Genomic DNA, 72,089 nt, shown 5'->3' on the forward strand with positions numbered 1-72,089 from the left:
TAAATCTAGGTACATGTCCTGGCCGAATACATATCAAACTGTGACTTGGGGTGGCAGCCTGTCTGGGGAGTAACTCTGTCCAGTATGAGCCCTTGTGGCTCTGTCGGCCGGCATAACATCCACGGCCTCTTCAGACGACTCATCAGGGGACTTGTGTGCGTCTGACAGCCCTTGTTCAGTGGGAGGACAGTAGGCTGGGTCTTCCATATCTGAGACATCAGAATCTGAGTCAATGACTGCGTGTGGCTCGTCATTCCATTCGTACTGGATCATTTGCAGGACATGGTCCACAGAGAATGGAGCTGGTTCTCTAAAATAAACACATTTAACCTGTAAAGTGATCACACTTCAGAATATATCACTAAAAATTAAGTTCATAGAGAAATGACTTACAAGTCATACGAACTGGCCGCCGATGTGGAGGATGTGGGCAGTGTAGTAGAGGTCGTTTGGCTTGCTGTCGGCCCCGGTTGTGTGTGTGGAGGCCTTGCTGGATGTTACGAACGCCTGTCGGGCTGCTGGGGGCTGGGAACGGGGGTGCGAATGCCCACCATCCTGCTGGAGGCTCGGGTTGTGTGGCTGAAGTCGGCTTCCAGGTGGAGAGCTTGCTGACTCTGGGTGTGTTGATTGGAAAGCTCCTGCAGAAGTGAAAAATTGACAACAGGTGTCTGAGTGAGACACTAAAAGTGGCTAAAAAGTAAAGGTTCATCCGAAAATCCATCAAACCTATTCGGGGTCATATGTAACCCCGCTTGTGGATGAGCCGGTTAGTGATACAAAAACTGTCATTTCTTGAAAATTATTCATTACGTTCTAAAAATGAAAACAGCCTCATGTCACAGACATATTTTATGAGGAACACCTGGAATATGACTATATTACAAGCTTTTATTTTGAACCACCTGAAGAACAACAACCGATGGGGTCATGCCTGACCCCACAAATGCATCTAAGAGTTAACGTTAGCTCCTTTCCCGATCTCACAATTATTTAGCTTTCTTTCTCCAGTTAGCCTGCTAACATTCATCTACAGCTTGGCAATGCCCACCTAGCACAATCCATGATTTGCCAACACAAAGTCGTTACGTCACCGCGTTTTGATTTTTTGACTACATTGGGTGTGCCTGGTTTACAATACTAATACATTTGTTTTCCAATGTTTGGTATGAAGTCTGATATTACTGTTTTATTGTGGAATTTCCACAGTTTCAAGCTAGCATCTTATATAATGTATCGAACAATTCAAGCTATTTCATTTCCAACATAGCAAATGTCCCAACATACTTAAAACAACCTCATTGCTTAGCCTCCCACTGGAGGAACCATTATTGTCCTGACCAACTAGACATGGAATATAACAACTCATGATGTTTTATTGAGCTTTGTAAAAAATTATCCATGGGTTTGTGCTATTTTGTTCTTATATTGTATTTTATAATAGCAACACATCTGGAAGAAGCTCAAAACACTCTATTGGGTCATTCAGCAGGTACAGAGGTTCAGTAACAGGTGAGGTGATCACAGCTGAGTATGTAAAGGAGGATCAATTACTACCAAAGATGGTTGACCACTTGTGAAAATTTGTGTGCGCTGTTTCTCAATATGCAGTTATTCAGAAATATTTTTTAAAAATTGTCAATCTCTGTGAACGATGGAAAGGACAGAAAAAGCCAGCAACCATGGATCCCCCAGACACAACTATGGTAAATTGAAACCAATGTGAGTCTATCAAGCATTTGTTCCCTGGAACGACCAGTCTGCAAACACAGTTCATCTCTGTCTCTACAAACGTCATTTAAGACTTTTCAAAGTGATCAAGGATGACTTCTCTGGAAACAGCATCATGAGATCGACTCCTGACTGCTACGACTTAAAAAAAACCAGCAGATGTGATGGTGTGGCTGACCTTTGGCAACTTTCACATCTGTGAAGGACTCAGTTAGCAATTTGTGGTCTATTATGAACCATCAAATACAATATCAGAGACCTCAGAGACAGTGATCCAGCATTTGAAGTTAGAATGAGTCAGAGCTTTACTTTAAACATTTCAACGATCAGTGTAAAAGATCATCTGCTTTACAGGTCTGCTGGAGTCAATCTGGGAAGTGGGGTACACACCCAATGAGACGCCAGCTCACCGCAGGGCTGCATGAGAGACAAACAACCACACACACTCACACCTATGGACTGTTTGGTGTGACTAGTTCACCTAAGCTGTATGTTTTTGAAAGTGGGAGGAAGCCACACAGACAACATACAACATACAAACTCCACAAAGAATGGAATCAAATCCAGAACCTTCTTCCTGTCCCACCATTTTTAGAAAATCATCACAAAACTATTGAACAATCTGTTTGAACTTTTAATATCATCTGTTTAGACTGCTTTATGTTCAATTCTACATCTGTTAAAAAAAAAGATTTTCAAGCATTTCCTTGTTATTGTTGATATTTTGCATAATGCTCCAACTTGTAGAAGTGCGTATCAGACGCACACATTGACATCAACACACACAAACACAGACACACAAGCTAGCAAGCAATCTGCGTACAGACATACTGTTTATAGTGGTTCAACATGTCACAGAGGACGTAGGTCCAATCCACAGACATCAAACTCCACAGACATCACACTCCACAGACATCACTCACTGTCTGTTACTCAATGCTATGAATGTCTGGTGCTGTTGGGTTGTACTTATTTCAGTGCACAATTCAAAGACCCTAAAGTGTTAGAACTACACAACCAGCACAGATATTCAGATGTTTCTTAATTCACTTTGGTCTGTTCCAGTCAATGTTTAATTTACACATTTATATTTAAATACAGGTTATTATATATATATATATATATATATGGATAGACTTTGTTACTTCGGTATAACTAATGTATTCGACATGATCTCTACCAAAATGATCCTTTTTTGCAAGTGAAAAGACAGTCTTGTCTGACTTTCTACTGAGGGAGGATAACGTAAAATATCGAATAACAGCTGGACGCTGGTGTTTCACTGATGGCAGAATTCTCAAAGATGAAGCTGCAAAATGTGATTTAGTTTTCCATCCATCGCAAATCCATTCATAAAGTAGTTTATGTTCAGGTGACAAGAACAACTAAGCTAAACATTGAAATGTTGGGGAAATATCATCTCCCCAGTAGAGGTAACTATTTCCTTCTATGGCAAATATTCCTCAATGTTTTCACTGAAAAAAAGCAACTTTGAAAACAAATAAAAAAATCTTCATTCATATTTCAACTTCAACTCAATAATGTTTGTTTTCATTGAATGAGGTTAGTTCTAAAATGAATTGACAGCAAATCCAGTGACAATTCTCACAATCGTTAGTATGTTCAAAACCAGGAGTTTTTGAAGTCTCAAGTTTTGAGATTGTTAGTGTACACAAACGTCACTGCGCTAGCTATAATATAGTTATACACAGCACTGGGCTTTTTTAAAAAACTTTTTTAAAATTAGATACATTACACAACACATTGTGTAAATCACTTTAGTTGAACACAGTAGGTTAAGCTATTAGTTTCTGCTAGCAGGACAACAGTGGACTGACGGGGTCTGCTTCAGGTCGAGCTTGTCGTATCTGACTCTAGTTAGATTTAGTGACTTTCTTCTTTCCCATTCGTCTTGTCCCGTTAGGGGGTCACCACAGCATGTCAGCCTATCCTCTGCATCCTCTTCTCCTACACCAACTGCCCTCATGTCTTCCTCACTACATCCATCCACCTACTCTTTGGTCTTCCTCTTGCTCTCTTTCCTGGTAGCTCTATCCTCAACAACCTTTTACCAAATATACTCACCTATGGACTATCCAAATCATTCAAGTCTGTTGTCTAAAAACTTGTCTCAAAAAACATCTCTCCTTGGCTGTTCCTCTGATGAACTAATTTCTGATCCTCTCTACTCCTAGAGAGAAGCTAAATTCCCTTTGACTTCCACTTCCTACCCAATCAGAAGACTGGACTGGTACAATACTCTATACCAGTGGTCCTCAACCCCTTGGCAGCAGGCCGGTACTAGTCAGTTGGTACCATGCTGTACAGAAAGAATACATAACATTATTCAATTTTATTATCTGATTCTGAACAATATTTTGTTTTGGAAAATAACCGCTAAACTGAACTTCCCAAGCTAGCAAAACAAATAAAAAACAAACTTTGGCATGAAGTTACAAGGATGCTGCTAATAAAGTTGCATAGATATTGGATTCATGTTTATAATTATATTTAGAATAAACAGTTTTCCTGCTAATTGTTTCATTTTATTTAGTTGTATTTATCTGCCACACCTTAAAGGCCGGTCTGTGAAAATGCTGTCCGACCCACTTGATCTCCATTTGCTCCTGTGAATAATTTAACTCTTGAATTCAGGAGTGGGCAGGAGATTCGTTGGAGATGGTCTCAATGTGCTCTTTGACAGGACAGGCAGTGTATAGCATACATGGTTTCGGGGGGCGGGGGGTTATGTATTATACCTCTGTTGTTCTACACCCTTGAGCCTCACCAGTCATCCAGCCTGCCAGCCAGTCCGGGGGGCCTGGGATGCATTAGAGGCCGGGGGAGAGGCCACCCTGAGTGGCCTTCATTAGCAGCAGTAACCCCCCAACCCTAACTCCCCTCCCACAAAGGAAAGACTGTACGTCTGCCTCAGGATAAAAGCCAGCCCAGGATCATAGATCAGACGTGGAGCGTCTGCTGAATCTGGTGCTTGACTGGTGAGATCGGCTCACCACACCTGAGGGTTTCAGCTAAACACACACACACACACACACACACACACACACACACACACACACACACACACACACACACACACACACACACACACACACACACACACACCCATGCATGCATTGCAGTGGATGACAAAGAGCAATGAGCTCTGATATTAAAGAGCAGAGGATGAACGGAATGGCAGAGAGAAGAACAACTTCAAAGTGTATGTATGTGTGTGTGTGTGTGTGTGTGTGTGTGTGTGTGTGTGTGTGTGTGTGTGTGTGTGTGTGTGTGTGTGTGTGTGTGTGTGTGTGTGTGTGTGTGTGTGTGTGTGTGTGTGTGTGTGTGTGTGTGTGTTAGTTTGGGGGGTTGAGGCAAAGTTAGGGCCGTCAAGAGCGCCCTGTGTCACCATCACCTCATAAAGCATCCTAATGGACGCTGCTCCTATTTGTCAGAGAGAGAGAGACAAATGAAAGAGAGGCGGTGTGAGAGAGGGGTGAAAAAGAAAGTGAGACTGACATTTTAGAGAAAAATGGAGTGCGCTATTATGTTCCTGGCTTTCAAAAGGCAATAGGAGCTTAGGCACATATGCCTAAATTTACAATTACACACACACATGCTGCGAACATAGCTGTGGATTTCTTAAGGACTGTCACACCCGTTCTAGGTCACCTAAAACCCAACAGGTATAGAAATATGGTGGCTGCAATTTGAAAGCAGGTCACCGCTGAAAACAAACAGACAGCAGTGGGAGGGATGGACAACAGGAGCTTCCCTTTAAACTCACAAGATGAACTGGTTTTACCTTCTTACAGATTGATGAAAAGGGAAGAAATGTCTTGTCCGCCATTCCACAGGATGACATCATCCAAAGGTTGTACCAGTCCATAAGGAGGATTATATAGTATAACAATGGAGTATAAAGTGGTATACTCCATTGTGTCGCCCAGAATTTAATTTTCATTGTTGTTTTTATTGAGTCTGTTTTTCTTCCTGAATAAACTACATGAAGTTGAATTTTATCTTCTCTTATCTTTTTAAGTTGTTTGAAGCTCTGAACACTGAATCCTATCATCACATTCATCATATTTACATATATGTACTGTATACTTAAAAACTAGCTAAAATAAAAAAGTATTTTTGATACATTGAATGAGTAATACAATAATATTTTTATCTGTATTAGTGTATAAATTAGTGTATAACATAAAATGGAGGACTGCAAATATTTTTAACTGTACTTTCAGTGTTGACATTGTTTCATTCATTTTAAATGTGGCAATTTTTACCACTACAAACATGTAATAAAAGGTGTAACTGGACAACTGAGCACTTAAATTGCAGCAGAGGTGAACCTCCATGTCACTTTTTCCTGTGTGGCTCCTGCATGCACACTGAACATTTAAGTGTTTCATGCAACAGTGAAGCCACACATGCTCACATGCTCATGGTGTCTGCTGTAGAGGAACATCCTGCCCTGCACAGAATAGCATGCCTACAAGCTCGTCTGTCACATCCAAACCATGCCTGAACCACAGGAAATACATACGCGGACACATATAGACACAAAAACCTGCACACACATACATAAATAAAACCCCGCAGAAAGCAAACCCCTCCGCTGCATGGATTATATGCATTTGTTTCTGCAGTGACTTTGAATGGCTGAAAAGAACCAAAGATGCTGCAAAGCTGCGACTTTCCACCTGTGTAAGCACTGAAGATCCTGGCGCTGTGCTGAGGTCCCTGGGATCACTTTGGTTTGTGGCAAGACCCTGGTCTAGTCTATTCTGGTCTGACTGGTGTGACGCTGTGTGTGTGTTGGGGCATTTGGGGTAACTGAGGTCTTGGGTTTATGGGTGCTTTTATGTGAGGCTTCAGCGCTTCACCCTTCAGCTGTGCTGCAGCAATGATGTGGTGCCTGTGTGTACCTCAAAGTTGAGTGTAAATTTACCACTCTGGTTGCCGCAGGTTGTTCAAAAAAAATGTGACAAACACTGTGATACAAAACATGATGAATTGAACAGCGTTCAGCGGAATGTTTGGTTTGTTCTATCACTCGTCTTCCTGATTAGATTTTCCAGTTGTGTCTGAACAGGAAGCACACTAAGCAGCTAGAGTATCACATATGTGTGTTACAGCTACAAAGCAGACAAAAGAAACAGGTGGATCCCAGAATATTACAAAAATAATCACTAGATTAAATTTGAAACAGTGGTCAGAAGACACATAAATAACAAGTTTGAGCTGTGTCATTTTAATAAATGCAAACACATTATCTATCAGAGTTACCTGGAATAAATGTAATATCTTAAAATGTACTGAATAGAATCATGCAGAATTGTATTGAGTGCGTATTCACACTCACACACATTTTATGTTTCATTTAACATTTTCTCTCAGTGAATCCTGTGTGAATATTTTAAGCAACAGCAATCAGATAAAATGAATGGAACTGAACAGTTCGATGAGTTCAAGGCTCATAGTCGTGACTCACTCAGAATCGGAGGGATCATGTCAATGCACAGATAAGAACCAGGTCCTCGTGTGAACCCTGAATCATTCATTCATTCATCTGCTTGAAGACAAGATGGTTGTAATCCTCTCATCTGCTGTTTATCCAAAATATGGGTCATGGGTTTTGTTGGAACCAGCTGGTCTATCACAGGATACTTGAATTAATACATATACGGTAATGACAAAGATTGACAACAAATTTGCTCCGTTAATATCTTGTACTGTGCTTCAGAAGCGCTAAATAGTGCAGACACTCAACCCCAGGTGCTGAGAGCATGTTGGCCCGACTTCCAGACTAACTGGACAAACTTTGGTAGAACGTGTGAGGATGAAGTGTACCACATGCAGCAGGTCACAGAGCAACAACACTGCATTGAAGGACTGAAGCTGTGTTCTCCAGCTGGCAGTCGTTACCATGCTGTGCAGCTAACAAAGAGCCTACGTCACACAGTTCCTCTCTGATCAATGCTGCTGACAACCTCAACCTCCTCCTCAAATACCCACCTTGCACCAACGACCCAATATTCCTGTTGTCCTGCTCCCGACCACAGGTGACTGTGCACATGTGTTGCTCCTGAGGAAGTGTGTGATAAGACCTACTCAGTGCATGACGACACGGCACACACTCCTTCTTGTGTTGTGGTTACCACAGACAAGCCTCCATGTCTGCTGGAGCCAATAAATAAATAATGGGCCCGGTGATCACTTCCAACTGTGATACTGCAGCTAAAACCACCAAATCTGGGAGTGCCTCACTTACAATGACAACAGAAGCACTCACACACACATGGTCCGAGACGTCGCCGTCACGAGCACAGGACGCACAGGGAACTGAACGACACGACAAAACTGATACATACAGCGCACGCGCACACACACACACACACGCACACACGCACGCACACACACACACACACACACACACACACACACACACACACACACACACACACACACACACACAGGTAGAGGCTGACATGGCGACAGAACTTTCCAAAAACCTGAAACTACTTTAGAATAACATTTCCAAGAGTTCCTTCATGTTGTGACAAGGTCAGAATTTATACAAGTTTTATAATTGTGTTTTTTCCGCAGTCTTGTAAAGACTTCCTCTTTGGGGTTTCTTCTGAAAATACTGGCAACTTGAAAACTTCCCGAAAAAATCTCTTTGGCATCTTGTATTAATATGAGTTTGATGGAAAACTATGCTCTGCGATAAATCATGAGAGGATTTATGGCATGCTATATCAAGCGTGGACAGGAGCATCCATCAGCCGAGTGAGCCGCGTAATATAATTTGAAGAGAATGGCCAGTATGAGGTGTGAGTGAGCGGCTGGGACACTGGACCCGTGCGGCCCAACATCAGGCTCCCATGGCCTGTCCTCCAGGCAAGCAGGATCATGGTGTTTGATGCAATGACGGCCACTTCATTATGAAAGCCTCCTCAAGTCCCACACTGCATTCCACGTTTATAGGGAACATATGGGGAAGCCTGCAATTTTTAGACCACAAAATAAGCCCCTTTGCAGCTGGACGCACAACCGCACTGGGTCCTTTTTGCCTCGTGAGCCACACCCAAGAGGCGTAGGACCACTGACAGTGATTAAACCACCACAGTTTTCTCAGCAAAACAGGAGTTATATTAAGCTTAAATACAGGGGCTTGATAAACAAGGCCTGGGCAGGGGAAAAAAGAATTGAGTGAAAAACGGCCACAATGATCTTCAGACTATTTTCCCCTCACGGTCATGGGCAGTGCAAAGCAATGAGATACATTTCAAAACATGAAGCAGATGTTTAGCTAGACAAAGAGAAAAAACACAGTGTGGACCGAGGACGGAGAAAAAGGCCTTGACTCCAGCACTTTCTTCAAATATCAAGTTTGGGCTGAACTACAATAGAGTCAATTCCTGTTCTTGCACAATGCCGTGGGATGGTATGATGTTTGTTTTGCTTTTCTCTATTCCTCATTGAAAATCCAGAGGCAACATCTCCAACCACAAATGGACAAAAGTTAGGAAACTGAAAATAGTCTGAGACAGTCTCCTTGTAAAAACAGCTGGCAGAAAAATATATTACACGGTGAAGCTAAATCTGAAAATAAAACTGTGAGAATTATTACAAGCATCATGTCGAACAAACAGACCAGTCAACACAGAGTGCACGAAAGACCACAACCCCTGCAGAGACCCTCTGTTCCAAATGAAGATTAAAATAAAGAAACTAAGTTGTACATTTCTTCTTATTTATCTTCAGCTGAAGGAACATAACTATAATTCAGCACCGCGGCTCGGCGGCATGTCCCGACAGCGGTTGGCCTCGCTGACACACACACACAGCGCTGCAGTATGTCCCTGGGCTGGCAGGCCGGGCCCCGGCCATGTTGGGAGGCAGCAGAGGTGTGAGAAGAGGAAGCCTCGCTGTGTGTGAGGTTAGGCCAGAGGCCTGTCGTGGCCGTGTGGACGGACTGATAAAAGCCCTGCTGCCGTGGATGTGGCCTCAGTGTTCGGCCACACTTGCCGACACGCTGTGTCATTTAACCCGCGCTGCCGCCTAACTCAACAGCAACTGCTCATTTACAGGGCAGTGCGGGCTACCAGGAAGAGCGGCTAAGTTCTCTCTCTCTCTCTCTCTCTCTCTGTCTCTCTCACACACACACACACACACACACACACACACACACACACTCACACACACACACACACACACACACACACACACACACACACACACACACTTAGAACATGGTACTGTATATACACATGCTGTGGTCCATGTGGCAGTTTGGTCCGGTAATTAGCCGAGGGCACCGTGGGCCGACATTCATACACAAAGCAGTGTGAAACAGACACACAGGAGAACACACAACTCACACAGGTCTGCAGGGAAAGCAGCAGCATCACATGAGTGACCAGACGGCGGTTTGGATCTGCTGTCCCATGGCCAGACATGGTCAGTGTGTCACCGAGACGCAGAAGAAAGTAGAGGAAGTGCAGATACCACAGGCTTGCAAATGCCAGTGATTTGTGCACTCACACAACCAGGCGGAAATAAACACGCACTCATGTAGCGCTGCAAAATCATCAGGTTAACAGCACCACAATAAACAGCCTCTGGACATTAAATTAATCCCTCTGCTCCTCGGTTCAGTTCTGTAGGAATCCAAATACATATGATTCATTTCCTGTTTTTTCTTAAAATGCCAGAAAGCTCAGATAAATATTATTGCAAGAAACAAAGTAACACCATTATCAATCACATGTCACACGGCTGTTTCACGTACGGAACCAACCCAGCAAAGACAAGAAACCCACATTCAGGTTAAATCTGTTTGCACTTTAAAAGGGTTGAACAGACACTTGGCCACAGATGCTCAAGTTTCTTTTTTCATTTGTACTACAAAGGCTCTGCTAAAACTGTTGCTTTTTTTTAAAAAAAGAAAAAGAAACAATAATCAAAGTTATCATAAAAGTGCTTTTTTTAAAAAAAACCCACTGCCAAGTGAAAATGTACTGAAATAAACATGAAGGAGGAAGGAGATGTTTACTTAAAGGTTGAGTTAAAATTTAATCTAAAAATGGCTGTAACCTGTAAATATGACCTGAAACAGGGGGAGAAGAGAGGAGGGGCCCCCGAGGCCGAGACAAGCAACTGGCATCGTTGTGATACTATCAAGTGGTAAGTGAGGGTGGAGGTTTTGCAGTCCCAAAAACCACTGGTTCTTACAAACACAGATGTGCTGTGAGTCAGACACACATGAAACTAGCACAGGACATGCGTGCACACAATCGAGAGCAGCACTCAGTGTTCAGCAGCAAGACTGACACTTTGCTGTCTCCTCTTCATCCCATTCGCTCTTGTCTTTTCTCTTTCTTGTGTTTGGCCTAATGTATTTTAATGCTTCCAGTGTGGTTTCATCGCTCTCTACGAAGCTCAACGAGCCGCAATTGCGCCGCGCCGCCACTTGGTCTAAACTCCAATGTTTCTAAATCTTTCACGATCGTTGAAAAGTGAGATTAAGGATGGCGAGTTCGCAACATAGAAGCATGGAAAAAAAACAACATGAGGCAAAGAAACCAGAAAAAATACAAAAAATGATAGCAGAAAAAGGGAGGGAGGGGAAGGAGGGCGATAGGGTGGGAGGGAGAGGCCCGCTGACCTCACGTGACATGTGACGTGGTCTCCACCACTCACAGAGAGGAGTGTGTGTGTCTCTCTGTGTGGAGGATGGCGAAGAGGATGCAGATACACTGTGGCTTTTAGCCTCTTTCTGACGCTGAAGCTCCAGTCAGGCCGCCACCATCGTGGGATACAAAGAGAAAGCAGACCACGCTATCCGGCTTGCTGGCTAACCTCAGACCCTCATCCCTGTGACAGAGGACCACAAACCCAACCCACCCCACCAACCCACTTCCAGCACCCGGGCTCCATTTCTTGGGCCCCTTCTCATCTCCAACCCTGGTGAGTTCACCTCCACACCTGGAAGGACAGATCCTTCTGCCACTGCTTATTCTACGTCTTTCTTGAGTGCCTTCTTTCTCTGTTTCTTCTTTCCTTTCTCGCTCCGACCCTCTCCTCGCTCGAACCTCTCCTGGTACTGTTGCAAACACATGCTGCCGCTCTCTCTGCAGGCTTGTGGCTTGGGATTCCTGTGGTAGTCACTAACCCAAGATTCTTGGTTGCAAACCGGCTCTGAGCTTCAGGAGTTTTATCTTCTTTGCTCTCCTTCATTCTCTCTATTCCTGCTTGCCTTTCATTGCTGGGATTCAGTCCTTGTTTTTCGCTCCCCAAGGTCAACGGAAAGCGACTGCAGCGAGGGCTTCCTCTCATTCTGGCTCCTCTGTCATGGCATCCAACAGCATCTTTGACTCCTTCTCCAACTACAGCAGCAATCTACTCAGAGGTGAGTGCTGATCCTCCCCTTTGTGCCCCCCCTCCACTCATCCTCTGTCCAACTGTTTTGAATGTGCAGCCTGGTCAACATGTTCATTTCGACAATAAAACACCAAAATGAGTGCATTTGGAGGTAAGAGCTGGCTGCTTCTTGTGGGGTTTGGACACGTTAATCTCTCTGAGACGCGTGCTGAGGGAGGGTCTGATCGACACAGTAGCCCTCATCTAGTTGACTGATATGGCCCTCAAATGCCTTTCCTCACCGCTCCTGTGTAGGCTTGATGGAATAGCTCCATAATGGGATTCTCACCACAGACATTCATTATCAAGTGAAACTCGGCGCTCCCACTGTGAGAATACGAGCTCAGAGGCTCCATGTGACTGGGCCCTTTACTGGAACATAGCAATACAATAAAAGAGCAAAGAGAAGAAAACATATTAGGCTCTCTTACTTTACTTCCAGGAGGTACTTTTGGTCTGTGTGGTGAGGTGAGTGCACTATACTTGGCAACACTAAACACTGGCCTCACAATGGAGGAGCCATTTGTTGCCATGGAAATTCCAATCAGGCAGCTTCTATTCACAAATAATGAGGCTGTCAATTGTGGAGTAGTTGATGAAACTTTTACCTGATTTTAACTGGAGGACTTGCTGAGTGCAAAACACAGTTTTGATATAGAGGCTGCCAGTAGGATGGTGGGACGGAGTTCTTCCCATTGTCTATCACATAAACACTGAGACCGGCACCAAAAGCAGCAGAAGAAAACAAAATCTCCCTCCCAATTAAGGCCTTGTTGCCGTGTTAATTCGAGACAGCCGCAGGAGAAGCACTACCAGCTCTTAATTGTTTGCAGAGTATATCTTAAAATCTCTGGAGCCTCACACATACTGTACACTCACACATAGTCAGACACAGGCCCAAACACAAACACTCAGTACATGTGTGTCTCACATTAGAATGATCCTCTGATATCTTCAGTGGAACCGCAGTGACAGATGATGATGTTCCAGTGTTCTCACAGTTTCTACAGACACCAAGGCATTTATAGTTTCCTCCTGACAAGGATCCGGCCTTTCTCGATTTAACTCCTCATAACCGCCAGCACTGGATCTGCATCCCTTTATCTCCTCACTGTTTACAATTCAGAGTGTCACTGGCTCCAGGCTTCCAGCATGCCATCCATAAGACTTTTAATGCCATTTAAAGTACTTTCGAGTGTGCTTTTTGTGTCTGATTTTGATTTTGAGTCCCACCACGGCAGCGAGACAGGATGTGAGACAGCAGGTCAACACTGAGAATAGAAACAAGTGTTTAAAGCTGTAATCATCCATTGGAAATCATTAGCGAATATGCAATATCCTTTTACAATTCTGTCTGTCAGGAGACTGAAACCAAACTGGGAGAGAACAAAGGAGAACAGTCATTAAATCCCCCAGTTCAATCTGAAAGCATTTCAAATCAGGACTACCTCATGTAAGCAAAATACCCTCGTGGTTAGTTTAACAACTCGCGTTACCCAGGCAAAGCAATTTGGCAAGTTCACTTTTTTAGACTCAAATCAAACTGAAATGAAGAGGATTGGTTTCAGAAAATCAAGGAGACTGTAAAACGCTACATTAATCTTGACAGAGAAGGGATATCATATTCACTGCTTTGACTTGGCATTCATTTATTTATCTTGAATCTCCTAAAAATTATTTATGAAGTCCCCAAAATAATATTTTACCATTTATTTCTCTTTTTGGAGGGGATGGTGCTAATCTATGGTAATCGTCTTTTATTGACAAAAATAAAAAGACACCGCCTTCATGACAATCATCATCACACAGTAACCTTTCTGCTGTATCGTTATTATACTGATATCACATTTTATCTCACAGTGCAGAGACACACACGTTAGCATGTGATGTGCTACATCAGATGCACATCGCGTGAGAAGCGAGAAGCCGCCTCACCTCAGAAACCTCAGGGCTGCGCCGGAGTTCAGGAGGCACACACACATACACACACATGAAGACATGTAAAACATGTGATATACCAAGTCACAAAGAGAACAGACAAAACACAGCAACATTCACTCTCACGTTGTCCAGTTCTTCATCAGTGATGACTGTCAGTCTGACTGTACGTTCTGGGGAAGGAGAGGTGCTAATCTGATGCAGACTCGCAGTTCACTGATAATAACCACAATGAGGCTACACCTGCTAACCCTCACAGCACTTTCACACTTTTTTTTTTTTGAGAAAAAGGAAAAAACAACGCTGGGCAGAATTGTATAATCTTTATTGAGTTTTCCGATCCTGACGTTTTGACTGTTTGCATCAGGTGGGGCACCTGGTTTATAGCAGCTGCCACTGTGCCTGTGTGGTGGCTTGTACCCTTGACTCAGTTTCTGTTACCACATTTCCCTCTGCTTGGAAAGGCTACCGAGTTCCCTGCAGGCTGTTTTATACAGGGGTGCACTTTTTAGAGTGTTACGCTCTTGGGAGCCAGCTCCCTTTGTGGCAGAGAAAAGGCCCCTAGTTTATTAGAGTGGGAATGGTTTTATATGTTTGGCTTATTGCATTGCATGAATGGAAGTGAGAGCTTGTGTGTGAGAAATGCGCCATGCCTCACCGCAGTTGTAGCAGGGTTATTTTGGAGGATTCTGGGAGGTGGTCTGGTTTGTTCTCCAAGTGTCGGGGAGGGAGAAGCCTGAGAGTCGCATATAACCATGTGAGAAAAAGACACTTAAAATGCATCAAAATTCTCATTCGCAGCAGATAAATCTCCACTGACAAATAAAATGGGTGATATACAGTAGCTACGGCTATAAATCTGACTGAACACATGGCTGACCTCAGCTGAGTTTATTAATAAAAATGTCAAAGGGTGAAGATTTTTTTCTCCTCTCTTAAATTAATATGCGTGATTGGAGCTGGTTCAAAGTCCTGCTGAATGAGGCCCCCGAGTGACGCCAAAACACAAAGACTGGGCTGAGCAAACTGAAATCTGTAACAAGATATTAAGAGTTCCAATATTCCGAAGTGAAAGCAAATAATCAAAAACTCATGACAGCCACAGAGTAGCAAAATCCTGTCTTCAATTTAACTGAATATAATATGTATTTATGAAACTCTGAAGGCATATTGCATAGAAAGAAGGCTCTGGACTTGATTAGGGCTGTGAATGTTTTTGGAGGTACTTATTTACTTTTTGGTCCGTCTCGCCATTTTCACCATCTGTCAACACGACTTTATGAGGAACACTTTCAGGGGAACCCAGCAAGATGGCTTCCAGGTAGAGTGTGCGGAGGAGTGCGCTGATTATGTGGTTGACTAATCCCAAACCTTCCTCCGCCTTTGTGCGCTTTTTGTCTCAAACCACTGCGCTCAGTGTAGCATGGGTCAAGGTTAAAGTCACGCTAAGTGTTGTAGTAAATACAATTTTCTGGTGGTCGGCAACCGACCACAGGAGCCAGATTCTTTTCAACCAATCTGATAATATGAATTTATTCTGTAAAGGTTTTTCTGATTGGGAGGGGTGTAATTGTATTGAAAAGTAAAAGTTGGAGCAGAGACCAGTGAGGAGCAAATAAGAGACCAGCAAGCAGGAAGAATCTTCGCCTTGGCTGATGGTAACTGGCCACTCCAGTGAAGGGATGCTAAACACATTCACTGAGGTCACCGTCAGATGGACCAAAAACGGAGCAATTACGTATTATAGTCTTACATGATAATTAAAGAGTGGTGGTTGAAAATAACGGCATGAAGGGCAAAAATGCCCTGATTTGATGAAAGTTACATGAAAGGAATTCGTAATGTCTCCACTGGTTTCTTTCAACAAGGAAGCAGAGGAACTAAAACTGGAACAAACGTCGTGTAGACGGGAAAATATGCAGACTTTGAAAATGTTTGTGTAAATGGGTAACGAGGTGGAAATGATCCCAAAGTCAAATTCTTTTGCTTAATTTTTAAAAAGTAATGCCCATTCCGGATGAGGCTCTCCCCCTGCTATGACTCATTTCTTTTATGGTTAATTTGCTTCACTTACGAGCTGATAATATTTCATATAAACCCTTAAGTTAAAATGATCACATCCACATCACTGTTATTATACTTTATATTATATACATGATCTCATTCGTCCTGCATGGTGGAAGTCTAAGTTAAGGAAAAGCCTCTCACTCAATTTTCTGTTTCTTAATTTTGTCCTAAACCTACGCCCCAAACCACAGGGCAGCCCACAGCTTATTACATGCTATGGTTGGTTCTGTAAAAAAAACACTAGTATTACTGTAAGCTAATTTATTCATTACTAACCTAAATTTGAGTTTATCTGAGATTTGCTTTCAATAAGATGAAAAATAGAAATAAAACCTGAGTAAACCACCAGATTTTGTTTGTTCCTGAGTTTTGGGCTCAGACTGAGATCCATGACCTGAGTTTGACTGAGATGAAGAGGACGTTGGGTTGAGACCCCTCCCTGTATCACTGAGCAGCAACAACATCCTCTCTGCTGCAGCACCAAAAGCAGAGCCTCCCTGTGACTAAGCACAACGTCCATTGCTGTGCACTTTTGTTTTTAACATTACAGTTGCATTCTAACCCACAAATTACTTTAATGGCCGGGCATGGGTCTGGTTGGCAGCACATAAAATGACTTGAACTTATGGAGATGCCACATGTTCCAAAACATATCAGCAGAAAGCAAGGATTTTTTCTCATGAGATGGAACACAGGAGGAGCAGAGAGCTTTATTTTATCATGTGTGAAAGTTTAGCAAAGATCTGAAGCCCAGAGAAACTCATTCTGTCACCATCAAAGGATCAAAAGGAATGTTTTTCACAGACAAAAAAATCATCTCAGACTGAATCTTCACATCATTATGTGCAACTTTAATCATGCTCAAAACATCCTTATAGCCTATCCCTCTTCCCATAAGCAATAAAGAAAAAACTTAATTACGGTGGAGGAAAAATGCAGATAATGATAGGATGTGAGATGCTGCAGGCTATGAAATGTTTTCAGATTCTCTATTTGCCTCTATTTTCCCAGATTTTTTCTTGACTTGTTTACATACAGTTAATTACCATTGCTACAATAAAACATGTTTTTAGGTTACTTCTTCCCTGCCCTAAAACATAATTTTAACCACAGGGAATTGATTTTTGTGAAATGGGATTGTAGTTTTCTTTCAGCTTAGTCTTTGGGGGGCACAAATAACGGACTATGCTCACTGGATCAGTAATGGGCCACCTAATTGTGTTTTTGGACAGGAGGAAGGGTGAAAATCTGAGCATTTAGTGTGACCATTTATTTCAAGTGAAATGAGGAAATCAGTTTTAAATGAGAGCATTAGAGGCATCATTTATTGTTTTTGTTTTTTTCAAATAATCACTGCAAAAAACGAAACGAAAGCAGATGACTGCTGCAATTTCTATTTTTGTCTTAAATTTAAATAACAGCTATAACAAATTAATTAACAATTATTTGTTTGCTGCTAGGCACTGTGGCGCAGTGGGTAGCGCTGTAGCAGCACAGCATTTCGGTTCCGGATTCGAGTCCCGCACTGTGGGGGACTCGAACCTGCGAATCTGCGTGGGTTCTCTCCGGGTTCTCCGACTCCCTCCCACATCCAAAAACATTCGCTTCAGATTAATTGGCCGGTCCCAAATTGACCATAGGACTGTGTCTGTGTCCACGGTGCACTGGCGTCGCTCCCGCTCTGAGAAATAGGCTCCAACTCCATGCGACCTGCGCAAGCGGTTGAAGCGGGTTGAGAAAATGAATGAATAAATGTTTGCTGCTATAATGCGATCACATTTCATTAACACTGAATTAATTTGTTGCTAATTTCATTAACAACAAATGTACCTCTTAGCAGCCTTTACACAGTACCAATTCCTCCAGCATCATTTTTGCCCTTAGTTAAACTTTAGTGAGCTGCACTTTCTCTGCAGCTGTTAACTTTTGTGTCGGCTCGATAGAAAATATCATGGCAGGGATTCCCCCCTCAAGCTGTGTAGCAGAAGTGGTCCCTCCACCTCTTCTCCATAGATCCGGTGCTGTGAAGTCAAGTCTGTTGGGCGGTCTGTCCTCATGGTCCGAGACGTCGCCGTCACGAGCACAGGACGCACAGGGAACTGAACGACGTGCACACGCCCACACACACACACACACACACACACACACACACACACACACACACACACACACACACACACACACACACACACACACACACACACACACACACACACACACACACGCAGACACACCACCTGAATGTTCACTCGTGCTGAGTCAGACACATGTCAACATGATGACGGTGAGTTTTTTCCCACTCTAAATGCTGTCTGACCTCACTGTAATAGCTGGTCATGACAAACACATGGTCTCCCACAGCCTGAGTCCAGCGCAGTAACCCAGACAATGATGACAACACAGCAGAGGACTTCACTAAAAAAATATCAGAGAACTCTTCTTGACTTTCATAACTCTGTCTCTTGTCTTAAAAATATGGAAGTGACTACTGAGTGCTGTAGCTGCTCTTGTTCAGACAGGGCCGAGTTTCTCCTCTTAGATATTCCCACACAGAAAATGTGGATCCGGTTTTCTCGTGTGAAAGAATATCACTTTGATGAAACGGTTTGATTTCTGTTATTATAAATGATCTCCTATAGAGTAATCTATCTTTTTGTAGCCGCAGTTTGAGGGTAACAATAGGTTAACAGCATACTGACATATTCTGCCATGTTACAATAGGAATAATAACATTGAGAGCCTCTTAGCGCTACAGGTTTTAGCATGACAGTTAGCTGTGCTAACACTGCCAACCTGGCAGGAAGGCCAGGCCGCTGTTAGAAGGGCCTGACTTTCCCCTTTAATCAGTGTGATGACATAAGAGGCAGACAGCAGGTCAGTCATTCAGGCGGTACTGAGTTTGATTAACCTAATCACCAGGCTGCCAGGAGCTCCAGGTCACTGATTGGCTTCACAAATGTTCCTTGTCATCGTTGTGTCATCAGCTCGTCATTAGCCATGGCCGCCTTGACGTGGAACAGCAATGTTCAGCACCTAAACACAGCAATCAGGGGATTAGTGTGCAGTTACAGCAAAGCCTCAGTGGATGGACGCCTGAGCTTCTGAGTCAAAGAGGGAAAGCCCTGCTGCTAAGCTAGCTCATTGGGGTCAGAGTACAAACTGTACAAGAGCATCGCCGGGGGAGATGAGAGGTAATTTTCAGTCTCTTTGGACAGACACGTTTCCCTGGTGGTTGGGTTCCCAGGCTCCAATTAAGCCAAGTCTTTGACTGAAGCAATATTTTAATGGAAGGACTCCATTTGGAAATAGTCTCCAATTAGGTTTGCTTAATCTAGTACTGGGAATCAAACCCACAGAAGAGTTGCATGCAGCACGTTGTGCTGTGCAGTTGCTGCACAAAGGCTCGGTGACATTTGGAGATTATTTATTTTCTTTTGACTTAATTTGAAATCAACTGGAATGATGGCAATCACTTACTGCGCAAAAGATTGGATTTATGAGGACTGACAATATTATGTGTCTAAGTGCTCTCATAAGATCCTTGGCTCCCAGGCTGGGAGTCGCCACACCCTTGTTTCCTCACAATGAAAAGCTCCAAGGGCCAGACGAGTACTTTCCAAGATCAGCCTCATGTCTGCACAGAAAAATGGCAGGGACAGTCCGGAAACCAGCACCGGTTTCTGCTCAAATCCGGTTGATTCAGTGGTGAGTCAAATGGTTCTTGAGAGGCTGAACTCTGTCAAAGAGGGAAATTAATGCAAATTCAATATTTGGTGGCTCTTTGAAGTCAATTTGCACTTGAATGTGTGTGACAGAACCTGGAATGACCTTTACCGAAAACGTCTCTGGGATGGAAGTAGCTGAAAAGGGCAGACGCTGAAGAATATGGTAGAAAAGCTAGAAGCATGTACATGGTGTGTATTTGTTCACACGAGGTGGTCCTTGAATGTGTGTGTGTCATACATGCACAGAAAGTGGGTACGACCGTGAACGCCCCAATCAGCTGAAGCACAGCAGCTTTGACTCAGTGTTTGGTTAGCAGACCGTCCGCTGACTCATGTTTTGCAGGTTAGCATTCAATCCATTTATATCATTCATTACATATCCCACTATGTTCCTTCATCACTTGAAGAAACAGCCATTCAGTCTAAAATAAAAAAAATAATACAAAAAACATGTGGCTTTTGTTGCAGAGAGGAATGAACAACAGCATTCCTGGTGCGCCCACATCAAAGTCCTCCCTGCTGTGGGGTTGCAGTTTGCCTGCTCACCCCCCACCCCCCAACACGACTGCCACTAATTAAGCAGAGATCTAAAACTGACACTTTATCTTCATCGCTTGTCTTCACTTCTTCACTCCAATCTTCACAGTGTCTTAAAGCGCATGGTTTTCCTTCTGAGACGGGACAGCCACACAACAAGCACAAAGAAGCATTGTTGGCTGGTGAAAATGTGGTTTACAGGCTCTGCTATAATGGCTTGGTGGTTGCTGGAAGCCACGCACACTTCCTAATATTCAACTCACATGCGATTTCATTTTAGGAAAAGACTAAGCTATTGGGTCTCTGCCTTTGTGTGTGTGTGTGTGTGGGGGGGGGGGGCTCACAACTTTTTTTTTCTGAACCAAGGGGCACAGAATCCCTTACCCTCCCCCTCTCTTGCGCTTTATTTGTGAGATCTCCAGCGATGGGAGAGCAGACACAGGCTGCGTTGCCAGTCATGTGTGCTGTTGCTGTCAGACTGAACGGCTTCCAGTGCTGTCTTCTCTCCTCGTCAGTAGGAGCTGTTTAATCTGACAGAGAGACTCCATTAGGGAGGCTCAGCTGCTGGGAGGTTGGAAGGCTTCAGCAGTCACAGAGGAGATGGTTTACACACACAGTCTGGTTACAATATTGGTTGTCTGTGCATCTATAAACGCCTCTCCGCTTTACTTTGTCCACATACTGTGTGTGTATTATTAGACTTTGGCCAGAGCAGGGCAAGAAAGGCTGACTGGGCTGACATATTTGTGCCCCCGTTGACCAAAGGGGTGATGGCATCACAAACATGAGAGACAAAAAGAGATCATTGACCTCATTAACCTGCACCACAATCTAAAGCAGCAGACAGCAGTGTTGGTGGTGAACTGGTAATAATGGTTTGATAAGTATGCATTGATGGTTCAGCCACTGTTGCCACACTCACTGCATTTAATGTGGCCATAACTTCCACTAATCAGAAGGAACTCTGACGGATGAGTCAATTCTCCACGATACCCTTCCTAGCCAAAGTGAAAACTCGCCAAGTACAAATATTTATTTAGTTAAACAGAGTTTTCAGGTATCTGAGCATTTCTTTTATTGGTGAATTTCTTTTACTTCCTGTACTATAAGATAAAAACATCTGTGCTCTCTGCTCCTTACATCTTCAAAACAGTCTTGTTACTTTATAGATTAATCCTACTTTGCATCATCGAGTGCTTTCCCACATCGAGGCTGATTTCAACTGAAACAGATGAAACAGTAACATGTGAAAAAAGATGATCCCTTGGTGCATATCACACATGACAGATGAAACGAGACTGCAGACATAAAACACGTAAGAAGACGAAACAGACAAGAAACATATGCAAGAAAGTCGACCCCAAGGAAAAGGCGTGATGTCAGTGTTTTTCCCTCTGCTTTGTTTTTCTCTTTTTCTACATGGTGGTCATTCATGCTGAAAATGCTCTCTGCCTGTGAGCCTGAATGGGAGTTGGAATAAATTTCCTAATCCCTTAAATCAATATTATGTTAATATGACATGAGGTTTGGTTTGATGGTAGAACTCTCCTTCAAACTTTGAGAACATGTCAGAGTCTGTACTTTATCACGTCTGCTCCAGAAAGAAAGTCAAATCAATGTGTCTACCTTTACTGGACTCTTTTTTTTTCTCGACACAAGTGAGAGAAAAAAAAGATGCACAGTTGTTTGTGTGTGTTTATGTGTGCTTTTTCCTGTTCCAAAGTTATATTAAGGTATTAGGATTTAAATTTCATCACTGGTTTTCAGTGTTGGCTGTTAAATAGGAGAAGTGAGAGTGAAGTGATTCAGCTCCTGTGTGAGAGTTGTCTCCTGATCTGTGTGTGGCAGCTGAGCTTTGGCAGGACTCTGGCAGCGAAGCTACGTGCAGTTAAACTGTCAATGGCAGGAACTGTAAATCTCCTGCAGAAGGTGAATGCAGCATGACAGAACTGCCAGTGTGTGTGTGTGTGTGTGTGTGTGTGTGTGTGTGTGTGTGTGTGTGTGTGGTGTGTGTGTGTGTGTGTGTGTGTGTGTGTGTAAAGCACTAACAGTGGTTGCCTGCACAGTTTTTTTCTTTTTTCTTTTACCTATCCCGAAAAGCCATCTCCAAACTTTTATTCTTCTTAAATTAGAGTGAGTCAGGATACTTTATAGTGTGTGTCTGTGTGTATGTGTGTGTGTGTGTGTGTGTGTGTGTGTGTGTGTGTGTGTGTGTGTGTGTGTGTGTGTGTGTGTGAGAGAGAGAGAGAGAGAGAGAGAGAGAGAGAGAGAGAGAGGGAGAGAGAGAGTAGTGTAGATATGTGTGTCTGTAGGAGGTGGGGGTGCTGTCACTTTGGTAACACAACTGCACATATTGCAGTGATTACCACAGCGGAAAAATGTTTTTCTGCAACATGCAATTACTACAGATTACAGATTGCCGTCCTTGCATCAGAAGCTCTCGCTAGAAAAGGAGAAACACAGTGCGTTTGTGTCCACATGTGTGCGTGCACACAAATTGACAGACACAGAGACAAAGAAAGATGAGAAATGATTATAGCTCACACTAAAAAACCACAACTGAAAAAAAATGAGAGAGTTGAAGTATTTATGGGACTCATTTAGATTTAAAAGTTACGCTGACTTCCAGGGGTAAATAAAGATCCTGGAACAGAATCTGTCCTTTGGTAAAATGACGAAAAGTAGAGCAGGGTACATTTGATGGCTTTGTCCATCATCGTCAACATTATGAAAAGCACACACTGATATCCTCAAGAAGTATGTAACCCCAAACTGTGTGAGTCACATTAACTTAACATTTCATTTTGCTCAGGGTTACAAATCACCATGAATATCAAAAAGCTTCCTTCAGGTCGCACTAAACAATATGGCCCAAAAGTGGTGGCCCGCAGCAAGGCAGGGCCCTATTTACAATCCCACCAGATCAAAACTCAACCCAAAGTGCTCCTATAATAGCACTGGGCCTTTTGGTGAGCCTACCATCCAATGCTACTTTTAGTGGGTTTCCAAAGAATAAACAGGCCCGGGAACCACATCACAGGCTGCTGACTGTCATCATTGGGTGAGTGTACACGACGGATGATGTGAGGGCGGAGCGACCGTGACACTGGGGTTTATGGCGAATCCCCCAACCCCCACCCCCCTCGGGTGTGGTGTGTGCCATTGAACTGCCACTGAAAGGACAGGGAGGGGGCCTGACCACATTCGACCCCTGATCATGGCAAACCCATCGCAGCATCTCCCAGTGCCTTTACAGAGTTCTTCTTCATCGTGAAGAAGAACACAGCGCATCTGGTTTGTTAGGTATTACAAAAAGAGGATGTGCAATCAGATATGCACACACTTAAACTCCCTCTAGAGCAAAGGTAAAACAAATACTTTCCTTAATAGAATGTTGATAGACGGGTCCTACAGGAGATCTCACTGATTAGAGGATAATATGGTAAAACATGTCCTGTGTTCTCTGTAAGACAAAGATTTTTCATTTCCTTCACAAACCTTATGGAGTCACTTAAAATATCAAGTTAAGTATCATAAATACTCATTCTGTCGAAAAATAGGCCTGAGTAGAAAACTTGAAGTAAAAATGTTAGCTTTTTTTAAACATACTGTATATTAGATCATTTGACCTCCTTGACCATCAAATAGAATGAAACCATGTGAACAAAGCACATTAAACATCTTCGGTGGAACAATGGCTTGCTCCTTAGATTTGGACACCACCACCTTTAATTCTGTCAATTTTATGTACCTTTGGATATGTACATACGTTTAATCACAGGCATTTTTGCAGGTTTTGTCTGTTCCCTCCTGTTTATCTGTGGATTTGATTGTCAGTGGGATTACCCAAGACCCGGTGGAAGGATGGGACATGATCCAGGAAACAAACCATTCAATTTTGGTGCCGATCTGAATAAAATGGCAGACGAAGGAAATTTTTTTAGTTTCCTTCCAAAGCATTACTAAATGGGACATTTTTCAACATTTTTCCCAAGTAGGCACAAATTACCGAATTGATTTCCACAATTCTATGTGGAGGGGTGGTGCCTGAGCCAGGAGAGCTAAATGATGCGCTTTTGTCGTGAGCTGAGGTGTCCTTCAGCGCTATCCTAGTTTCTAATGCAGACGCCCAGCCTGAAAAGTGACACAAACGATCAAAAACATGCAACTGAGTATAGTGCTGCCAATAATATTTACCTCTGTCTCACTGTGCAAAAAACAGCAGACCAATATGTCTTCTCTTTGACTACAAGTGTTCTGGTAATATTTGAATTTTGACTTCTTCTTCTTTTCCTTTCGGCTTTTCCCTTCAGGGGTCGCCACAGCGAATCAATTTCCTCCATCTAGCCCTGTCCTTTGAATCCTCTTCTCTCACACCAACTACCTTCATGTCTTCCCTCATTACATCCATAAACCTCCTCTTTGGTCTTCCTCTAGGCCTCCTGCCTGTTAGTTCAAAACTCAGCATCCTTCTACCAAAATATTCACTATCTCTCCTCTGGACATGTCCAAACCATCTCAGTCTGGCCTCATTTGAATTTTGACTTCCAAATCAATTTTAATGGTTCAAAGTAGATGTGTGTTTGTCCTTCTAATCAGAAATGTGGCTGCTTCCTTTTCCATGACAGACAAGATCTCCAGCAGAGACGGTCTTTGTATCGATCACAGTTAACAGGGACTGTGTGCTGAAGCCTGCAGTGAAAACCCAAGCACTCCTAAACCTGCTGTAAACCTGTCCAAATACAAAGCCTCAATAATATTAACTCATCTCACATTTTCAGTAGAAATCGCTGCATTATGAAAAAAATAAATGTTCAGAAAAAATATGCTGATGATACTTGTCACATCCAGAGTACAATCTTGTCATATTTAAATAATATGGAAACATAAGTGTACATCTAAAATTTTGAGGGTAAGAAAATTCACGCAACTTACTCAGTGAACAAAATGGAAAGATAGCACTTATTTAGTGGGAGCCGTCCCCAAGCAGCCATTATGCAGCTCAATTCATTCGCAGGCCTTTTATAAGCCCTTGGCTCCACTCTGAATCTTTATAAAATGCAAGAATATTAAAGATGCATGAGATGAATGTGTTCACCTTCTGTCAACTGTCACATCTCAACTCATTATGTTTGCACAATAATTAGCTGCTGGCCTTGGAAGTGTCCCTGACCGTACTCTCCATCGTATTGATGATAATATAAACGCCTCCACAGAGTCAGAGCTGGCAACCCTGTGTGTCACTGGATGTATAAAGCTCTACAAGGGGAAAATTATGAAGAAAAACTATAGAAATTAAGGAAAAAATACAGTTTTTAAAGGTTACGAGGAGTTTGAATACACAAGCACATTCCATGATCCTGAAAACTAACACAGACAACCCTGGCAAGGAAAAAATAATATACAAATTTATATGATCAAAATTGTCCAATGTGTTTCTGATTTTCTTGTCTGAACATCAAAATGGACAAAAATGACCGCCATTTGTGATGTGCTGACATATTATGTAATCAAAATTTGAGAAAGAATCAGCCATCAGAGCAGTGAGAGCTCAAACCCAAACAGTCTGTACCCACTCACTGTTGTTTAAAAGTTTCTCCGTATACTTGTGTATATAAACACTCCAACGCTAGAATATGATTTGGCTTTGAGGGGACTGGCACAAATGGCTTTGGTGACTTACATCACTTTTGGAAGTCCAATCACAGACACTCTTGTCATATCAAGCAGAAAAAGTCCATTTCATAGCTAGCTATGTCTCCAAAAAAAATTTATAAAAAGGAGGGAAGGGTAAACAAGCCCTGCGTTCCACAGTAACCGCAGAATTCATCATTCATACAAAAAAACACTCTGAGTCCCAAAGTAGAGCTAATTTAATCCAAGAGGAATAAAACTCCATTTCATAGAAGTCGTCCATTCAGAACACTCATATTTCCACTCAGCAGAAACCCCCGGCTGAAATTTGAGCAGACACTTTTCGGAAGGAATGCATTCGGTGGGTTGAGGGCCAAAGCTTGCCCTGTAATTTGTGAATGTACAGAAATGTGTGACCACCACAGCTCCTCTAAAGATAGAAATCTTTGTCTTATGTCATCGCTGAACCTCAAACTATTTCTAATTGCCCCCATAGCCCCCTTTACCAAATGAATAGCTACCCATCCAAAGGCTTATGTGTGCATGTCTGAAAATAGCATGAGAGTTTATACTGGCTGATAGATTATATTCAGGGAAAAAAGAAAAAAAAATCTCTGAAGGGATCTCTACATATCTGAATGTCTCCATCTTCAAAGTGACTTTCAAGCTGCGTGGGTGGCATTTAGATTCAGGTATATGCTTACAGGCCCCAAAGGCTCCCACTGGTTTCTCTGCTAATGGGGGGATCATACTCATATTAATCTTTACAATCTGACTCATTACATATTAAACCTTCCGTGAGTTCCTTTGGGTTCATACTCGCAGGAGAAAGAGTTGCTTTATAGGGACCGAGAGGAACTTTAGCATCAGTTGAACTTTAGCTTCAGGTCCCATTTACAACTGCTTGACTGTGGTGCCGTTTAATGGTGTCTTTCTACCCAACAAATAATTTTCTGAAACCACAGAAAACCCCTTTCTGTGATGAGATTTCCTTTTGATTCAGATCATAAACAGATGAAGGTGAGATCTCACTCACAGAGTGAATGTTGCAAAACAATGACGTAATTTTTTGATTGGTGTCTGAAGGATTAATTCTCCTTTTATCCTTCAATGGTAAGACTCAGATACACCAAGGCGTATTTGAGGTATAGGCCAGGGTTTCACATATCCTCTGTGAGCCCTGTCTTGATTTCAGGCACGGCCCACCTGGATCATTAAAAATCATTCAGGGCCTCGACTCACTCTGTCCTCGATGGTGGTGCGGCTGAAACTATAGAAACTGCACGGTGAAATGTAGAGATCTAAATGTGACTGGCGCCCGGAGCACACATTAGGACTGCACAGGGTATAGCTGGGGTGTGTGGTCATATATTAATAATGAACAGAGGCCAGGGGGATGACCAAAATATCACCAGCATTGTCACCGTCCCATGAAAGCATTCTGAAAATAGAGGCCGCTTTATAGGTGATTTGTTCAAAGGTGATATGTGAAGAGAGGATTGAGGGGATTGAGCTGCTGCTGCACAGAATGAGTTGAGTTTAGCTGTGGAATGAGCTTCTGTAATTCCTGTTGATCTATGTCTTCAATTAAAAACAAGGAAGAATATTAAAAACAAGGAAGAATATTGTGTGAATTGAAGTAGATTTATGATGATTCAGATATTATTCTCTCAGTGATTCGTATGCTTTTGTAAGGTAAAGGCAGTATCACTTAAATGTGTTTGTGGTGCCCTCGACCCACCACACCACTGAACCACTGTAGTTCATGAGCAGCACGAAAAGGGAAATATCAGATTAGTCGGTTGATAAATGTGTCACCCAAATAAAGCTGTTACAAAACATTTATATTTAAGAACCTTGAGAGATTTTTAATAGATTTATTTTGAATTGCAACACTTTTTTTCAGGAAATCAGATTACCGGTATGTTATATTTAATTTTTGTAAACTGTAAAGATGTGTTTCTAATATTAATGTCTGAAGACGCCAATGATGTTGTGATGTGTTGCCAGGTTATCAGATTTAAAATGAACATTTTAAATTTATTAAAACAACTGATCAATTTTAAATCCAATGTGATGATCAGAATTAAGGGAAAACGACTTTCATGGAGTCCTCGTGTCAGATCAATGTATTTGATTTGTTCGCTCGAATTTTAAAAAAGAGAGAAGCCCAGACAGACGAACAGACAGGAAAATGATTTATCAAAGTGAAACATCGATTGAATGCATGTTAAAAATGCGCTCGGAAGAAAATCCAGCTCTCCTTTTCAATACTCCTCTTTCTGTCACTTTCTTTTTTTCAGAAATAATTTTAAAATATCATTCATGTCGTAATTTTTTGTTCAATTTAAAATATTTTAATCAAAGCTGACAGGTTATTAATCTCGTTTATTGAGGACGTCGTTAATTCGCAAAACTGATAAAATTATATTTACACCACATAAATAATAACTGTCCGTCCTCATGAGACCCAAGAAGGTCAAGTTATTTACAGTATTTTAATTTATTTGAGAATTACTTATTGATTTAGAACAAAATGCAACAAAAGACTCGTTTATTTCTCTAAATATAATATTTAGAGGCGTACGTGTTATCTCCATCCCGGTGAATGACTTCATTAAGAGTTTCTCAAACGAAAGAACGTTCGCATTTCTAGAGTAGAAGTTTTAGTCTTTAACAGAGCGACAATAAATAAATAAAACACAAAAACACACACTGAAGTGGGGAAACAGTCACCGGCCTTCCTTACAGACAGAATCATCTCACTGAAGGAGTTGTTGAGTTTATCGGTGAATCAGATTTCCGTCTATCTCTGAGCACAGATAAAAACGTCATTTTCTGTGCAGATGTGAAACGTCGGCGCCAGACTATTTGCGCTGACAGCGATTGAAAAGGCAAATGCGCCAACTAGTGTCAGAAAGCAGCATGGCGGAGGGTGTGTAGGGTGTGTAACCCTCAATATTTCAGGTTTCTGATGAATTCCACCCCAGGCGAACAGACCGATACTATCGTGTTGTTTGATGTGGGGAAAAAAACTCAGGAGTCTATTTGCTTTAATTATCTCGTTAATTCTGAGAAGTCAATTAAAATGATAGTGATCTGTCTGTTCCCTTAATTTCGCTTTATGAAAAAGTCATTTACCTGGAGAGGGGTGAAGCCCGCAGACAAGATTTCATCACAAATGAGCGGTAGTAAAACCACCTGGCCTGTGCAGTCTGAAGCCTCCTTTAGATAAATTAAGAACAAACGTAAGAGAGATGAAAGTGCAATGTTTTCAATTTATTTATTTAATCAGATGAACCATCTGTCTAATAATTTTGAACAATCTTATTCATTTTAATAAGTTAATGTCCAGGTTTTTATTTTCCATTCAAACCTGTACTATCTGTCCTTTCTTTTAAAAAAAAATGTTTTCAAATTTTCTCTCTTCTATTCTATTAACGTGTGTCTGTATTCTGAGTAGAAACACAAAGCGAGAGAAGCGCTCAGATATGTATCAATACTCGAGCGAGTGTGGAGCAGCAGTCCACGTCTGGAGAAGGAGCGGCAGAGAGTTTGATTGGTCCGATGAAAGCCCAACCCAGCCGATTCATTGGTCGAGATCATCTCCATAGTCCCAACCACTAAACACTAAAATGACTCGTGTTAAATAATATCGCGGCACTCTGCAGTCCGTTCAGCTTCACGGCTCCCTCCTGCGCCCTGACGCTGCGCTAAAGGATAACTTAAACTCCTGAACGGGAGCATCGAGACAGCTCATCCCACTCAAGAATATCGTTGTTGTTCCAACGCGGATAAAGTTGGAAGAACTTTTACTCGCGTGAAGGACAGCGATTTACTCCGACTTCAGTGTGACTGAAGAGTTCGGGTTTGAGACCTTTAGTTTGAGGGTTCTGTTGAAATCTGACGACGTGTTTGATCGATTTTTAAAAAAAAATAAAACAAAACAGCGTAGAGAAAGACAGCGTGGATTGTCTAACTTTTTTGCACTACAACTGGATTACCTGCCCAGAGCGATCGCAAGACGCTACTGAGGGAAGACTGATTTCAGAGTTGTTTTGAATGTGTTCATCAGATGCACGTCAGATAAAACGTCGAGCACTTTGATGGAGGCTTGATCTGCTTTAGCTGAAGTTTGTGAAACACAAAGAAGCGCGGATGCCCCTCGGGTTGTCTCGTCCTGCGTTCACACGTTCATCACAGTTTACTGCTCCTGCCGAGATCAGTCAGACTTTGCGCTCTCTCGCCTCCATCCTCTGCGCTCTCAAACACTCCTGAGACCATCCGCGTCTGGAGGAACAGAGACTAAAAGAACTCACTTCATCCCAAAGTTTCCTGTTCCACGAAACCCAGTCAGGTGGCACTGACCCAAGCTGTTGTGATGCATATTCCCGTAGAGCCGCCCACCACCAGACGGTTCACGCCGCCCTCCACGTCCTTCCCCTGCAGTAAGATTGGAGACGGCAGCGGGTCCATGGCCACCCCGGGGCCTCTCAGGTCAAGACCGGACACCAGGAACGTGGTAGATGTCCTTGCAGACCACGCCGGCGAGCTGGTCCGTACCGACAGCCCCAACTTCCTCTGCTCCGTCCTCCCGTCTCACTGGAGGTGCAACAAGACGCTTCCAGTGGCTTTCAAGGCAAGACATATGGCTTCTAATTATTATTTATTATATTTTCATTTTGTTGACGCACACTGGGGTTTTCTAACTTTTAGGAATGCACCGCGAAATATTTTTAAAGTGGTTTAATATAATTAGCTTTATTTATTGTAGAAACTTAGTTACATTTATTCGGATGGGAGAGTGAGCTCGAGAAATTGTGTTGCTTTTTGCTTCAGCATTAGTGTTTTTGTAGAATATTTCATATGTAAATATATTTTAAAATTCACTCATTTTTATAGGCTTTAATCAGTGCATCTATAAAATTACACATAAATCAAAACATATAAGTACATTTAAAATAAGATGTATCAGCTGAACTTGAAGTGTGTCATTCATTTTTCTATATTTTAAATTCTTTAAGTAGTTTTGCAAGATTTGTAACTCGTCTTATTATTAAGGTTTATCCATACGAAGAAAATATAAGAGTAAAAAGTAAAACGTTCAAATATAATTGATTTTATAATGTTGCACAGTTCCAAAGTAGAGGGTTTGTGCTACTAGTAATACACAGCGACACGGTGTTCTGTTGACACGCTGAGACTGGGGACATATTCCTTCCAAATATTAGGGGCCACTTTACGCGCGTTCTGTTTTCATAATTCCTTGAGCCAGAGTGACCCATTGCTTTCTCCTGAGCAGGTCGTGGCTCTCGGTGACGTCCCCGACGGAACTCTGGTCACGGTGATGGCCGGGAATGACGAGAACTACTCAGCCGAGCTGAGGAACGCCTCCGCCGTGATGAAGAACCAGGTGGCCCGGTTCAACGACCTGCGCTTCGTGGGCAGGAGCGGACGGGGTAAATGAGACTCTCTCTCCTGTCTGTCTTTCTGTCTATCTTTTTGACACACACACACACACACACACACACACACACACACACACACACACACACACACACACACACACACACACACACACACACACACACACACACACACACACACACACACAGAGCAACAATAATATAGTATAATATTATAATGGATCGTGTTTCTTCGTCAAAGCGCAGCAACGACTTACAGCAGCATGTTTTTATGTTTTTATATAAATAATATTGGAGGTCATCTTATATTTTTAGTGAAACATACATATGCAGGAAAAACAGATCAATTGAAATTTAGATATTTTTTAAATTAAAAATAGACCACTTTAGGTCTTATATCTTTGTAAAGGGAAAAAAACTATACATTTGGAAACACTGGGTAAAGATCGGGCCCGTATTTTTCCGTCTGACGGCCACGGGTGACACCCAAACATCTGGCCTGTGTCACCGTGAGCAGTTGGGATGTGACTGCAATTTTCTAAATTCAAGGGCATACAGTGAAAATCACGCAATCCACGTCGCAACAGTGACAACCACTAAAAAAGCGTGCAACCTGATGTATGTTCTTGTCGTGGTTGTTCTATTGTGTTGAACTGATGTGACTAAAAAAAAATCACTCAGACAGAATATTCACATGGGATGTGGGAATTGATATGAAACGTTAGGTCTTTGGAAAAATATTATTTATAGAATAAATTAAAAGATCTTAATTTGGGGGCATAAACAAAACAAATTATATTTGTCAGTAAATTTGCATCATTTTTTTCCAGCAGCTTTCAGAACCTTTTCGGACCTTTTGTGGTCTTTTATATTTCCAGTCGGTGTTAAATAATTAGCATTTGATAGTCTTAAAAGGCCTCGTGTCCAAATGAACATGTAGTCAAATACCTTTCATTTCTGTGGTCAATTACCTCACCCGATGATGATTTTTCGCGTTTCTTCCCACGCCGTCTCTTTTTAACAAGAGATGCCTTTCTCAGAAGACGAGCACCGGACCCGCTGCACAATGCAGCCTCCCTCCCTGCTTGTGAACGGGCTTAGTTGCAGATGGGAGCAAGATCCCGCCTTGTTGAACAATAAACTATCGCTGTAAGCCTTTTCGGACAATCTGGAACGCATTCTCTCAATAATCAAAATCATCCCCGCAGTCAGGCCATCAAAAGAGGTGGTCTCTGCCTCTTTAACTCAAAAGCTGAGACGGAACAAAAGCCTGCGTTAATTCCAAATTGAACAAGCGATGTATTGTTGCAAACAAAAGAGTTTATTGTGTGCGGATAATTCAAAACGGGTATTTGAGATAATACAATAATATAAGTAGGCCTGAAATAAAACGAGAGCTGGCGTGTTTCTGTTTTGCAGGAAAGAGCTTCACTCTGACCATCACCGTGTTCACCGGACCTCCACAAGTGGCCACCTACCACCGAGCCATCAAAGTCACCGTGGACGGACCCCGAGAACCACGCAGTGAGTGCACGCACGTAACCCACGTAGACGCAACTATTGTTGTTGTTGATGATGATGATGATGATGATGATGATGATGATGATGATGATGATGATGATGATGATGGTGGTGGTGGTGATGATGCGTGTTGCGGTGTTAACGCTGGCTTGTTTGAATGTCGTGGGTGTCAGAATGTCTTCACGCTAAAACAACTGCATGAGTCATCCGTGGATGTACGTGAACATCGGTGAGAGTGCGTGTGTTCTTGAGTGTGCGCTATGGAGACGTGACTGTATTCACGCATTCACATGCGCAAAAGGATGGTTTCTAGATGTGAGTTACGGGTCCGGCGTGGAGTGGTTCGAGGTCGATTGTAGTGTGGCGCACTGTCCTTACAAATGTGAGTATGCATGTGTGTGTGTGTGTGTGTGTGTGTGTGTGTGTGTGTGTGTGTGTGTGTGTGTGTGTGTGTGTGTGTGTGTGTGTGTGTGTGTGTGTGTGTGTGTGTGTGTGTGTGTGTGTGTGTGTGTGTGTTACAGGGGCAGAGGGAAGGGCCCAGTCAGAGGAAATTGTAAAGCATATTAAGGCAAAACCCAAGACCACTAAGAGGAGCTGAGTGAGTCTCCAAGCCGCAGGTGGCTCTGCTCACCCCCCCCCCCTCACCCCCGTACCTGACCGACCACATAAGTGGCTCGTCGATTTAACACAGGCTAGACTCTGGCCGCTGTTCGGGAGACGCAGCGCGCTAAAGCTGTTCGCGCCATCGCTGAGCCACAGCTCCATTCTCGTGTGGTTTGGAGCTCCTGCTGTGAAGCGGGACGGGGGTAGGAGGCACTCACATGAGTCAGGGGCTTCGGGTTGGGGCGATGGGTGCATACATGAGGTCAAGGTGGGAAACATAAGATGGGGGAAGGCGGGGGTCATGATGTACCTATGGAGAGGCCGTGTTTATAATGGCTTTACAGGTCTCTGAACAGGCGGATAGCCATGGCTCTCGCTCATGTCTGTGAAGGGGGGGGGGTAATATATCTGGGACATGCTGGATTTAGCCCAGTCAAAACAGACCACAGCAGGGGAAGATAGAGAGAGAGGTAGCAAGGGCCACAGTAACGGGGTATGGCTGGGAGGAGAAGGAGCTGTGGGGCACAGAGAAAGGGGCGGAACCCCCCCCCACACACACACACACACACACACCAACAACCACCCACCTGCCAGGCTTAATACTATTTGCAGGGGAAGGGACTAGATAATAATAAACACTTTATATATGTGTGTGTGTGTGTGTGTGTGTGTGTGTGTGTGTGTGTGCGCGCGCGCGTGTGTGAATGGTTTCAATTTGATCTGCAGTTGAAGGGGGGGGAGAAAAAAAAAAGCTTAACGCGTCTGCGAGCATAAATGCATTCTCATGTGCTTCTGCAAACGTCTCAGCTTGAAATAACTGTACATTAGGCCCGTCTCCTGCCTGTCTGTCAACAGGCTGCAGCTCCAGCTGAGGCGTCAGAGTGGCCGCGCTACTTTAACACCGGCGCTGGGGCTATAAAGTGACACTGTTTAATATAGGGCAGCAGGAATTTAAGGCTCCATTAAACTCTGTTGGGGCTGAGAGTGACAGAAAGTAAACCTCTGCAAAGGTTGATTAACAAAAACAACACGGGAATATGACTGAATGTGTGCTTAATGGAACCTCCTTAATTTATGATAATATTAAATTGGCTAATGAAGTCAAAGCTGGTGTGAGGTTCGAATAACACATCCAGCCACTCTGTAGTGAAAACAGATTCAACCAGGAAATTCAAACAGCTGAACACAGTTAAGAGAATAAGCAGCTTTAAGCGCGGCCCATTCATCTTGTTGGTTCTGTTGGTTTGAATGAGCTGTCAGATCTGAGGCCGGGATGAGTTTCTGTCCATCTGAGCGCACAGAAGGTGCTGGAAATAGAAATCACGTGAGAGATTGTATTTTTTTTTTAAAAGATTCACATTCTGGGAGTAAAAAGTCAGTCATGATCTGGCACAGGCGAAGAGCAGGAACACACACCGCCATTGAGACGTTATTAAGGATCAGATCCTTCAGAAACCACAAGGCACCGCATTATGTCTGACGTTCTGAGCCAGAGCCGAGGCGCCTTTGCCAAAAGTAATTTTTCCACAACAAATCATTTATTGGGAGGAAGCTGGATATTCTAATGCGTCCTCGGTATCACTTTTTGATAAATGCCCCTCAACGCTGCCCGCACATCTCAGCATTATCGTTCAGAGTGCAGACAGCCCGTGGCCAAAGTTGGCAGCGCTGAGCTCAGCTGTCCGCAGGCTGGCGCGCTGCGGGGCCGGCCGGCCTGCTCATGGCTTTACAGGCTGTTTGCATAGGACCTGCATTTGCGTGGCTGCCAGCCGAGCCACGGCTGGAGTTGCCACAAGTAGGGAGGAGGTTTTTATTCTTGTTTACTGATCCAGTCAGGATAATCTGACGGACAGAACTGCGGAGGTGCCTCACCTGCTGCAAATGAATGAGGAGCGTCATGCGTTCTGAAAGCACTTACATAACTGACACATAAATGTGTTTTATTAGCACATAATGTATCCACACACCGACAGCATTTAACACCCGGACAGAAAGCAGGCTAAGTGTTCACCTAAGTATTTTTGTCTTCCCTACTGCCGATTTCCTCATCTCACATCCGCCATGCGTCATTGCGCGCCTCCGCCCGCTGCGCCTCTCTCTCCCTCCTGGTCTGCCTGTCATGATAGATTATCAAACTTCTGCTGAGACCAAACTGGAAGCACAACTGTTACAACTGAAACACTCCCCGCTTTTCAGTCTGAGCAGCAGTTTGAACAACAAGCCACAAGAGAGAGCGTGTTGAGCTAAAAAGACAAAAACTTAAAAGCAGATGACTTAAACACGGAGACGCGCTGCAATCAGATCCGCCACACAAACTTAATGCACCCTGCAGGGTTATTCTCATTTATCCCACTACTATATTTTTAGTGCTCCTCTCATTCCCTCACTTATATATGACATCAGCCACTGCTTATTTACCCATGGGGTGGGGCTGTTTGTATTTCTGTATCTCTCAGTCTGAAATGAATCAGTCCCCAGGAAGAAAAGATGAACTCAGCTCAGGTCAGGCTGGGACAGAAATTTAAAAAATGGGATTCAATAGTATGTTGGCCCGTGTCCACAAAGTATGTGCCTCTCCCATTTAGAGCTTAAACAAATTAATCAGCATGAAGTTATTTGAAAGTGCGAACATGTATTTCTCTTCTAATGGTTTTTGATGTGTAGAAAAATATATCACTCAGATGTGTACTTGTGTTTTTTAAAGGTTGGATGGTTTTTAAATAAGGGTGATAAAAAGTCACTTCTGTGAATCAATGATCACAGGCTCAAAGCTGCTGTGTGTGAAAAGAAACCTTCAAAGGTCAAGTTTGAAGTCACAAGGAACACATTTTACTGCTGACTCCGACTGAACAAAGTCAAATTTCAAACCCCTTTAAAATTAAATTAAACTAAAATGTCCAGCTGAACTCTCCAAATGTTACGTTACAGATTTACTTTATTTAATTCGGTTTAATGCCCCGTCAGAGTTCCGAGGGTTCATGCCTGACATACGGTGGCAATGTGTGTGAAGCATACACCCCAACCACTAACACAATTATTCAGCGTACATGTAATACCTGCATATAGTCAGACGGCCCTCATGCGCAGGTCAACACATCCACCTGAATCACACAAGTGCTGTTGTGTTTTGCTGCCTCTGTTTACTCTGCTAGGTGTGTTCAACCAGCTCCAAGCGGAGAATGGTTTGGAGGAGGTGGGAGGGTGAGGTGGGGTTGGGGGTGGCAGCGTCTGAATGGTGTGAGGGGTGGATGCATATTGAAGTTGGCGGGTTGATTGTATTTGCATTTGGCACACAGACTGTACAAAGTATGCAAATAGCCAAACAATGACATTTGCTGTGTTATTTTTCCTGTGATATTGCAGTCTCTGTGTAAAGTCAACAAAAGGAGAGCATGCATGTTGTTGTGTAGGAGTTTGCGTGTGTTCAACCCATACACCTGTCAGGTGCGTCCATCTCTTTAAGTCGGCCCCACGGGCCACGCCCATGCTCCACAAATCACATGAAAGGCTCGCCCTCGCTGCGAGTGGCTCTCAAAGGGAACTTTGATGTTTGAAAATGGAGATGGGTGTCTGTGAAATAAAGGCCTACAGGTGTAGCAGTGCCAGGGGAGGGGAAAATAGTGGCAGGTCTTCAGGTGGGTGCTTTCCTGACTGCTAATAGCTCAACAAGAGTCCCAAATGTATAGCCTGAAGACCATTGTGAGTCTCAAATGCACCACATTACAAATAAATAGATCCTATCCCTCACAATAAAACTCATGATGAGTTAATTTATGGTTTGGTTCAGAAGATATTTTGCCCAATACCACTGACAGACAGATCGGAGCAGATAAAAACAAAAATTTACACCCTAGAAGAGAAAAAACACTCTGTGGCATCTGTACTGACTGGAGGCCATCGACTGTGGCGTTTCTCTTCCCCAGGGGTCAATCCAGATGCGTCATACTTAGCCTCAGTGATTAGAAATAGAGCAAATATTGGGTGACTGATAAATCCACTGGAATGTAGCAGTGCATACTGATTACGTGTGGATTGATTTCAGAGAGGATTTCAGACGTCAGGACAAAACGCTCACCGCATTCTGAGGTCTGAGGCTTGTGATTGGTGGTGCATGAGAGCCTTTTCCTCCAGTAGGATGGCAGGATGTCTGCGTCTGGAGAGACAGATGATTACAAGTATTTTTTTTTAAAAGTTTGATGTGTTTTTAAGTCACATATGAATGAAATTGAAAGATTTCCTGTTATTAAAGTGTGACATAAAGGCATCTGTAATATTGTAATCAAATGTTGTTGTGGGAGAGTAAATACAGGACTGAGATGGGAGCTCTTTGACCACTTTTGCCACCTTAACCACATCTAGAAGCTTTGAGGCTGGCTCCCTTTGAGGATTATACAAACGCACACACAGAGACACACACATATGCACACACAGCTGCTGATAATCCTATTTAGGCTTTTGCGCTTAAGCTGTCCTGTGAAAGCGAAACTAATTAGTCTAACTACCTCAGCAAAATGAGATAGAAAGAAAGAAAATACATCCATTAGTCCATTAGTGGCGATTTTCTTGTCTTGTTCCATTTCTGCCTCGGTTTCCTCCTTGGCTTGATGCTCGGCGTCGAAGGTGAAAGCAAGAAAAAAGAGGAACATTGTGTAACATTTTCAAACAGCATGATGTGTCCTCCTCGAGCCAGTGGATGACTGCTGAAGACACATAAAATACCCTCAGGGAGAACTGGGCTTTATTTTTCCACTCAGACAAAAATTTCCACCCCATATTTGCTGACGCCAGATAGAACAGCAGGGCACACTTGGAGCGATCAAATTATTTACACAGGCCCCAGAAAACACTTTTAATTCCTGTGATGATGCAAGCAGAAGTCATTTTCTCAGAATCACGGATGAGTTGGGCCCACGCTGCTGCTCAGTCCTTTCTCCACCTCCCCTCAACCCCCCCCCGTCAAACTCAGCGGCCAAGCTTCTTTCCTGTTTACCTACCTATGAAGGGAAATAAAATGCCAACTCTGTGTGTTTTCACTCTTCCGTATTTACACTGACCCATAGAGGACGAGCCATTACAACATTTCCGTCGACATGTAATAGAAGTTCCGTTCCGCATTTAGAAAAATAAATGATCCATCAGTGGAGGAATATGTCATCCCTTGTTGCATTGTGACAATAAACTATAATCTGCGTAGGGGCAGTGGAGACGGGGCTGGACCGGGGCGGTTTTAGGGAGGCACCTGCTGGTTACTGGAAAAGACATTGTGTACCACCACCACCCTGTGGTTTTTGGATATTTATTTCTTCAGGTCTTAATGTTTAGGAACAGTGAGCAAATAATAGGTGTAGCAAGGCCTTTCTTTTGCTTCCAGGTGCCAAGAAGGTTCGGTAATCCTTTGGGTCAACACACAGTGAAGCCATGGCTCTTCAGAATAGGCCGAATCGAAAAAGAAAATCAACCTCTGCTGTCTTGATGCTCCTGCAGCCGTCCGCTGACACTAACCTCAGTGAAAGCCCGGAATGTGAAATAAGTGCACCGTAAAACTGACACATTTCACATCTCCACATTTACTTCGACCCATCTGGAATATCAATTGCAATTCTGAGGAACTCTGCGTGTGCACGTTTGGGGGTGAATGTATGCCTGTTGCACATAACTGTGTGCAGCTCGGTATGCATGGAGGTGTGAATGTGAAGCCGTTTGACACATCTGCTGGCGTTGCATTGATGTATCTGACAGCAGCGGCTCCCCTTCCTTTCCCACAGCCTGAGCGAGGCCTCCACCTTCCCCTCAGCACCTTGCTGCTCAGACGACAAGACTACCACGTATGCACAAACACCAGTACACAAACACACGCACACAGCAACTCCATTCACCATCAGAGCTAAAATAGCGCACTCAAAGCAGCATTTTGCTTTAATATGATCTGCCACTGGAGCCAAATAGGCCTTCTGTGCGCAATGAGACGTGAGCTGCAGCGGCGGTGGCACTGAGAGATCTACAAAGTCTGCAGGCAAGCAGCCAAAAAAGTCTGAAAAACAGCCCTGCTCATATCAACTCTAACACGCCTCAACTCCAGAGTAGAAGACAGTTACATACACACACACACACACACACACACACGCACACGCACACGCACAGACACACACACACACACACGCACGCACAGACACAGACAAAGAGTACGGAATGGTGGGACAAAGGAGGGATGATTACTCTCACTGTGCTACGGGCCTCGCTGTATTGTCAGAGAATCCGGGTGCATTTTTTTTTTGGGCCTCATTTTTTTGTTACCCCTTTGCTCTCTTTGCCTGCCTCAACCTGCCCTGCTGTGGGGATATCCTTGTGTGGCACTGCCTCTGTTCCACAAACACACATAAACAGACATATGCAAAGAGCTTTATCCCCTTATCAGAAAAGGAAGGCTACGCTCTTTGCTCAAGCTGACTTATGTGGCAACTTCCGCTGTGAGCAGCTTGTTTTCTGTGATGTGAGGGGGTTTTCACACTGCTCATGTCTCTGGAGAGGCTGATGCATCTGCCTGAGGGGCCACACAATCCCCCAGCAGTGCTCAGGCAGGGTGAAATACATTTACAAACCCACCAAGACATTTGCTGCTGAAAGCTTGAAAATAACATTTCCCAAACCCGTCTTAAACTCAGCACTACGTTGTTTATGACAGACACACAACTCAGCACAGAATAAATAGCATGTACATTAAATGCATGGTAATGTTAGTTGTAAAACTAAAGCAATCACTCTTAAAATGCTAGGGTGTTATGCAAATGAGTGAAAAGCAGTGTAATGTCTGTGTGTGGCTTGCATTGACTCATTTAGGCCTAGATGAGACACCCACAATCACCAACCAAGGGTGAAACCCACATCCTTCGGGGTCAGCCTCAAAATAAGAACTTTGATTTGCCTAACTGTGAATACTCAAGTCTGAATGATGGCCCTGGGAAACAAATTCAATTCTGTAAAAAAAATTGTTGAGCTGTCATGTAATGCCAGCAGTTGAACGAAAAGGGATGCATGAGAAAGAGCAGAAAGTAACAGAGTAGGAACCAAAATGAAGGGGGTTCAGGTCTACGAGAGGAAGAAGAGGATGACAGGTGTACAAGAGTTTGCTCAACAGATGTCAAAATGTCCCCAGTGTCTGTTGAGGGCAAACGGAAGTTTGCTCTCAGGCAAGTAAGACTCGCTGCAACATGTGTTCAACTGTCGCCTCACATCACGCCACTGGGTTTCAAAAGTTAGATGGAGATGCTGGTCGTGTTCCCGTCTTTTCACTTGATGTTCACCACGTTAACTCGAGGAGCAAAGACTTACTCCTTAAAAGCTGTGGCTCTATTGACTTAACACAAAACGTCCCCTTTTTGGTAACTAAATCATGTTAGCCTCCATATTAGAATCACAAATACCCCCTACCTAACTCAGACATTTTTTGCATGTAATCCTACAGCATATGTAGATAGACTTTACAGGCCAGACATAGTTTTCAGTGTGATACCTGTATTCCAAATCAATACTAGTCTGTTATCTGAGGCCTATCGAGTCCATTTATACGTTGAATACAAATATTTACACTACAAATATATTCAGAGCAGACTTGGGCTGATGCCAAAGCACGTATTGCCCTTTGCCGTCCAGATAGAGTTTCACTTTGCCCCTGAAAAAGCACCCAGCCCTTTACTAAAAAGAGCTTGTGTTTAAAGTGTCCCCCCATTGGACGGCGACATATGTTTCATTCTCATAAGAGTTGGAGACAAACAGATAGAGAGAAAAGTTGAGAAAAAGTGGGGGTTGGCGGAAGCAACAGGCCGTTTAGGGTGATCGCTCTGCAGTGGCGCTGGTGTTTGAGGCCTGGCTGTCACCTCGCTGAGCAAACACCTTCTCTGTTTGGAGCTGATACAGCCTTTGTAGAGGCGAGGCTGGGCAAGACCCGCTGCAGTTTGTTGGTTCATGTTGTCCGGCAAGAGAGAGCCGGGTGTAACCTTCTGAAAAATAGCTTCACATTTTTCACATCACTTGCATTTCACCCTATCTCAATGCAAAGTGCAGGAAAAACAATCAACAAAGCATCTGAAGTCATACTACAGAGGATAAAACATGATCAGGAAATAAAGAGACTCACACATACTCAGAAAACAAAGCAGGGCACACCCATTTCTTCAAAACACAGCCATTGCCTTTCAGTACATCGTTAATACCAGACATTTTATATCAAGCATTTTATTTGTTCTTCATAGACTTCCATAATGCTTTCAGATGATGCGACCGCTACTCTAGAGGAGGCTAGTAAATCTACAGCCCTTAGCATCCATTTCAGCTCTGGGCGAGTATTGAGCACTGCTGTTTAGGCCTCATGTGTACACTGGCCCCCATCTCCTAGCTCTATCTTGTGGTTATGATATCATAGAGAGAAAAACACGGGCATTCTCTCCTAAGTGCACCCTGAGACATTAAATATTCATCTGACCACAGAAACCCTTCTGAAATGGGGCTGACATGGAGTGCCGGCACCCCTCTGGCCCCCGGTCCTGTAGAGTAGAAGTCAAATGTTGGTGGACGGTATGGACACACTGTGGCTACAGGCAGGGTCAGCCCATCGGCCACGTCAGTCATGTTCACGTAGGTTTAACTGGAAAATGATGGTTTATGCTTTCAGCTGTTTTCTCTAGTGATTCAGAGTCATAAAAACTTAATTTCAGTGAATAATGCTGTTTGTTTCCAAAAAGGGTCACACCCAGGCCTACATGGGTGAGTGAATGATTGTTTATCTCTGAATCTACAGGTGTACACACAAAATGAAAATTAAATTATGACTTTAGAGATTTTTTTCTCAGTTGAGGAAAGGGAAAATTATTAAATAGTTCCATCTTATTCAATAAAAACATTTCAAACCTTTTGACTTTATTAATTACAGAATGCACAATCCTACAAAGTGTCGGTTAAATCACATAGGCTTATTGCTTATCCCTATAGTCATCACAGAGTCTTGAAACTGCCATGCAAAATGCAGACAGATGTGAAGAAAATGACTTTTATAGTAGCTACGGTTTTAAAAGCGTCTGAAAAAGTTAGGATAGCGTGAGTCTGCTGCTCTCCTAATTATCAGAGACACAAAGCCAAGAGGAGGAGAGGGAGTTGTGAACCACCTCCCTGTTGATCAGTGGTGTTAACAGCAACTGTGGGCCCGGGGTAAATGAGCTCCAGGTCCAAAGTCACCCTCCTTCAGCCCACTAAACCCCCCTGCTGGAAGCACTGAACAGTGTGTCACCAAATGAAGTGTGTCCCGGCCAACTGGATCAGGGCCACCACTCAGCTCTGGTGTGTGTGTGTGTGTGTGTGTGTGTGTGTGTGTGTGTGTGTGTGTGTGTGTGTGTGTGTGTGTGTGTGTGTGTGTGTGTGTGTGTGTGTGTGTGTGTGTGTGTGTGTGTGCGTGTGTGCATGTGTAGCGGTGCAGCTGAATGATCACTTTCATCCATAAAAAGCTAGGCAATTCATCTCAGACCAACACTGGCCACAAGAAACTGACCAATAATATTTTTTTTCTCCTGCCGTCTGCCTTTTTTCCAACCAGAGTGGTGGGATGTATCATTTCCCTGACCTCAGCCGTTTGAGGTGGTGTAAATCTCTTAATAACTACACAAGGACACATATAGGGGCTATATTTGGATGGCTGCTTCCCCCGGCCACCCCTGCTTTGGCCCGCAGCAGACAGTAGCCACAGTGTCTATGTGGGTGATGGAGCCTGGAGCTGGCGCTGTCTGTGTGTGTGTGTGTGAGTGTGTGTGAGTGAGAGAGGGAGAGAGAGATAGAACGAGAACGCAGGCCTTCATTCCTTCCATCACAGCTTAAAGAGTGTGAGTGTGAATAAAAAAGATCTCGCAGAGTGTGTGTGGGTTTGTGTACGCCTGCCCAGGATATGTTCCTGAGTAACGGCACGGAGTAAGCCGGTGGGCGGGTGGACGGAATCTCTCTCTCTCACTCACACACACACACACACACACACACACACACACACACACACACACACACACACACACACACACACACACACACACACACACACACACACACACACACACACACACACACACATTTTCCATTGGTGTCTAACGTCTCCGTCCTCTAGGAAACAAACAGTTGGCGAGGAGCAACAGAAACACTCTGCTCAGTCACATTCACAAATGAGTCGTGCTCGTCCTCACAGATGTAAAATGCAACACAACTGTTGACCGCTGGGTGTAAATCATGAAAGTCCCACAGCGCTGTGGTTACACTCTGACTGTGGACCAAAGGAATCAAAATCAAAATTGTTCATTTGTTCACGTGTGTGCCGGAAGCCCTTAATGTTGGATATTTTCTATATAGTTCGTAAAGAGGGGATGGAGGGGAGGTGGTGGGCACAAACAAATGGACAGAGCGGTAAACGAGAGGAAACTTTACCCATGGGTCAGCCACAAAGAGAAGATATATTGCCCATGGGTCAGTGGAGAGAAAGGACGGGCAAAATCTATATTGGTCCGTCTGCCTTGCCCCCTTTATATAGTGATAAAATATTCAAATCCAGCCATTACTTCACATTAGGCTACTCTGTAGAGATGCCAGGGAGAAAACCACAGAATGTATACATACTGGTTCACACACAGTTTTGGTGCATTGATAGTTACATTAAAATGTCTTCCTCCCATTAGAGCAGAGCCTCATCCGGACTCACGTCTGACATTTAAGGCGTGTTCGCATGTAAAGCATGTGCACATACATGTGTGTGTGTGTGTGTGTGTGTGTGTGTGTGTGTGTGTTTGTATGTGTGTGTGTGTGTGTGTGTGTGTGTGTGTGTGTGTGTGTGTGTGTGTGTGTGTGTGTGTGTGTGTGTGTGTGTGAAAATGTGTATTTGTACATGTGTGTTGGCATGTGTGTCTCCTGTAAGAGGCATGACCAGAGGTTAGCGTCTCCCTGGACGGGACATCTAAGTGATGGTGGTGGTAAGTGTGTGTTGGGTACTGTTCCAGGTCTGAATTAAAGAGACACGCAAAAAAAATCCTTCGGTCGTTTTCTGTTGTTTGGATTCTTGTTATTTCAAACTGATGACTACGTGGTCTGGTAGTGAGTCTGGGTGTTTCCTGCATAAGTGTTGTGTCAGTCAGATCTGAATGAGTGTGTGTGGGTGGATATTTATCAAGGGGGTTATTATCAAGTACCCCTTCTATCTTGTTTTTAAGCAATCTAAGCAGAGATAACTCCATGTATTTGTTGATGTATGAGGTACAAATGGATGGTTTATTATTTATTTCATCTGAGGTTCAGTTCAGGGAAATCAACATTCCTCGAGGTGTCAATTTCAACCACCATTATCTGTGTTAACTGCAGATGACACCACAGCAGGTGCAGCTTGCTTAGCGTCTAGCCGGTGTGTGTCAAGGTCTGATAAAACTCAAAAAATATTTTGGTGTTTGGAAGTTTAAAAAACAGCGACAGCGCCTTAGTCGCAGTGTGTAATTTCATTCTGTCTGAATTACAGTAAAGTCAGTTTTACACTAAATGCAGCTTTTTTTCTGGTGACATGTCAAACTGTTTGGCACCCATGAAGCAATCTGTGACAAAAGGAAGTTTTCCAAATCCATGCACTCTTCTGTTGTTTTTGCTATTTATCAGCTTGTTCAGTGCTATTTTCCTGAAGTGCCTCTCCTTGACGTCTCTCTTGCTTGTGGACCCTGCAGGGCACAGAGTGAAGATGGAGGACCCCCAGAAGATGCAGTTCTCAGACAGGCTGTCGGAGATCGAGCGCTACCAACGCAGCATGAGGATAGGTCCAGTGAACAACAACCCCCGCCCCATCCATCAGAGCCACCTCGGCACCACACAAGGTGAGGATCGCTGTAGCAAACACCCCTAAACCCCCTCCATACACACAAATACAAACAAACACACACACGCACATTAGCTCACTTTAGCCTGGAGTAAATAACGCCCTTGATAAAAACAAACACATTCAGGCCACAGGTTAAGTAATCCCTCCTACGAATGTGTTATACATCAACATGGTTGGTGCCAATCGCTGTGAGGAGCGTTGGCTGTGTGGAGGGAAGCCTGTGTCACTTCTGTCCCCGGATGCCCTACGTTTGGCAGACTGGGGCCCCTCAGCGCTCGAGTCTGTGGCCAGGTGGCAGGGCGGGCGCTGCCAGCTGAGCTTGGCCTGTGCTGAACCTGACCTCCACACACACCACACACACTGCAGCCTCAGGAATGTAACATCTGCCCGTTACCTTGGCAATCACGTCACACACACTGGTCAAATGTGTGTGTGGGGGGATGGGGGGGGGGCGGAGGGGGCAGATTCAAACTGAGGTGGTGTGATGGTGGAGGAGAGAGGGCAGGTAGGTTCATGTGTGTGTGTGTGTGTGTGTGTGTGTGTGTGTGTGTGTGTGTGTGTGTGTGTGTGTTTGTGTGTGTGTGTGTGGCTGGATAGAGGATGAGTGTTCGCTCTCTGCTGTATGTCAGAGCGTTTTTAACAGGGTGCTATGTCTGGAAGCATGCAGACTAAACACACACACACACTCACACACACACACACACACACACACACACACACACACACACACACACACACACACACACACACACACACACACACACACACACACTCCTCTCCTGCCCACTCGCTGGTTCTCATGCTGGCTAATGAATCTCATTACATTTGTATCAGCATGTTGCTGAGCACAGGAGAGCTTGTTTGGGAGCCGTGCTCCATGTGTGGGAGGAAATCTATCAGTGTGTATCACCACCACACACCAGTGTTTGGCCTTGTGCTGAGCTTAGCCAAGCACTGAGTCACTAGAGCGGGTCTATCTAACAGCTGACTGAGGAGAACAGCGGCTGTTCCAGCTGCTCTCCTGTGTCCTTACTCGTTGTTGATGTTGATTTTGTTCTTTCGCACAGCTTGTACAGAGGAGAAAACATGCCAGCCATTTTTATAAAACATCACTGACTGGTTAGGCTGAATATAAACACAAGGGAAATTCAACACAATATAGCCAGTGTGATGATAATTTCCTGACGGTTTACTGGTTGGCGTGAGCTTTTGTACGTTGTCTGCCAATAAAAAGCCCCCCTGTGGCTGAGCTTACCCCGGAGAGGAGACTCCGGCAGGCAGAGAAGAGGTGTAGAGATGAAGAGCTGCTCTTGTCTGCTTCACACAGGATTAGGGCAGGAATTAGAGTGTCATGGGCTTGTCAGGCTTCAAAGGGCTGCAATGTTGCAACACACACATGTACAGTATAAACACTACGAGCAGACACAACACATTAACATGGGCAAAGGCCTTGAGCTTTGCGTTACTGCTGCCAGTGACTGGAGGCCATCTGTAAGGAGTGTGTGTGAGTGAAGCAGACAAGGAGAAGGGCAGTTAAAAACCACACACCTTAATCTGTGGTATTACCATCATGACGGCATACTGCAGGGCAAGTGTGGTAAAATAATTAAGAAATAGGCCAGAGGACTGGTTTCCCTCCCATCCAGTCTACCTGTTGGCCGACAATGTATGTCACGTCATGCTTGCCAGCTCATATCACGCACAGAGCTGCAGCGTTACCAGGCTTAAGTAAAATAGTTTTGTTGTTTTAGACCCCGTTCAGAGACACAGAGAAGTGTTTACATGTCAACAACACTCAGCACTCTGCCTGGGGAAGCCCAGCCAGACGCTGGTGTATTTTGCAGATACTTTAAATCCCAGGGCCTGTTTGTTTGAGCATCGCTGAGTGACAGATCGCCATCAACACATTATAATTAAATGGATTCCCATCTCGTTACAAAAGATGTTTTCCACTATCCGTACCTTGAGACGTTGCACTTTCCCCCTTGAAGACAAAACAAATAAGAAAATAGTGTCATCTCCTCCTAAAGCCTGCTTGCTTCATTTTGTTGTCTGAGCTATGAAACACTGTCTCAGTTTTCATGTCAACAGGACGCGACTCTAGACATCTGCTCAACACTGACCTGGATTCTGAAATCACACACACACGCACACACACACGCACACACACACACACGCACGCGCACACACACACACACACACACACACACACACACACACACACACACACACACACAAACACAGGGAATTGCACCATAGGCACAAATAGAAGGCGCATTCTGACAAACGCGATTCTGTGCTCGTGTTGCAAGTTCTGTTAGTGTCCCAGACAGACGGGGTAATTAAGAGCTCATTACAGTGCATGCAGTGACAGGATTCCCGTACTTTGGCAGACGTTGCATTCACTGCTTGTTTTTGTTCTTCTGTGGCTACAGGTAAGCTCGCTAGACATGTGGAATGATTCTCAGCCAGGGCGGAGGGTGTGTGTGGTTCAACTAGGGCAGTCGAGCATATCTGAAATTCAAACAATCAAGTACTAAACTGTTACTCTGGTTTTCCAAACCTCAAAGTCAGCTACATGTGTATACTGTATGTGTCTGTGGGTGGTGGATTTTTTTCTCCCTCTGATATAGGATACCACACATCATTAGTACCTAATCCTAGCTTTGCATACATGATGTGTGTATGGTCAAGAAAAGCAAATTTGATAGATTTTTCTCAAAGTGCAAAATTGTAAACTGACTTTTTACTTTTTTCCATGTGAGATGTAGACAAAACAGAACGGGCCCACTGGCAAAGCTACTAACAGACAAAAACAGGAAGGACAAAAGCATCTCTTTCAACTAAAATGTGTTTCAACAGTAAAAGAGCAGGTGGTGTCAGAATGGGTGGTGGGGTGGTGGTGGATTTGGGTGGGGCAGATGGGAAGAAATACAGAAGCAATTTAACCGTACAAAAAAAAGTCTTGGCACGTTTGAGGGGATATCATTTAGTAAGATATTTATTCCAACACCTGTGTGTTCCTCTCTGAAGATGACTATCAGATGCTATCATAACGTCCCGTCGTCAACTCCAAGCACTCATTGTTCTGACAGAGTGTGTGTGTCTGAACATGGAGACGTTATTGACAATGTCAGCTGGGTCTTGCAGAAATAATATATCATGTATTTCTTTCTGCAAATTTCAGTGCAAAAAAAAACAAAAAACAAAACGCGTTTCCATTAATGTCGCTTTCACAAACGTGGTGACCTCTGACTTCCTCCTGCACACACCTGCTGCAGCCGTGCTCCGGTCATATTGTTCACCAGTTTTCAGCTCTGGTTTCTGGACTTAACTCCAGAAAGTCGCGTTTGATAGACCGGCCCAACGCGGCCCTGCCCCTCCTGCCCCGTCCACAGTGACCACACTGTTTACTCCACATAAACACACTAGCCGGCCCCCCAGGTTTGAGGCAGCATTCCGCTACTGCTGCGGCTAGGAGGCTCACACTAATTCGCACATCCAGTGACATGATCAGCCAATTAAAAGCAAGAGCGAGACAGGAAATTAGCGCCGTCAGGTTGCTGTGGTGTGGACTTTTGGAGTATAGCCGTCATGCCAGTTAGATTTCATGCAGATTTCTGCCAAACCCAAGCAGGAAGTTGGCCCTCAGAGTCCAATACAACCAAAACGAGCAAGAATCTGGATCCGACGATGTTTTACTTCTACCCGCCACTATTTTCATAATATGCCAATGGCCGCCACGGAGTTTATTTGTTAAGGGCCTGACAATTTCACTCGTGGTTATTCTCTTTTTTTGTGACCCTGACATGAATAATTCAACAGAAAATGATTTTTCCTTCAAAAAAATGATCTTATGAATTTACCCCCTTGTTTATAAAAAGAAAGAAAGAAAAGGAGAAGTGAGAGCAAGTTATTTTTTACCAGACTCAACTGTTTGTGTAAGTCATAATTTCACATCAGAGTCAGGCTGAGTTTTACATTTCAGCAATTACAGAAACTACATGTGTGCCATGAACAGTCTCTATTGAGTCTGGGGAGAGGGAAATGGTGGGAGGACTACCAACTCTCAAAGAGAACATAGGATTTTTCAGCCCATGTGTTTGTTTTTGCTCACATTATAAGTGAGGCTCAAAAGACATATCAAATGTCCCACATAGCTGAGCCAAGGCCGTGTTCCTCCCCTCGCTAACACGGTCTCTTTCTCTCTCCTTCCCTCGCTGGCGTCTTTATTTCTCTCTTGCCTGCTCTCTCACATTCTCTCCCCGTTGCGACGCCTAAGGCCTAAGCGAAACAGGAAGCCAGCACAAGGACCGGCATTCACTGTTTCTCAATGACACGCTTCATTTCGGCAGGCGCAATGCATGTCTCAGAGGCGTTGCTGGATCCGGAGTCACGAGGATGGATGCCATTTTGGCTCAAACGTCTCCTCAGCCGCTGCTTTCATCTTACAAATGCACTTCAAAAGCGGAGCATGTGTTTATTTGCGTCCTCCCCAAAACTACGCTGGCACCACCCCAATGCTTGTTATTAGTGACGAAGCCGCTGCTTCTTCCCATTTCTACCCCAGCCTCCCCTTCTCCCCAGCTCCGCCCACGGGGCCGGTCCTCTTATTAACAGGGGTAATCTGTGCCTCTGGTATTGACGTTGTCTTCTGGCCAATCAAAATATTTGAAGGAAATGTTTATTTTCTTGAGCGAATCGCACCAGCTGCTTGGAAGCCTTTCTGAATAAGACCATTTATGCGTAAGAATTTGCCATTGTGCGGCATAGTGCAGGACCTCTCAGTGACTGAGTGCTGATTTGGGCCTTCGCAAAGGAAGTGGAGGAGCTCTAGAGGAAACGCAGGTTTAACACATGTTAAACTCAGTGCAGCTATAGGTGAACAGCTCAACATTGCCCCCTCCCCTCCTCACTCCTGCCCCCCCTGTAAATCCTAATTGCCTCTACAGGAGGTTAGGAGTTTACTACATTGCGGTATCTCAGCAGCAGATGATTGGGATGCCACAAGGTCGTCTGCTGCTGTTATTAAGGAATAGCACAGGAATGTGATGTTCGCTGTACAGAATGTATATTTCTATCTTTGTGATGAAAATAATCATGCATCTTTTGCAATGCATTAAAGAGACACGCACGCTAGACTTCCCTACAGAGCTTTGTGCAAGATGTCACGTAACAACTGTACGATCTCAGACCTAAAGCAAACAGCTCCTGTTGGTGTCGCCCCTCCTGCGGTATGGCCGGATGAGTGTGAAGCAGAGTCCCACGCATTGGGCCAGTAGGTCTCCAACCCTCCTTCGCCTCTTGACAGCTTTTGGCTGGTCAGCCAAGCGAGTGTCCTCTCACAGCCCCTCCGGTGTCTCGCCTGAAAGACCCAAAAATATCTCCCATGCACCCATCAAGCATGTTTTTCCAAGCCTGGTCTCACTCTGGTGAGAAATCGACCCCTCCTCTTCCCCGTCTTCACTGCTCAGTCAGCAAAGCCCAACCTGTGGCAGGAAGACACATCTCCCAGCTGCCAGATGTCAGGACAGCTTTGACAAGTCTGTCTGGAACTGTTGCTTTAGATGTGTATCTAAGAAGCAAATTCTAGTGTTAACCTGATGTTAAAATTGTGTGTTTCACCAGCCCTGTGGCAGGAGCAAATGGACACCCCCACTCTGAAAACATGTAAGGTGGAGGAGGACCTGAGACCATGGCCAGGTGAGATGTTTTGCTATTCTACAAATGTCTGTGTAGCTTATGTTTTCATTCTTTCAAGCCTTTACCTTGTCTTTCCTCATTCAAAGCCCTAGATCAATGCCTGTGTGCGCGCGTGTGTGTGTGTGTGTGTGTGTGTGTGTGTGTGTGTGTGTGTGTGTGTGTGTGTGTGTGTGTGTGTGTGTGTGTGAACAAGGACATTTTTGTCAAGGGTTTTTGTTAGTCACAGAGGCATAATCACAATGTGCAGAACCAATCCAGCAGGGAGACGTCATTGCAAGTCTTAATTATTACGGTAAGAGTGAGAAAACCGGTACGGAAAATACAGAGGAGATAAGGGAGGTGCTCTGGTTTACAAAAGAAAGTCCACACCTTTCAGATGACATATTGTTCAAATCATTTTAATTAGTATCATTTGTGAACATTATGGCTTTAGGACTGAAGAAAACAAAAGTGAGGATGAAAATGGAAGAGTACAGAATGTGTCATTTGTTGTGACAGATATGGAGTGTTTCATTTTGCCCAGAGGGCCCAATTGCACCCCACAACATTCCTAGAACTCCACCACCCAGCCTGCATCGTTCCACTCCCTCTTCCTTTTATTTGTTTTTTGGTGATTTGGCGCTTTCATGTCTTCCAACAATCCCTTCAGCCTCCTTTACCAAGAAAGCACCATTACAACCATGCTGACTAATCCACTCGTGGACACACATTCAGACGCACACAGAGGAAAGAATTTTCATTCCCGCACCACAGATTCAACACAATAACTGAAGTGATGCAAGGGAGTTGTGTATACACCCTACAGATTGTGCAGGGCATTTCCCAGCAAAAGATTCACTGTAAAACCTGGCAAAAATGTGGTTGTTAATATCATGACACACAAAGAGGAATAAAATCATCAAGTTGATGTAGAAGTGTGCAGTAGATTACAATGTAGTCACATGCTTCTGTCCCTATGCAGTGACACTGTACTTGGTCCCAGAGGTTAACACACATTAGTCAACATACGTGACTTTACACATAAATATAAATAAGACAATACAAACACACATTAATCACGCCACCTTCTTTGTCAGTACATTAGGAAAATATAAGGTTTTCTGTAATCACAAACTTCCTTGATTATTGCTTGTGTTGTATGTCACAAGTTGAGGACATGCAAACTCTGTGCTCACATGCTAAAAGTGCTTAACATGAATGAGGCTTCAGGGCAGTTGACCATGGCACAGAGGTGATTATCATTTGCATCCAACATGATGCACTGGCCCCAAAGGCCCGCTGCCTTAAACAAACACCTGGAGATCATTTGTGTTCATTTGGGTCTCCTATTCGTTGGTCTGGACAGCAGCAAGTCTGCCCCGGTGTTGTGTTGTCCTGTTATCTGCAGGGACTGCTCGTCCTTCTGACATCTATTGTTTAAACTGCTCAAGTAGCCTGGAATGAAAGGGAACCTTTCCACATCTGGAAGGAGTTGCAGTGCAGAAATGTGTCTTTAGAGATGATATGATAGAGAAGATTAGAAGAGTATCTCATGGAGCTGGACCAGCCTCTCTCTTTCTAGTCTTCCCTTCCCTCCTCTCATTTGCCTGAGACACCATTCCCTGGGCGCTGGCCGTCACAGTTTGCATCAAGCCTGAGTAAACATTTCACAGGTGAGCGCCTGGATTTGCATCCCTCCATCACCAGCCATTACATGTGGGCACGCACACATACACACACACACACACACACACACACACACACACACACACACACACACACACACACACACACACACACACACACACACACACACACACACACACACACACACACACAGCGCACAATTACACACATAGACATGACAGCCTTTAAACTTGTCCTTATGTTAACAAGCAAAATCAGTTTCTCCCTTACGCAAATGAGACAAACCTCCTGTCACATCTGGGTTACACGCTTGACTGTGGACTAGTGGACTTTTTGAGCTGAGCAGAAAGGAAGAAGACTCCACCCTTGGTGTTACTGGATTAAATAAGAGCGTGTTTCAAAGCTTGAGGAGGAAAGACGGGGCTGGAACACTATGTTCTCTATAAAAGTCCTGATTCCCGCTACCCGCTTCATAGACTGGGAACATCACAGACAGCAGACTGTGCCAGGGAGCCCTCTGGGGTCCGTCCCCTCTCCTGTCCCTGCAATTTAGTCAACATGTTTCAGATGAACCTAATGGAGATCATGTGTGGTTTTGGGCTACAGAGGTTACAGGCAGCTACTAGTAGACCCAGTTAGGAAGACCCTCTCTGCCAAAGACGCACCACGGTTACCACAGCCACAACAGAGCAGCCTGTACTTACACTGGGTGGGGGAGAGTGGGGATGCAGTGAGGTATGCAGCTTGGTTAAGATAGAGAAAAAGCTGCAAAACTTTGCTTCTCTGGTACAAAATATTTTTGTGGAACCCTCTCCTCCAGAGGGAGCTACTGTCCTCTGGAACATTAAAGGTGGAAGCAGGCGTACTGCACAAGGCCATTAAGGTGTTGTGATAACTGTCCAGTTCAGTTTCCCCTGACAGAACACAGGATCCAATCCCCACCGCAGTTTAGCCAACATGTTTCCACCGACTCCAATTAAGCGATCATGTGCAAGCTGAGCCACGGCAACAGGGGCCATCGAGTCCCCACGCAGCACATCTCCTCCCAAGCCTCAACCTGAAGCCTAAATTTAGCAGGGAGAGAGAGAGAGAAGAGAGAGAGAGAGAGAGAGAGAGAGAGAGAGAGACAGAGAGAGAGAGAGAGAGAGAGAGAGAGAGAGAGAGAGAGAGAGAGAGAGAGAGAGAGAGAGACAGAGAGGAGGAGGAGGAAGAGGCTTTTTGGGAGTCCGATAGGAATTAGCGGGCCGACTCCACTTCACCCGAATCAACAGCAGCTGAAGGCTTGAGTTTTCCTTGCATGAAATCAGATACGCAGCCCAACTCCAGTGTCTGGAAAAAGAAACAGCCCCCCCCCCCCACTGCCACTACCACCACCACCAAACTCCCTCATTGCAAAAAGAAGAGCAACTCAACAGCAGAAATCTTTTGTTTAAAAAAAATACTATAGCAGGGTCCATGGAAATTGCAAAGCAGCTTTTTTGTTGTTGTTGAAAATGGACCCAGTTCTCCAGACATAGGGAAAAGACATTTCAACAAGTCTGTGGCACGCAACTTTGGCATTCTTACCCCTCAGGGCTGTGGCGTGCAAGCGCTTGCTATTTGACAAATACAAGCTCTCTTTTCTCTGCCATCCAAATCCACATTTTACACTTGCAGTCATGTGGGCACATTGGATCCATGAAGGCTACATGCGGACAAACAAATAGCCACAGACTGGAGTTTGTGTGAGTGTGTGTATGAACAGCAAGGATGTCAGGTATGAGGAACTCAACCAGTCGTTGTAGCACACAACCAGGTTGAGAGTGTTTATGGCGTTTTCAGCCTAGCTACTGGCCACCTTATCTTCTTCCAGTATCATGGTATTTAATTATAAAACAGCTTGAGACTCAACATGCTCAACTTGTCAGACAAGAGTATAAATGATAATTATAAAACAGCGATGATGCTAGGGTGTGATTTACCTGCTCTACACAAAGAACAAATATTCAAGTTAAGCTGAGAAATTAACCGACAAATGAAACAGAGACAGCACTGCTTCAGTGAATTTATACTTCATTCAAAACTGACATCAGGCCTTCTAAATTGCATAATGCAGCAGAAGTGCTGAACATATTGCATGCATCATGGCCCCAGAGGACTACAGAGCTGTAAATGGTTTTGTATCTGAAGCTCAGGATGTAGGATCAGCCAAAAATTCAGCTCAGCTAAATGAGAGGAGCAATATGGTGTTTGACTTAAGGAGCTATGTTGGTGACCCCAACTTTCAGAGAAGTTAAACACTCAAACAATATTTTTCTGCTTCCCTTTGTCAGCTAAATAAATTAGAAAGTGTGCAGTGAAATTGAAGTCCTAACAGCTGGGTCCACAGTACTCTGTTACCGTTGAGATTACACTTAGCAGTTAACTCTGACAGGTCCCGACTGTGATACACATTAGCTTCACGGATATTCACATAGAAACACTTTTTTTCTTTGTTTCTTTTCCTTCCTTCCTTCTTACCTTTCATGTCTGTCTCTAATTGTGACTGCCTGCCCCTGTCCTTTAAGTTTGATTTATGATGAGCTGCATAACAGCGCAACAAGCTGTCTGTGTTTATAAGAAGCACCCCCCAGCACTGACAATCATGCTTTTCATTACTCGTAGAATAGCTTACGTTGATCTCCTTTTGAAGGAATGGCAGGAGGGCTGTGGCGAGGAGGTCTTTCCATAACTTGGGTCTTGTGCACGGGGCTGTAGGGTGATGTGCTGTCAGTGTTTGATGACTGTTATTAAGCAAAAGAAATGTCTCAGGTCATTATTTTCAGCAAACATTTCCACAGACGGTCATATCACAAGAAATCTGAGCTCTGAATTGGGGGTTGTGAAAACTGGCTGTTCTGGGTATGAGGGTCCCTCTTCAGAGTAGAAAGCATGTTTCAACATCACAACAGCAGTTTTTGTTCAACGCTTGCTTTTCGTTGACTCTTTCCAACCATTTGCTTCCTCCAACAGGGACAACAGACCTCTTCCAACAGAGGACTTCTTTTCCATCCCTGTCACCGCTGACTGACCCTCGTTTCTCAGACCCGCGCATGCACTACCCTGGGGCCTTCCCATACTCCACCAACACCTCCAGCACCGGCATCAGTGGCCTCAGCATGTCAGCTTCCACCAGATACCACACCTACCTGCCACCCCCCTACTCAAATAACCAAACACAGAACTTCCAGTCCAACTCCTACCTGTATTACGGCACAGGTTCTGGATCCTACCAGTTCTCCATGGTGGCACCGGGGAACACTGGGGGCGAGCGTTCCCCCACCCGTCTGCTGTCCTGCTCAGGGGCCACGGGCACCGGAGGGACCAACAGCCTGATGAACCCGGGGCTCAATGCCCAGAGCGAGGGTGTGGAGGCCGACGGCAGCCACAGCAACTCCCCCACCGCCATGAGCGCCTCGGGCCGTCTGGATGAGTCTGTCTGGAGGCCTTATTGACTGACAGACATCATGACAATTGGAGGGTGCGGGCGAATGGAGGAATGAAAATTTAATAGGATAATGAACAAAAAAAAACCTGAACACTGACAGAAAAACAACAAACCAAAAAAAGAGAAATGCTGCATGTTTGTCTTTCATTTCTCCTGCACTCGCTTTCAAGACTGTTTTACCAACTCTCCCAGGACGTCGACGTATTTTGTAAATTTTGAGTAAACGTCTGCACTGTGCTAAAACATGTACCCATAAAGAATACAAAAGCCATAAACTCTGAGATTTTTTTGGGCTGAAACTGTAAATAGACGTGAGGGTAAAGCCAGAGAAGTCATCGTAACCTGTCAGGATGACTTGTCTCGTGCTAACCAGTAATCCTTAAAAGACAAAAGACAGTGGTGGTAAGAAACAGTGTGGTGGGTGAACTGAAAACCACAGTTGAGCAAACAGTGGTCAGTGGAGAGGAACAGTCAGACCAGACGTTTGCTCCCAGAGTGACTCCGACATCTTTCCAAGGCATGGCTGCACTGCTGTAGCAACCCGTCCTTCTAAGCTTTGAATCTGTTGTAACGTTTGTGTCATGTGTGAGTATCCAGAGCTGTTTGATGCGCTCACAGAACTTATGCAGTACCTTATTGCCTAATTTATTATCCAAATGGACACATCAGCCGTTGGTGAGTGGTATGCAGGAGATGTTTCAACACAGCCCCAGACAGAAAAGCATTTTATCCATCATGACTCTTCTTTAAGAAATGCATTCTCCTCTGCTGTGTCACCAGTGTATCCACTTTCAACAGGACAATGGCTGATAAGGAATGTAAAGGACGAACACAGAGGGCTGTTTATTGGTTTCTTTTCAGCAGGAACATTTTGGTCCTGCTCTGTCTGATCTTCACTGTTTCCGTGGATTTCTTATTCAAGCCTTTGTTTAAAAAAGTTTTGGTCTGATTTTCTTGAGTTGGATGACACAGTTTACTTTTTAATATTTATTTGAGCCAAAAAGTGAAGAAATGTCTGCATATACCCCAAATCCTTAAGCATTTCTCTGTCCCTTTCCTTTATGAATATATATATACAGTATATACACACAAACCGTATATATATATAGCGTATTTTGTTGTTAAGTATAAATTTTGAATTTGTGTAATATATTGCTACTAAATTATAAAAACAAAACCTTTAATGTAATTATTTTGTCTTCCAATGTAGCTTTGATGCACTAAAAACCTTTATTCCTTATGAACCACGCCCGACAGATTTTGTTAATGAGATGGTGTATCAAGAGCCAAAATCTTTTAATCATTTTCCAACTGCCTTCCAGCACCAAATGCGACATTTAATTTTGCACTATGTTTGATCCTTCATTTCTTTTTGTTGGTTATGTTCTTACAAATAATCTAGCTCAAACTCTGCCAAACTAAATATTCATTATTCCTTCACAGCATTTGCTCAATGTGCTTTAAGCTTCCTTTTAAAAATTCCTTAAAAAGTAATAAGTGATTTCATGATGCGTGGACATTCCCCCAGTCAGTAAGGCCTGTACCTGGCAGGTACTCATGTGATCTGTTTATCCCTGGAGGAGGAAGAGTGTGAGGATGAAGGAACAGAAGTAGGAGGTGGGGTCAGTGTGGTATCTTCTTACAAACACCAAGGGCAGACATAAAAAAAAAACCTTCCCTTGTTGTGCACAGGTCCCTTTGTTCTGTACAATCAGTAAATGCTTTGAAGGCTTTATGGCCCTGATTCTGTCTTTTCTGGTCTAATTTACTGATCATCAGTGCCAAGGGCTCACGGCTCTGCCAATAATTCATACACCTGCATATCATCTGAGTGTGAGCTGTGTAAAGGCAGATATCAGGTGACTCAGATCTGCAAGAAAAGTCTTCCACAAGAAGCAAGCATTTGTGACTTTGAAAGATGGGTATTTAGTTGCTATAAAAGTGATATTTAATTTCAAAGTGAATAGTGATCCAAAAAGGCTAGCATTTGCAGCTCAGGTTTAAAAAAATATGCAAGGTATTCTGAAGATGTCATACAAAGACTTTGCCTTATTCCTCTTTTTCCTCTGGAGCCTTTTACTGTAGATCTTCTTCTGATGACCTTACTTTATTATAGGCACACAAAAAAAACTCATGCAGCTAGAAAAACCACACATGTTTTTGTGTGGTTCCTTCCATAAAAAACCAAAGATCTTCACAACTGCCTGTAATACTGTCAGGATGTCAATGTTAGGAAAGTGATTTATGTCTTGATCTTTAACATCTTTCTTAATGCAATGCTAGAAAGTCAAAAATGTACAAGTGAGCTGTATTTTATTGTATATTGGATTAAAGAGCACATTGTTACTTTTTAATTTTGTTTTCTTTTTACAAGATGCCCATTTCCTCCTATGTCATATACCAGAACTGTTCATTAATCTTGCTCCTTTTATTTCTCTTTACACTCAAAGCATGTACGTACATTTGAAACTGATATGTTAATTTAAGAATCTCATCTACGTATGTTAATGTTAATGCTCCCATATTGAGTGCTTGTAAAGTTTGCGGATAATGTAGTTTTTAAATCATTTTAATTAAAAAAAAAACATTTGTCTCGCTTTTGTCTTCTTTCCTGCTGTTTATTTTAGCAAGAAGACAGATTCGTCCCTTTGGCCATGAACACATTAGCTTAGCATAAAGGAAGCTAATGTTAGCATGAAGCTTCAACATTCAATAATCTGTTTAGTAGAACCAATGTTTTCTACACTGTAGTAGCACTACAATATTTTGGACTGTAGTAGTGCTACTGTGTTCTACAGTAGATAGCACAAGTATCACTGTGTTCCAGACTAGCATTTTGTGGTAGTACTAAAATATTCTGGGGAGTAGTAGTAGTACTAAAGTGTTCTGGGGTATAGTAGTAGTACTGTGTTGTAGACAGTAGTAGTACTATAATTATCCACCCCTCTGGTTTCTACATCTCTACCTCTGCTGAATGAATTTTATCCTTGGGGTTGTAAAGATTAGGCCCAGCTTTAATCTACTGAGGTATTCCACCACACTGAAGTGAATGACATGCTGTTGCACTTCTTGGTCATCAAAAGTCTGACACAACACTTTATGTTTGATTAATCTGTTTAATTTTCAGTAAGTTTCTGTTAACTTGACCAATAGTTAGTATCAGCTACAAAAACATTCAGAGTTCAGAGGTCAAAAACTGTTAATTCTTCTGGGTTGAAACCTAACCCGGCCAAGATCGCTTCCTACTTATACCTGAGCACCAATTATCCCCAAGAGACCCAACACATCATTTGTCTCCAACAGGAGGACAACCCTATCAATATGTAAAGAAATATGAAACAACAAGCAGGTTGTGACAGAGTTTTATTACACATTGTGTATAGTCTACACTGCTGACTCTAACTTTCAACCTGACCTGAATTGTCTTTAGTCTACATTTTGGTGAACATCCCCTTGTACGTGAATACATTGTCAGTTTGTTTCCAGCTCTGAAGTTCACAGAGATAAGGATAAAAGAAGCACAAAATGCTGCCTATGACGAGTCAACGGGAAAGAAGAACACATGGAAGTCTGACGTCAGAGCAAACTGTTCACTTAGTCTGAGATTTACTGAGTTATTCTGACATGACGTGAAATCTGAACCTATGGTGTGTTAATGTTACATTTTACAGATCGTTAGATTGGGCTAAATCATCTTGCCATGTTCATATGATCAGCCCTATACATAGTCCTGAAGCGTAAGTAGGACATCTTCATCATCTTCATCAACTTCTGACACAGACAAATAAAAGGTTTTGTTAAATATGAAAGTTCAACTGGTCAGAATTTAGACTTATAGGGTCTACCTTTAGCCTGAAAAAGAATTAGTCCTCTTCATTGATTATTTTTTCATGATAAAAAAACAGATTTTGCCCTGGATATCATAGTCATAATCATGATCATAATGATGCTATTCTGACATTCTGGCATACCTTCTTGGCAGATTATTATGATAACATATCACTTTAATATGTATTTAACTAGACAGATTCCAAGAAACGGTTAGAGAAATACATCACTTTTCCTTCACCTTAAAGTTAACACCTGCCCTGTTCAGAAAATTCACATCAGATTGAAGTTTTATTCATGGTTATATTTTTCTGAAGTATTTGAAATACTGTAAAAACACCATAAAATGTGAAACTCTATGCTCTTACTAATAAAAGCGTTAATGGCTGAGAGCTGTTGAGTGTAAGTACACTGAACATGGAATCTTAGGTTACAAATCACCTCATCCTGCTATCTGAAAATCAAGCAGAACAACAAAAACACAAAAACACTGTTAATGTTCACAGGAAGTAATTTTCATGCCGGCACACTCCTAGCAAATCCTAGCCTGGCAAAGAACTCCAACTCCCAATCCCAGCCGCTCATTGGTGGTTTGCTCCCAACATCCTCCTTTAATAATTATCCTCATCTCCTCCATTAGTGTAGCCCTTGCTGGCCATCGCCCAGTGCTTCTCATGGGTTGGGCTTTCAACAAGGAAACAGATTTTGAGGGCAGGAATCCAACCTCCATGTTCGCACACGTCAGCAAGTTGTCACTAGTTAAAAACAATACGAGAGACGTCTGGAATGCCGGCCGCCTTCCCTACCAGCTCTGTGGTTGCTAATTTATGCAGCGCTGATGGCATCCATTCGGCTCTGTTGAAGTGGAGCCACAATATTGAATGGTGGAGATGCTACTTTATGGGGTGGTCTGATTTCATGTGGTTAACCTGAAACACAAAACCAAAGATTCTTCACAAACTAATGCCGCCTGTAGACGTGCCATGAAAGGCCTTTCACTTCTAAATGCTTATTCTTCTTCAAATGATTGTTTTCCTCAATCTTTACTCCTCGTCTCTTTCATCTTTTTTTTGGCCTCTGTTCTTTCTTTCCTTCTGTGTGGCTGCTGCTGGGCCTGCATCAGGTCTTCTATGGGGGCAGCGTTGGCAGCACAACAAAGCTCCCGGACACACACACACAACCTTGATACACACTGTATTCAATTAACTTGGCACTCAAAGCATTTCCAAACACGCAGAAGAAAGTCGCACACAGACACAAACGTCTGCTGACAGATCTCACACTGACCTCCACCCTGGCGGCCTGAGCGCCACTTCACAGTGAGTGTATGACAGATCTTCACCATCTTAAACATCCCTGACTGTTTCCTCCTGGTCTCATCTCTTTGCAATCCTCCTCGCTGATCCCCCAGCGCTCAGGAAGCACAAAGAGAAGATGAGACGCTTTCAATTAGACTGGGCTCTGGGGAATTTTCCAGCTGTCTTCACATAGTCTGTGAGAGCCGACTGTCGTCCACATGTGTGCAGCAGAGAAGCTCTCATCTGGCTCTGGATCTGTCTTCGTCTAGGATGTACATGAGCCGAGTTGCCTTTTCATCTCCTCCCTGCTCAGGCTATACTGCTCTTCTTCCGAAAATTGTAACTCTCCGGGAAAAGAAAGAAAACATTTTCCTGGATGAGGCGTCTCATCTGGATATAATTGGAGTCAAAGGATGAATTGGTTCATAGGATGCTATTGAATTTAACGTTTTAAGTGGGTGTATAACAAAGAGAAGTGGAGGCAAGACTGAGCTTCACAGGAAGGAAAACTGGAACAATGAAAACGCTTGCAGCCGATCATTTGTTTTAATGAAGGGCCCACTGTCTTTTGTTGTTCTTCGAAACAATAGAGAACTGTCAGTAACACGACTTCACCTTCAATAATAACAAAGACTTAAAGATTTAAAGGACTATTTATGAATTTAAATTAGAGGCAGGTTGAATGAGTGCAATCCAAGACCAAGAAAAGCGGAAAAAAAGAGATATGGACAGAGGGAGTGTCCTGGATCGAGCACAGAATCATTAAACCCTCTCATTTCTCATGAGCACAGTATCCCGCGTCGCTTCTGCGGTACCTGCATACGAAACCCATTAGGGCCTCCTCTGTAGCAGCTGACCCTACCCCCACCCCCCCACCCCCACCACCCAACCCATGAGAAGAAGCGAGCTAGAACCGGTTCGGTTTTGGTCCATGAGCAACAGTCTATTTTCTAACTAAACTGTTGGTGGGAACAGAGGCTGCCGTCCAAAATCAGGGTTCCCACAGTTTGACTGAGAAACACAGGGGCCAGGGGCTAAGAAACCACGAGAGCTGTGATGCAACCATTCTCACACTGATGACTAGTGCCTCCTCGCTGGTAGGGAGTGGCAGAGAGATGGAAGGATGAAGAAAGAAAGAGGGCTGTTCGAGGACAGAGGGATCCCAGTGAAGGTGGGTTCTCATCCATGCTGGCCTTCAGAGCTGCCAGTTCCCACAGAGGGGCACCCATCCATGGAACGAGGACTCCCAGCAGCTCCTGCAGAAACAAATTCACTTCCGCGTCAATGTAGAAAACAGCCAGCAGTTAAGGTAATCATCGTGAGGTCACCAAAGTTGTTGTAAAGACATAGAAAGATTAAATATCAGATGATATGAAGACTTCAAGTGATTGTTCAGTGGCTTTATTGATCAGTTTATCTTCAGTTTTTTTCAAAGAAATACTCACATCTTTAGGATTTATTGTGATGTGATAACAATTTATCTAATTATGCTTGTCAATGCTTGCTAGACAAATTAAGAAGAATTGATCAAAATGTAAATAATGAAATACTGTAATGAAAACAAGCATGGAATAGCCACAGTCCCCCATTGGGGTTATAGTGTCCCTGTTTATTTCAAATAAAAATAAATTCTAAGTTTTCAAAAATAAAAAATAAATAAAATGTATATTTATGGTGCTTGATACAATTTTAGAATTTTTATCCACAGAAACCATAATTTGAGGTGAATTCCACCCACACAATGAGTGTAAATTGAACTTTGATTCATGACAGTAAAGTGAAAAAATATCATAGACATCACTTCAGAAAAATTTTAAACATTGAGTAGTTTTTGAGAGATGTTTCACATTTTAAACATGATGGACCGGTTGGAACCATTCCTATAGCCCCATCTCACTTTGTTTGCAACAGAGGATGACATTGACTGTCTTCATTGACAGACAGATAGATAGATAGATAGATAGATAGATAGATAGATAGATAGATAGATAGATAGATAGATAGATAGATAGATAGATAGATAGATAGATAGATAGATAGATAGATAGATAGATAGAGATAGATAGATAGATAGATAGATAGATAGATAGATAGATAGATAGATAGATAGATAGATAGATAGATAGATAGATAGATAGATAGATAATTTATTAATCCCGGAGGAAATTGAACATATCCACTGCTCAGGCATTACATAATGAATAAATACTGGACACCAACCACCAGGAGAAAAAAAAACACTGACATCACAGGACGTACCACAAGACGTACATTACACTAATAGACACATGCAGCATTAACAGGACATATACTATAAATAAAATATAAACAGTATAAATTAAAATATAAACAGTATCAAATAAAAATTTAAACAGAATAAAATTAAATAAAATCCATTCAACTAGGTGCTGACCTCGCCACCTTTCCCCCGCTCCTCCTGAGAGAGTCATTGTACCCCCTGATGGCACGGGGCACGGAGGAGGACCTCAGCCTCTCTGTGGAGGTGCTGTGTGACAGCAGTCTGACGCCGAAGGTTCTTCTCTGCTGGGAGAAGGTGGTGTGCAGGGGGTGGCTGGTGTTGTTCATGATAGCCTTAACTTTAGACATGGTCCTGCTCTGCAGAAGTGTCTCCATAGAGTCCAGGCTCAGCCCGACCACTGAGCCTTTTCTGCGGATGAGTCTGTTAAGACGGTCCATGTCTCTTTTCCTGGCCCCGCCGCTCCAACACACAATGGTGTATGTCAGCACACTGGAGACTATGGACTGATAGAACATGAGAAGGAGCTTAACTGGTCAAATGAATGCAGTCTGAAATATTAGGTTTACACAGAATGGGTGTTTGATGGGTGTTTTCTTGTTCTTGCACCAACACTGATGGAAAATATTTATCTTATTTTCAATTAATCATTACATTTCCAGAAACTGACCAGTTAGCATCAGAGATAACATTTCCTGAAACACATGCTGCGAAAATTATTTGTAATCAAAGTGAAAAAAAAAACAGATGCAGAGAAGATATTTCCCAACCGCCCTGATAAGTGTGACACTCTTCTTCTGAACTGGGTCATACTTCCATAAACCAGATGAGTCAAAGCCAGAAGGGAGCCTTTATTCATTTATATGAGGAACCAAAAGGCTGCCGGTGGACCTGTGGCCTAGACAATGGTTAGAGGCTATTCTGGCTAAGACCACAATAGCTAACTTTCATTTAAAAACCCTAATGGCTTGGATTTAAATTCTTGTTGTTGCATAATGACCACAGCCGTCTGTGTCTAACCATTCTGGTCTGAATTTGATTAGTTAAGAGAAGAGAATATTTAATATTAGACAATGATAACTTTGTTGTGTTTTAGGATTTTTTGTTGGCTAGAAAAACAAGAAGCTATCATTTTTCAAAATATTACACAGTGTTTTCACTTTACATGTGGAGTAAAATTTACTGAGAGAGCAGGGCAACTTCCCAGAAACAATGATAGCTGTTTCCCATACAGATTCATGAGAATTGATGCACTCTTTTTTTTCTCTCCTGTTTTCTCACAGAGAAAATCTGAACGATCTGCACACGCGAACACTGCTTCCTCTATAAAACAGGAAATTAACGTGCACATGTGCACGTCCATAGACACAGAACATGGACAACACACGCTGTAGCTCTATGGCAGGCTTGGTGGGGTCCAGAATCATAATGGGGGGTGGGGGCGAGATGGGGAAACAGGGATCCCTCTGGACCAGGTCTCTGTTCACTTCCTGCTTGAGCAGGGGAACAAGATGAATTGGCAGTTCACATACACACTTTCTATCTTTCTGTCTGCTTTACTTTTTTCATCCATGTACGTAAGTAGTAAAATGAGGATGATTGCTCAAGTCTTTTTTGGATCATGTGGGAACGTGAATCATTAAAGGCTTGCATCGTCCCTCCTCTCCTGTTCCCACTGCTTTCTATGGGAGAAGCAGATAAATGAATATCTGTAGTTATTTGTTGCTACCAAAACTAAGACTGCTATCTTTAACCAGGACTAAGTCTCAATAAAAGCAGTCGAGGCGTCACAAAAAATATCTAACACATTGTTTCCCTCATCCTTGCTAATGTCACTAAATGCAGGAGCTTCACAAAAATGTCTTTGTGGTCACTTTTCTTGGACTATTACTCTTTCCAAAACAGCTTTATTGGTTTTGTTTTATTGGACTTTTCAGGCCAATCAAAGTTTGGAGTCATCAGACCGATCCTGACACACTGTAACTGTTATAACAGCAGACAGGTGAGCAAACTAAAACCCATTGCTCCGGTGTTTCTGCCTTGCCTACAGTGTGTGTCTCTGTGTGAGGGTATTACACACCCCTGTGTCTGGCCATGGCTTCCCCACAGGCCTCTGCTAACCAGTTCCCATGGTTCCACAGTTCCACTATAGCCACTGTAGACCTCCTCAGGGGACAGCTCCCACTCACTGGTTTGTTTTCATCCTTAATGGGAGATCATCTTACACTCTTTATGGTGTGTGCCTGTGAAGTAAACAATTTGAGTGTGTGTTTTATGTGCATGCACCTGCATGGACAAAGACCCATCGTGTGTGTGTGTGTGTGTGTGTGTGTGTGTGTGTGTGTGTGTGTGTGTGTGTGTGTGTGTTTGTGTGTGTGTGGATCTACAGACGTCAGACACCTTGATTTGTCCTCCTTTTGTTTTTGCCCATGAAGCAGAGAAGACGGTGAATGATGGAACCCATTGTGGGTTATAGAGCATTCATATTTAGGAATAATTGCCTTTAAGTGCGGAAAAATAACAGTCAAATGGCCCGTGGAACACAGAGGGTCTGTGGGGGGAAGAAAAAACGAAGCATTTACATTCAGAGACTCATAATGAGGGGGTTTTCCTGAAAGATGACAGCTAGAGAAGGATCAGAGACAGACAGAAAAAGACAGAGGTAAAATAAGGTGAGTGCAACAGATCAAGGGATCGCAATTACAGCACTGATCCCACACAAGCCTTTTGGCTATTTAGAGAGCTCGGTCTATGACACACTCATTGTACACACATACAGAATTGTGCACAAGCTCACAACTCTCAACACTACAGGTGTGTGTGCTTTCTGCGAGGCACCATACCATACCTCAGTAGGGGCCTTGGAGCGATCCAAGGAGGATCTGGGCTCTGGATACATCTTGGCTGATTCAGCCATGCTATGGAGTGTGGCTTTCTGGCAGGCTGCTCTCAGCAGGACATCCAGGGCTGAATGTAAACACAGTCAGCCCTTAAAAACCATCCATCAAGCAGGTCCACCGCAGAGCAAAACCCATCGATCTCACTCACCGGGAGCGATGCAGAAACGTATTGAGGACACCAAGAACAATTATTTAGCTCTGTAGAGAGCAGAACCACCTGGATGTGTTGTGTAGAAAGGGTTAAACACTTATAGGTTAAACCAAAGAAGTTTGTCGATGTGTTTTCTGAGACATGTCGTTCTGTTTCACAGTCACCCTGTATTTAAGAAAGTGGCCATGCAGCGTTCCTCTTGTGGTTTTTGGAAATGCCCCTACTTTTCCGGCCCTGCTCCAATTTTCGTGAAATACAAGCGTAATTGTTTTGATTTCCTACCTCCGGCCTGGCTTGGAGGAGTGAGGGGGGGGGGGGTAACAAGCAGTGGTGGGAGCTAGTGAGGGCCAAGCAAAGGGACCCAGCCCACATCAGTGCGATCTACATGTGTGGGTGGCAATAGGGTTTGAACTTTGGTGCCAGCACTAATATTTCCTCGTTTAAAGGCTGTTTATGGGGAGATCCTGGAAGGCCATCTGTGGAAACTGAAATAAATCAGCAGAGAAAAGCACTCGACCACACAATATTCAGAAAAAGAGTTTACGATACCTGAATGTATCTGAATCATGAACACACTCGTAACTCTCCTGCTCGAACCTTTCGCCTCTTGTCTCAAACACACATCCATCACGCCCCCACCAAGAAAACACTATAATATTATCACAAAGGCATTCCAGCCTTTAAATCAAAACCAGTCTCCGACAAAAAGTCTTTGTGATTTCTCTCGCAGGCAGGCAGACAGAGAGGAGTGCGAGTGTGCCGCTCATCGGGTAGGCGTGAGTAATCACAAGGGAAACAAGACGTAGCGTCTGGGAGAGGCCGAGGGAGCCCCTACTGATCTATAGCCAGCTCATTGTTCTGCCCTTCTATTGCTTCTTGCTTGGTTGGCAGATCAGAGAGCAGGCAGCAAATAAGGAGTCGATCTGGAGCGGTCCTGGTCATGTGACAGTTTGGAGATATGTCTCCGAGGGCAAAATATAAAGAATATAAATGGAAGTAGCAGAGGTAACAGGTATAATGATGCACATGTAATGTCTTTCAGTGTGTCACTAGAAATTGGATTTTTGTCTACTTTACAAGCTGCTGAGATTGAAAACGAGACATTTCAAGCTAATCAAACACATTTAGAGGTTGTGGTGAGACACGGTTCAACACTATACTCACACACACCTCTAGATTAGAGAATAGTCGAAGTTCACATGGAGAAAACTCAACCTACACATTGAAAAGTCTCAGTCTGGGGTAGAGGAGGTGTTGATTTTTACTGTAACCAGAGGCAACCCAGAGCGGACTTGTTATGGTGAGACCTGGGCCAAAGGCAGCCTGTTAATATAGGATGGGGAGACAGTGGAGGAGTTGTCCTCTTTTATGACTGGGAAAATCAGACACGCATCCAACCAAAGCAAGATTCAGAGGGATGAGGTCCAGCCACAGGAGAAATGGACCCTGGAGGCTTCCGTAGCTTGAGCGCTGGTGCAGAGAGACCACAGAGATGCTTCCAGAAATGGCACAAGTGCACGCACGCATATACACTTGAAGCTTCCCGGCAAGTGACAGTCAGCTCGGTGGAAAAATGCGGTAACGGATGCATTAAGGAGCAGGACTTTGAGGCCTTGCAGGGACATGGTGGCATTAAAAAACAGACAGAGGGGGAAACACACACCACACAATTCAAAAGGCAGAGAGGTTTGTGGTAAACTGGGTCACGGCAGCAGCAAAGACACACACAGGAAGGGATTGAAGCGAATAAGTGGGAGTTCATGTATGAGATACAGTTAGTATGTGTGTTTGGGCATGTGTATCAACTAATATACCTTTATTAGATATGTGCAGCCTATGTACAACAGAAAACCAGTGTGTGCGCCATCAAAACCAGACATGCACTATAATTACAGAAATTCTAAACTTTTCGGGCAAAAGAAAGACCTTGCTCCTAATAAAAAAGCTTTATAAAAACAAGATGGCTAGAGAAGAAAACAACTCAATGACAACAAAAGAAAAAGGAAAAATACGCACAAACCTCGGGCTCTGCTTTTCATGGCAGCCGAGGCCTTTGGTTCTATTGCTGAACGATGCTCTCCAAACCCAATTCCTACCGAGACCCTCTCTCCAGATCAAGCCATAGGAAGAGGAGAAACAGCTCTGTATTATTGTAGTAAAACAGCCGTTGAGCTTTTTGATCGTGACTTGTGTGTGTGTGTTGCAGGCTGTAGAAATAACACTGATTGTCTTACAGAGCCTTTTGTTACTTACTTAAGCCATGCTGCCTCAAACGACCTAATGGACGACTAAAAGCCATTAGCCTAGAGGACTTAGCCAAGACAAACCAGGCTCACAGGCTGCAAGGGAGCAACTCAGGGCAATCGATACATCTTCTCTCATTCCCGACCTCCTCCTGTGTTAAAGCTGAACATCGTGGCATCCTCTGCACCTGTTGGCAAGTAAAGCAGAGTTCAGATGGGAGAGAAACCAAAGAGAACACCTGCAGAGTATGAATCTATTAGCACTGGCTGTAAGGTTAAAACTACAAACTCTGCATCAATGTTCAGTCACTTCTGCTGCCGTGGTGCCTGGCGTTGTTTGTCTGCTTCTGACAACTGTTTCAAGACAGCACAGACAGAACAAAGCCAAAACAGAAAATTAACTTTACTGTCAATGACAGCATGTGAGCATAATGTGAGATGATTGTACCACGGTGACATGTCTGAGAGGAGAGGCTTCAGTAGGCCTGGCCTCTGCAGCAGCTGGCATGAAAGAAAGTCACTTGGCCAGTAAGAGATGGCAGAAACAACGCTCTTCTCATTTGCTCTACATGTGCAGTAGAGATCTGACAGGGAACCTGCTAGTTCACTTCAGTACAAAGACATACACACACACACACACACACACACACACACACACACGCACACCTAGAATTAACAGTAAACTTGAAAAACTTTTCTCGATTCCTTTAATAATGAAGAATGAGAATGTTTTGTTGTGAGAATACACACATGCTCAGAGACAGTAATAACTCACCACATGGCAGACAGCAGATACTGGCTGCAGGCTTTGAAACACTAATGTAACATAAACTGCAAGGTAAATCTTCCTGTGGATGCAGCCAAGGTGTGGCTGCTGACACAGCAAAGCCTTTTATGTCTAATAGTTCTTTTCCACGGCAGACAAAATAAAACAGGCCACCATTGTAGTCTCGTAAAGAGACTAAACAACTTGGACAAAGGCCCATGGAGGCATCAAACACCTGACGTCACCGGTTGTCTTTCATAGACAGCTGACAAAAGCCCATAGTTGCGCTTTTTTTCTCTTTAAGCCACCTACTTACAGATCCACATCTCTCCTTATCCCCCACTCTCGCTCACTACCTCTCCTCATGCTTCCTGTGAAAAAAGTGCTGACCGTGAAAAGGAGATAAGAAGAACACCCTTCTCTCATCTGTCTGTGGCGGAGCGCCCTCTAGCGGCGGTAATGATGAACGTCACTTTTATTGCCTTGAATTTGCATTCCGGAGTCTCTGCGCCTCTTTACCAACCAACAGCCGCAGTTAACCACAGCTATGCCACAGGGTGTGACTGCAGGACCCAGACGGAGTGAGTGGCAAGTAGGGGAAGGGGGTGAGACAGCTTTCTGTGGGCCACCCAAGGGGGTCCACCACAGTCCCCTATCTCTTCACCACAGTAGCCACTGAGCCCTGGAGAGAGAATGCCACCCCACCACATTTTAATGAGGGTTAAAATAAACAATGCAAGCTCACAAAACCCTCTCTGACTGGTTGACTGCGGGCACTCCAGCAGATCTGGGCTGTTTCTCGGCGGTCTGGAGGTTGATGGACTGGCTGAAGCCGCAATGAATTCTGCTATGAACTCATCTCATGTTGGTAATATTAGATCCTTACAGCGCTCAAATAAAGAGTGACAACAGCTGTCACTGAGGCAGCATACGTTGTAAAGGATATAGCCTCCCCAAACGCTAAAAGACTGGTCTGCAGGATTCTTTTTAATCAGAAAATTAACATGTTTGAAACTGGGATCAGGTTCATTCACCTCGGTTCACCTTACAATTAAAAATACACATGCCACAAGACATCAGTGCAACCAGACATGACAAACAAAAGTCCTGTGATTGTCATTGAAGACAATGATGGTCGGTGACAGCTGTTAGATGTGTAACAAGAAAAACACACCTTGTTTAATAATCAACACATCACACGCTAACCAGTTGCAGACCACTAGTCAGTCTATTTGAAACGTGGCAAGCTGATGTCAACACATTTTCTGAATGGGACAACATTTCTGAAAGGTATGAGGAGCCAATTGGGGGGTGGAAAGCTCTGTGGGGATTTATAAAATGTACAGGACTGAAATACAACAGTGATGATGTCATCTGCATACTAAACAGGAGGCCCAGCTTATAGAACTTTCGGGGTACAGGGTGTTAATGATATACTGTATTACGTCTTCATGGGAGGTTTAAGGGATCATATATTTTTATATCAGCTGACATTTTAAAATGGGCCAGTGAGTGTGGTTGGGGGCCTCAAACCTCAGCCACCTTAGCTTCCTCTGACCATGTGCTCCAATCACCAACATCCCACCATGTGGTTTGGGCTATGCTAGCAGTTGCTGCGTTTTCATTTTCCAGGCTTGCTTCTAATTGGCTCAATAATCGTGGTTACCATCATGGCTGTGACCAGGTCATCCTCAATGTCACAGAGCTATCACTCAATTCATTTTTTTAATGTAATGTTAACATTCTCAGCAACACAGGTGATGAAGGGTGTGTGTGATGTTTTTTGTTATTTCTCATGGCATAGTTCCTGGATCTTCATGGTAAAAACATGTACAGTAATTAAGTGGAGTTGGTTATTTATGGGTGCAGTTCGGTGCTCTTAAGAATACAGTAATCCGGTAACTCTACATTATGGTTCAGGGCTCTGAGAAGCATTTTCATTTCAGTGTCATAACTGCTGAAACTTTTCATTTTTCTCTTTAACTGCATGATATCACGGAGCTCACTTTAACTGACAATTAAAAAAATAAAATAATGACCACATTATATGGAGATAAACACATCATATTTGCACAGTGTTTTTTATGCATTTTTGTTCCTAACCTGGGGCTATGGAACCCACAGAGTTGTCACAAGATCTATCATGAGTGTGAGGCCACACGGGATGAAGATCAGAGGAAAAATAAAAACAAAAATATATTCTTTGGGATGTTTCCTCAACATTTATGTTATTTTTATAAATAAATAAAGACAATAATCTTTTCATGAATGCTTTAATGAAATACTTTGTTTAAGCTTTGAAAAGTTTTTCCCCTTAAAAACAAAAACATATTTAAAAAAAAAAAGATTTATGCCTTTGGAAA

General features: G+C 43.5%; 1 protein-coding gene across 1 annotated transcript; it reads left to right on the forward strand.

Moving 5' to 3' along the window:
* Window positions 1-11,529: 11,529 nt before the first annotated feature.
* runx3 (RUNX family transcription factor 3) lies at window positions 11,530-58,853 on the forward strand. Its single transcript, XM_068338516.1, has 8 exons — window positions 11,530-11,706; window positions 12,038-12,148; window positions 30,458-30,699; window positions 31,363-31,519; window positions 32,906-33,010; window positions 45,337-45,483; window positions 51,117-51,191; window positions 55,809-58,853. Exons 2-8 carry the CDS (start codon window positions 12,091-12,093, stop codon window positions 56,288-56,290), a joined length of 1,266 nt encoding a protein of 421 aa, XP_068194617.1. The 5' UTR covers window positions 11,530-11,706; window positions 12,038-12,090; the 3' UTR covers window positions 56,291-58,853.
* Window positions 58,854-72,089: the final 13,236 nt, after the last annotated feature.

Source organism: Antennarius striatus, chromosome 17 (assembly GCF_040054535.1).
Source record: "Antennarius striatus isolate MH-2024 chromosome 17, ASM4005453v1, whole genome shotgun sequence".
Taxonomy (NCBI): Eukaryota; Metazoa; Chordata; class Actinopteri; order Lophiiformes; family Antennariidae; genus Antennarius; species Antennarius striatus.

Excerpts from the sequence above, each read along its gene's own strand:
- runx3 (XM_068338516.1), top strand. The coding sequence starts at position 12,091 with ATGGCATCCAACAGCATCTTTGACTCCTTCTCCAACTACAGCAGCAAT. Across the intron at positions 31,520-32,905 it reads CGTGGGCAGGAGCGGACGGG|GAAAGAGCTTCACTCTGACC; the intron begins GTAAATGAGACT and ends TCTGTTTTGCAG. Across the intron at positions 51,192-55,808 it reads GGACCTGAGACCATGGCCAG|GGACAACAGACCTCTTCCAA; the intron begins GTGAGATGTTTT and ends TTCCTCCAACAG.